The following is a 55,932-nucleotide window of genomic DNA, read 5'->3' as shown; positions in this document are numbered from 1 at the left end:
GCGTGCTGGCTCCCTCCCCGTCCCCTGAATCCAGCCTCCCCGAGAACCGGGGAGTGTCCCCCTGATTCTTTAAGCTGGAAGTGCCCAGAGGACCCGCTACCCGCCTGGCCTGGGGCCTCCCAGCAGGGCTGCCGGCCTTCGCCTGACGACACCCCGCCCCCAGACAGCTGCCGACGGTGTTTGTCCGTGTTGCCAGCGGCTGTTGGAACAGGGAGGTCCCTGAGGAGAGGGCCCCGGGCACCTCTGCCCGCGCCTCTCCAGGGTGGGTCCCCAGGCGCTGGCTCTGCCGCACAAACAACTGTGCTCGGGCCCAGCCTGGCCGCGGGGCGGGCGCGCTCTGGCCGCGGGGCTCCCACGCTCTCGCCCCGGCCGGCAGCTGGCGGAGCCGCGCTCCTCTACCCTCCCAGCTGTCTGTGGGCCCTGGACGACGCGGCTCCTTGCGGGTGGGCCGTCCAGGCGCACTGGCCTTGGGCAGTGGGCTCCTCTCGCCGCTGCCCACGAAGCCCACCGCAGGCCCACGAGCCCCGCGCGCGAGGGCCCCGGAGAGCAGAGGCGGGGGAAGGCGCACCCCTTTCTCCCCCGCCCCCAGCGGAGAGGCCGAGGCCCCGCGCAAGGCGGCCGGGGAGACGCCCGCGCCCCGCGGCGGAGGACGGGGGCCGAGGAAGGCGGGGGCCGAGGAAGGCGGGGGCCGAGGAAGGCGCGGGCGAGGCCGGCACAGCCGCCCCGACGCCCGCAGCCCCGAGGACGCGCCAGGGCGGGGCTCCGGCCGCCGCCCCCGGCTGACGAGGGGCGGCCCGAGGCGCGCCTGCCCGGCGCCCTGTCCCCGCGCGCCGCCCCCGCCGGCCGCGGGCCAAGGGACCCCGGGGGCGGCTCAGTGGGCGCCGCGGCCCGCACCAGGCTTGGGGGGGCACGACCCGGCCCGGCCCGGCCCGACCCGACCCGCGCCGCCCGCAGCCCGTCCAGTTGCGGCCGCTGCGGAGGCCGCCTGCCCGGCCCGGGCTCTCTCAGCAGCGGCCGGGGCAGCGCCGCGTCCTCGGGGGCGGCTTCTCCTCGGAGGTCGCCACTGCGCCCTCTTCAAGGGCCGGGTCTCTGCTCTCAGCCGCCGCCTGCCTTGCCTTATATCCTCCCTCGGGATGCCCCGCCCACAAGCCTGATTGGAGCATTTTTCAATCCTGTGGCTGATTGGATATTTATGCATCAGCCCATAGCACCTGATTGGTCCATTACACAACCCAGGAAGTGCGCTTTACGCGAAAGGGCTCGGAGGCGATCCTGCCACCCCTGACTTGAGTGAGGCTGGGTCCTGGTAGCAAAAGTCTGATTGGACCACTTAGCACCAATCAGCTCATAGGTCACACCTGATTGGTCCATTCCACGAGCAGGCCGTACCCTGTTAACTTAAAAGGGCCGCGCAGCCGCTGCCACCGCGGCCACACGGGCGGCCACCGCGCCCCGGCGGGTCCCGTGGCGGCTGCGCGCGCTTCTAGATTCAAGGTGCTGGAGCCGCCGGGGAGACGCCTCCTGGCCAGTCAGTGGCGTCCTCTGGGGGCAGTCGGGGGCGCCGACACGGCCCGCGCCGAGTCTGGAGCCCGCCCGAGGCGGGCGCCCGTGTGGCTCGGGCGGCGCCCTCCGGTCCTCTCCGAGCCGCGCCTCGGCGGCCGCCGGAGCTGCAGCCCGCGCGGGGTCGGCCTCCGCGGGCGCGGGGAGCGGCCGCCACAGGGGCCCGCGGGCCGGTCGCGGCAGCCCTCGGGGTGCGGGGCGGCGGGTGGGCGCTGGGTCCCGCCCCGCGGCGGGGGGGGGGGGCGGCGGCCTGGGCGACCCCGCAGCCGCCGGCCTGGTGGGCGCCCGGCGGGCAGCCGCGTAGGGGCTTGGGGGGGAAAGGGAGACACGCGGCGGGGCGGGCGGGGCCACGGCCGGAGTTTGGGTTTTGTTTTTTTCTTTTTAAGATTTATCTTTATTTACTTGTTTGTTTTTGTTTTGTCTATACAAGCCCCGGGCACAGTCAGAAGCGCGGGAGGGCGCGAGGATCCCCCAGAGCCAGCGCGGGGGGCAGAGCAGGCAGAAGGGCCGAAGCACACGGCTGAGGGGAGCAGCGGGCGGCAGGAGAGGTCTGCGCGCCATGCGGGACCCTCCTCCGGGGGCCGGGGAGCAGCCGGGGATCAGCCGGGGATCGAACCGGCGCTGCAGAGGCCGCGCGCAGCTTCGCCACCCAGCGCTCAACCGCTGCGCCACCGGGGAGGCCCCAGAATCTGGGTTTGAATCCGCTATTTTGAAGATGGGCTGGTCGAGGCTCCCACCCGCACCCAATAAAAGGCAATCAGGCGGCCGAGCTGCGAGCAAGGAGCGGGGGGCTGGCCAGGAACAGAGAGGGGGACACGGGCGCCAGGCGGGCGCTCCCCCCCACCCCCGCGCGGCGCCACCCCGGGCCGTGGTGGCAGCTGCTCCTCAGAGCCCTTTTAGGTAACAGGGTACTTCCTGGATCGTGATATGAACCAATCAGATGTGAGCTATGAGCTGATTGGTGCTGAATGGTCCAATCAGCTGCAAGATTGGGGAAAAAAAAAAAGGTCCGCTCAGACTCACGGTGGGGCAACCGGGAGACGCTCTGAGCGGGCGGCGGGCTCGGAGACAGACGCCGGTGCCCCCCCCCCGCGGGGCGCCAGCTCCCCCCCCCGCCCCCCCCCCCCGCGCGGGGCGCCAGCTCCGGGGAAACGCCGCAAAGGCCACTGACCTCGGGGAGAGGCGCTGCGCAGGGCACGGGGCCTGCGCCCAGTCTCCCCACCCTGAAGGGGCCCCGGGGCCGGCGCCGCTGGGACCAGCAGTGACCGTCACTCTGGCCAGCGCGGTCCAGGCCCCCGGCGACCGGCGTGACCATCCCTGAGGCCTCCCGGGGAGGCGGCCGCCCGCGTGGCCACAGCGCGCCCCGGCTGCACCCCCGGCCGTGGCTCGGTGTGCGCGGGCGGCGCCCACGGACGGCGGCCGGTCCCCGCCGGGCCTGTCCTCTGCCGGGCTCTAGCCACGGGCCTCCTGTGCGCGGCGCGTGGCCACCGCCCCGGGCGCTGCCTCTCGGGGCGCCCGTCTCGGCCGGGCGGCTGACCCGCCCCTCCATCGGCCCGGGCCGCCACCCGCAGGCCCCTGCGTCCGCGGACAGCCTGCTGCTGCCGCCCGCCCGTGAGGTCGCGGTGGCCCGCGGGGGCAGCTCGGGCACCCAACCGCCTCCGGCCCTCGCCCGCCGGGCGCACCGCAGGGGCCGGGCGCAGGCGGGTGGCGAGCGGCGGGGGCGGTCCCGGAGGCTGCGCCCTCCAGCCGGCCAGCGGCCCCCGCGGCCCCGCGGGCAGGCGGCTCGGCGGCCCGGACGGCCTGGCTGCGGGGGTCACTGGGCCGGGTCCGGGGCGCAGCCGGGAAGCGGCGCGCCCGCGGGCAGGGGCAGCCGGGGGTGGGCGGCGCGCGGGCCAGCGGGGGCAAAGGCCCGGGGCGTCGTCCCGTCGAGGCCTCGTGAACCGGCCGCGGCCGCGGGAGACTCCCGGCCGGCCCCGCCCCCGCCGCGCGCCGCCCCCGCGCCCCGGCCCCGCGCGGCCTCCTCCCGCCCCGCCCGTACGTGCGCGCGTCCGCCGGGGGCGGGGCTCCGGGCGCGGGGCGGCCGGCGGGCAGGCGCACACAGCCCGCTCGGGAGCCATTTCGCGCGAGCGCCGGCTCCGAGGAGCGACTGCGCAGGCGCCGGCCGGAGAGGCGGGCGGCGGCGCCGGAAGGGGCGGGGCCTTCTCGCGCCTGCGCGGTGGACGGCGCCCGGCGGGCGGGCAGTCAGCTGACCGGCCGCGTCCGCCTCGCGGGACGAGCGTTGGCGTCGCGGCTCGGCGGGAGGGTCCCGCGGCTCCATGGCGACCACCGTCAGCACGCAGCGCGGGCCGGTGAGCCCGGGCCTCGGGCGGCGGGGCGCGGCGGGGCGCGGCGGGGCGCGGCGGGGCGCGGCGGGGCGGGACCTGCGCTCCAGACGGCTCCGCCGGGGCCGCCGCCCGCCCCCGACAGCTCCGCGGCGCCGGCGGAAGCCCGGGCCTGGCGCGGCCCCGGCGGGGGGCCCCGGGCCTGGACCCGCGCCGAGCGGCCGGTGGCCCCGGCCTGGCGGCCCCCGCGGCCTCGGGAGGAGACGGCCGGAGACGGGGCGGGCCCCAGGCCGCGGCGCCGCTCCCCGCAGGGCGCTCGGGTGCCGGGGGACGGGGGACGGGGACGGGGACGGGGCCCGGCCGGTCCCCGGGCCTCCGCGAGGGCCGCCCCCAGGGCCGAGGCCGCCCGCAGGCGCGTCCTGCCGGGCGCCGGTGCCGAGCGTGGGCCGCCTTGCTGGCCGGGCCCCGGGGGCCGCCCCGGAGACTCGCCCTCGCTGGGCGCTGGCGGCGCAGAGGGGAGACGCAGCGCGGGGGGCCGTGGACGCCGTGGTCAGGCCGCCGGGCCCGCCCGCCCCAGGCGCCTCTGCCCGGCGCAGCGTGGCGGGCCCGGGTGGGGCCGTCCCCGGGCGCCCCAGCCTGATCACAGGGTGGTTGCCACCCCCTTGGCCGGCCGGCGGGCCTCCCGCTCTGGGCGGACGCCGGGGGACTGGCCATGGGACCGGACGCTGCCCGCCGGCCGGTGGCGATGCCCTGTGCGCACGTCGGTTCGTGGGCAGCCGGGCGGTGCCGCCTTCCCCGCGGGGCTGGCCCTGCCTGGCGTGGGCGTCCTGGGGGATGTGCCGGCCGGGGCTCAGGAGCGGGCGGACACCGGCTTCCCTGGACGCCGCAGAGCTTGTTGCTGGGCAGCATCGCGGAGCTCACGGCTCTGCCCCCGCCCCCCAGCGGCCTTCTCCCCGGATGGCAGCCGGGCACTGGGCGGGTCTGGGGCCAGTGGCCTGGTGCGCGGGGGTGGCTCTTCCCCGCACGGCCGCCTGCTGCCCCCCCGCGCCCGCACCGCCGCCGGCGCGCGCATGGAGAGGTGGCAGCGCCTGGGAGGGGACCCCGTCTGCCCGGCACCGGCTGGCCTGAGCGCCATCCCCTTGGTGACCCCTTCCCTCGAGCCCCCCCACTACCTGTCCCCTGGACGGCTGCGGAGGTCAGGGTGCTTGTTGGGGTCCCAAAGCCCAGTCGTCAGCGTCCGGGTGTGGAGCTGCAGCGCCCCTGGGGCCGGTGTGCCAGAAGGGCCTGTGGGGGTGCCCGCCGGCTCCTGTCTGGCGCTGGCAGTGGAGCGGGGCTGCGGGTCAGGGTCAAGTCTCTCCCTGGGCGCTCAGAGCCTTTCCTCTGGGAGCTGAACGCCCGCGCCCGGAACCTCGTCGCGTGCTCTCGGTGGCCCACGCCTCCGCGGCCTCCTCTGGGCCCGACGGCCGCCTGGCTGGGCCGCACCAGGCGCCTGTGGAGCCGGGGCAGGTCCGTCAGCCTGGCCTGTCACCGGCTCTGCTGCTGGGGGGGAGGAGGCTGCCCCCGGCCCAGCCCGGGTTCTCGCCCGGAGCCGCGAGAAGGCCCCTGGAGGCAGGGCAGCTGGCACTCTGAGGGGCACGGGCGGCCACTGGGCAAGCCGGCAGCGTAGCCGGCTGGGAGGCCTCAGGGGCTGGGAGGGCAGCCCTCCCCACCTTCCTCCCAACATGCCAGGCCCGTTGCCACAGCCCCTTCCAGTCTCCCGACCTTGTGGCCGGCCCTGCTCAGAGCAGGTCGGGGCTGATCCTCTGCCACTGTGTGCCCAGCGCCGCCTCCCGACGGGCGGCCCTGCCCTCACACCCCTTCTGGCTGGGCTGGCCATGCGGGGCGGTAGGCCCGGCTCTCCTGCCCAGCGGGAGCCTCCCCAAGCCTTGACGCCTGGCCTCCACCCCGGGTGTGGCCACCACCTCTGTTCCAGGCACCCTGATCTGCAGGCAGGCTCCTGCACGCCCCCGCTCCCCTTTGGGCCTCATCTCTGCAGGGCGGGTCTCGTCACAGCGCCCGTTCCCTCCAGGCCCCGTGTCCCCGCAGTCATCACCACGGCCCCTGGCCGCCAGGCAGGGGCATCTGCAGGGCGCACGGCTGCCCGCCACCGGGGTCTTTGGCCACCTCGCCCCAGCGCCTCTCCGACCCCAGCCTCCATCAGGGTTTTGTTTTAGTTGGAAGAGGATCCCTCCCTGCCGTCCTGGCCTCAGCCCTCATCCCCTCCCGAGGGTGGGGCCCCGGCGGGCCTGCCACCTGAGCTCTGGGCCCCGGGCCCTGGGGGTTGGGGCGAGCACACTGCTGTGCCCCAGGTACAGCCTGTGCCCCGAGCCCTCAGGCTGGGGATGTGACCCCCTGGGAGCGAGGACTGGTTGAAGGAAGCAGGGCCAGGGGGCTGGTGATAGTGGCTAGGGGGCTCCAGCCGCTGCTTCTTGCTCCTCGGACCTGCGCTGGTGTCCATGGACCCGGCCTGAGGGCCACGGACCTTGTTAGCCGAGTTCCTAGGGCGGGAACCCCGAGGCTGCCTGAGTACCCGCCGCCCGTCTCCGCAGGTGTACATCGGGGAGCTGCCGCAGGACTTTCTCCGCATCACGCCCACGCAGCAGCAGCAGCAGGCCCAGCTGGACGCGCAGACCGCTCAGCAGCTGCAGTATGGAGGGGCTCTGGGCACCGTGGGCCGCCTCAGCATCACCGTGGTGCAGGTGGGCGCCCTGTACCCCGGGACGGGGGGCCGGCAGCAGGCCCCATGAACCCACACAGCTGTCTGGCTGTCCAGAGGCCGGGCCCCGGACTGGTGCCCGCGGAGCCGGGAGAGGCGGGTGGTGAGGCCCAAGCCCCGCGCAGACCTACGACACGGGGCCCAGTGTGCCTCCCCCTGGAGCGGGGTTTCGGGATGCTGGCCAGCCCCCCACTTGGTCAGCAGTGCTCCTGGGTGCTGATGGGCGCCCTGTGGAGCCTCTCCAGCCGTTTCATAAAGCATCCCGTGGCGGGGCGCCCGGCCCGCGAGCCTTGGGCTGCCTGTGCAGACGCTTGCGAGCCCAGGTCGCCCATCAGGACTGGCGCTGCAGCCAGAACCTGCGGGTTTTGACTGTGGCTTGTGGCTGACAGCACCGGGCGGGCGGGAGGAGAGGCCGGGCAGGGCCGGAGCGTGCTGGGTGCTCGATCTCAGCCTGGCTCTGAGCAAAGCCGTGGACAGACCTCCGTGACGCGTCTCAACGATGCACGTGGCTGAGGAGAGACCCAGGAGCACCGGGAGTGTAGGGAGGGGCTGCCGGGCAACCAGGTTCAGCGCCCTCTTCCCGGGCCTAGGGGCCTCTGGGGGGTTGGGCTCACACGGCACCCCCAGGGGCGAGCAGCAGCCCCGGCGCATCCCTTGACAGCAGCTCTGCTTAGGCCAAGCTGGCTAAGAACTACGGCATGACCCGCATGGACCCCTACTGCCGCCTGCGGCTGGGCTACGCCGTGTACGAGACCCCCACGGCCCACAACGGCGCCCGGAACCCCCGCTGGAACAAGGTCCTGCAGTGCACGCTGCCCCCGGGCGTCGACTCCTTCTACCTGGAGATCTTCGACGAGGTGAGCCGGGGCGGCGGCCCGCGCCCTCCCCTCCCGCTTCCTCGCTGCTGGGCTTGGCCCGCTGAGGCGCAGCCTGTCCCCGGGGAGGGGCCATCTGGGGGCTGGGGCGGGGCTCCAGGGGTGGTGGTCCCAGTGCCCCCGTGTCCCCACAGCGCGCCTTCTCCATGGATGACCGCATCGCCTGGACCCACATCACCATCCCCGAGGCCCTGAAGCAGGGCAAGGTGGAGGACGAGTGGTACAGCCTGAGCGGGCGCCAGGGGGATGACAAGGAGGGCATGATCAACCTGGTCATGTCGTACACGGTGAGGCCCGTCCCGGCGGGAGGCCCTGCAACCTCGCAGGTCTGGGCCAGGCCGCGGGATCCCTGCTGTCCCTGAGACCCTGGCGCGTCTCTGTTTCAGGCCCTGCCGGCCACTGTGATGATGCCGCCGCAGCCTGTGGTTCTGATGCCCACCGTGTACCAGCAGGGCGTGGGCTATGTGCCCATCACAGGTGTGTCTGTCCAGGGGAGTCTCAGGGGGCCAGAGCTCAGGTTGAGGTGTGGGTGCATCAAAGGCGTTCGTGCTTCCTCTTGGCCAGATGGGGGTCAGGGTCCAGGGTGCACGGCAACGCCAGCTCTGGGGGGTTTAGGGCCGCGGGGCGGGGTCCTGATCTGCCTGTGACCCAAGCCGTGTGCTGGTCTGTCTGCCTGCCTGCTGCCTTCGTCGTCAGCACACTAGGTGCCCGCTGCAGAGTGGCCCTGGGCTCTGCAGGTGGGTTGGCTGCTCTGCCGTGGCCATGTCTGAGCCTGCCCACCTCCTCTCTGTCTGGATAGCAGGTTTGGGTTGGGACCACGAGCCAACAGCGTCCCTGAACCCTGGCCCGGGCAGAGCTGGAGGGCAGGACGTGGGCAGGACGTGCTTGGAGTAAGAGCGCGGCCTCTGGGGCACAGCGGGTGGAGTTGGGGCCACCTCTAGCCCAGCTTAGGGGTCAGGCCAGCCTGGAGGAGGGTGTGTGCCGAGTGGTTGGCCCACAGGTCAGGGGTCCTGTCTCTTGGGAGCCTCCGGGGAGGGCACACAGCCTTGTCCAGCAAGGAAACGGCACGCCCGTGGGCAGGGCAGGCTATGGCAGAAAGTGACTGGCGCAGCCAGAGGCTTGGAAGCAGCCAATGGTGCCAAGCTCAGAAGTCGGGAAGGGCTCTCGGACCCCGGCAGAGCTCAGGGCCACCCTCCCACGCTCTGGGCTCCGCCCGTCCCGCGCTGCTCTGCCTGTGAGCCGGCCCCTCGTGCGGGTGCCATCTGGGCCGAGCGCTAGGGAGCGGACCGTGAGGTGTGCCTGGGGGGCGCGGTCCGTGCTGTGCCCAGGTCGGCTTTGCCCTCCCCCTGCACCACGAAGGCTCCGTGGCTGGCTGGGTGGGCGTGCGGCGTTTCAGGAACAGCCGGCGCCAGTAATACCCTGCCCCCGCCCCACCCCTGCCTGCAGGGATGCCCGCCGTCTGCAGCCCTGGCGTGGTGCCTGTGCCCGTGCCACCGGCCGTGAGCGCCCAGCCCCGCTGCAGCGAGGAGGACCTGAGGGCCATCCAGGACATGTTCCCCAACATGGACCGGGAGGTGATCCGCTCGGTGCTGGAGGCCCAGAGAGGGAACAGGGACGCGGCCATCAACTCCCTGCTCCAGATGGGCGAGGACTCCTAGGCCCGCCCCCCACAGTGGCCTCCGCCCCCTGGGCTGCCCGCCGGCCCCGGGAGCCCTGCCCGCGAGGCTTGTGGAGGCGCCCCGCCCTGCCCTGCCCTCTGCCCGCCCAGCCCACCACGCGTCTGGATGCATGTGGGGCGCCTGGCCAGCGGCGCTGGGGTGGGCGTCCTTCCCTGCAGGGCTGGCCAGGCCACACCCTCCTGCCCCGGCGGGGGCCCTTCCACCTGACTGGACAGACTAGGGCGCGAGCCCGAGCCCGGCAGCCGTGCGCTTGGGGGTGTTCCTGGAACTCCAGCTGGAATCGTCTGTCTCTCCTGGCTGTGCTTGTGGGCCTGGGCCGCACCGGTGCCCGGGAGCGGGCGCTCTCTGCCGACGCCGCCCACCCTGGGCCAGCTCGGCCTCTCCTGGGTGGACTTGGCTGCGGATCCGAGGGGAGGGCAGGCATAGGCCGGCCTTGCTGGCCACCGAGGGTGTGGGTGGTGGGGCCTCTGAGGCCGTGTGGGCCTGCCTCGGGCAGGACGCCCGGGAGGGGCTCTGCGCAGCCTCGCGAACGTGACGCACTTTAATACACGCGATCCAGGACTCCGCACCCGCCTGCTGTCGTTGACTCCAGCCGAGGCGCCGCTTCGCCCCCACCGCTGGGCAGGTCCCCCACCCCTGCGCTGACGCCCGTCCTCGGGCCGGAAACCAGAAAGGCGCCGACCCAAAACTCTCGGCAGAGGTGATGTGCACGACCCGGATCTGCGCGCCCTCCACGAGCAGCAGGCCTGCGGCAGCCTAGGACAGGGCAGCTCAGCACCCCCAAACCAGCAAGTCAGGCTGAGGCCACTGAGGGGGTCTGCCTTGTGGGGCTCCGTCCCCAGTCTGCGCCCCCGGGATGGGGCCCCCTCCCCAGGCAGTGCCCCACCTGCCTGTCAGTTTGACCATCCCCCGCATGCTCCCGTCACCCTTAGCGGCGTGCTGGTCCTGGCGGGCCCCGGGGCATCAGCATGGGCCGCAGGGCAGTGGCCTGAGCCCGGTTGTGCCTCCCACGTGGGGCTTTGTGCCTTAGTTTCCCCACCCGGGAGACGGGTGATGACGGCACAGCGCGGAGGAACAGAGAGACCCTGGCCGGAAGACTCCCACGTGTGCTCTGGCCCAGGCGCATGGTGCATCCCATGGCACCTGGGCTTCCGGGCGCACGGCCTCGGGGACCTGCCCTCTCCTTGGGTTTGGGCAACCTGGCCCCGGCTCCTCAGGAAGTCAGACAGAAGTGCCCCCGGGGGCTAGCCTGGCCACTGCCCATCAGGGCATCTGCAGCTTCGCCGGCCCACCCAGTCACCTCTGCCCAGTGCCACAAGGGCTGCCTTACCCAGGGAGGTGGCAGTGCCCACTGCAGGAGCCCAGACCCCCCTCACTGAGCACCCAAGCTCCCCTCGGGAGCTGGGGGCCCTGGCCAGCCCCCGGGGGCGGTCCTCCGCAGGGGCAATGTGCTGCCACCCCAGGAGCAGAGCAGCCTGAGGACCCACAGCGACCGGGGCAGACCTTTGCACCCCAGGCATCTCGACCAGCGCCGGGCCCAGCTCGTTCACCCTGCCTGTCCTTATGGGTCCGGCGTCGGGCCCTCAACTCGGCTGGTACGTCTGCTTTGTGCAGGCTGGGGCCTGAGCAACTGCAGGTGCCCCTGGCTCGGCTCCTGCACCCCCAGCTCGGCTTCCTCTCTGGTGACGCGTTTGAAGCCAACAAGGGCAGCGTCTGTCCGGGTCTGGCTGGCTCCCCGACCCGCCCCGCTCCCGGCAGGTGGTGGCTGGGCGCAGGGCTCCCGACGGCGCCATGAGGAGGCAGGACGGGGTGAACACATTGCTCAGCGTTTTATTTGCTACGCGGTCGAGCTCGCATAAGCACCGCGGGTGCCGGCCCCAGGCCTGCCCGCGCCGCCTGCACTGGCCACTCCGGACAGGCCTCCACTGGCTGTGGGAGCTGGTGGGTGGTGCCCCCGCCCCGGGCTGGGGGCTGGCAGGGACCCTGCCGCCTGTGGTGTGGAGCCAGGCTCCAGAGAGGCCCTGACATGGGGCCGGGGAGGCAGGCATTGGGGTCCTGACGGGGCCCTGCAGGCAGCTGGAGGGGCTCAGGGCAGGGTCCCGGCCGGCTCCCCTCAGACTGACCCTGGCAGGGTGGGCCGCTGCGGACCCTGAGGTTGGCCTCAGCTGGGGAGGTGCGCGGGCCGGGACTGGTGCCGGGCAGCGGCGGCCGCTAGCGTGTGAGGAAGGGGGTGCCGTCCTCGGGGGCTGCGGGCAGGCAGGACGGGGTGCAGCTGCACTCATCCACGTGGGTGTAGCTGTGCTGGACGGTGGTGCCGTTGGGACAGTGCAGCGTCGCCACCGCCGCGTGGACCCTGGTCTCTTGGCAGCAGGTGCACTGGCGCTGCATGACCCGGGCCTCCGGGGAGTACCTGCGGCGGCAGCGCCCGCGCCCCCGCCTGAGTGCCGGGCCTGGCTCTGCCGCCCCGGGGTCTGGGGCCCTCGGGGCCACGTCTCTCCCGAGCACCCCCGGTCATCCCCCTCTCCCCCAGGCTGGCTTCTCAGACTTGCTGGCCACAGCCGGCCCCTCCTCCGGGCACTCGCCTGTCCTCGCGCCCCTCCGGCTGCCTCCCGGAAGCCCAGCCCCTGCCTGGCCCTGCTTCCTGCAGGTGGAGCTGGGCCCCCTTCCCTCCTTGCTGCCACGGGGGGGGGGGCCCCCAGCTCAGGCGACGACACCCCGGAGGGCGAGTGGGCGGGCCACTCACTTGGACATGCCCGGGCAGGGGCCCTCGCAGAAGGGCATGTTGACCGCGGTCTGGCTGGTGCAGTCCCCCACCCTCAGGACCGTCATGCTGGCCTGTGCCTGGCAGGTCTCTGGGGGGACAGGCGTGGCTGTTCAGGGTGGGGGTGGGTGGCTCCCCGCAGGCGTGGCTGGGGGAGACGAGCTGGAGCAGGGGGTGGGCCTGGACTTACCCTCGGGCTCACAGGAGTAGCAGCAGCCGGATTTCCTGAGGGTGCCCTGCGGGGCGAGAATGCTGGGCTGGGGAGCCGGCCGGGCGGTGGGCGGGGCGTGGGGGGCGAGACCTCCTGGGCGGCCCGGTCAGCCGCGGAGCTGTACAGGCAGAGCCCAGCACATACCCTGCAGACGGACACGTCCGGGCAGGACGCGGGCCCGGGCGTCAGCACGTAGAGGCCGCCCTCGGCCACGCAGCGGTACACGGTGCAGTTGTCCGCGAGGCTGTTGACCCAGGTCTGGCCGGGCTGAGGTGCGAGGAGGGGTTATCCGCTAGGCCCGGCGCGCCCGCCGGGGGTTTCCGGGGCAGGGGACCGGGAGCCAGGCCCCCTTACCTGGACCAGCTGGCCGTCGGGCGTGATGCAGGCCTTCTGCAGGCACTGCTCGCAGCACTCTCCGGGCACCGCGGTGTGCTCAAAGCCCTGGGGGCACGGGGCGTCAGCTGCGCCCGAGCTCAGCACCCAGGCCCGCCTCCTGCCCTGGCTGCCCCTGCTCGGAGCCCGTGTCCTCCCCGGGGCTGTTGTGGCAGAAGCTCCCCGCCCCGTTGCTCGTTCTGGGTCTGCTGCCTGTGGCGCCCGCGCCCTCCCCGCCCGCGTCCTCTGGCGGAAATCAAGGCGGCCGTGCGGGCTGAGCCGCGACCCCCCCACCCCCGCCTGGCCACGGCCACGGGCCGCCCTCGGGGCCGGGCTCACCGGGCGGCAGGTGGAGACGCAGGCGTCCTTCGTGCACTGCACGACCGGGGCCCGGGTGCCCATGGCCAGGCAGGTGCAGGTGTGGCAGGGGACATCCGCGGGGAAGGTGGTGCCGACCTGCGGGGGGCACTCAGGGGCAGCCGGGCGGAGCCACAGCCCCACCAGGCTCGTAGCAGAAAGGGGCATCCGTGCCGCCCTTGTCCCCACCCAGACCCGAGTCCCCAGGCCCTGCTTTTGTGGCCAGAGGGGGCAGTGGCCTGGGGCACACGGGGCTGCGCCAGCCCCCACCGTCCCCGCCCGCCCCGGGCCAGGCCGCACAGCCCTTACCCCGTAAACGAAGCCGTTGTACTCGCACAGCTTGGGGCCTGCGGGGAGATGGGGGCTGAGCGCCCGCGCCCCAGCCCGGCCCAGCCCCGAGAGCCCCCAGCCCCGAGAGCCCCCAGCCCTGGCTCACGGCAGGTGAAGGCAGGGCAGCACTGGTCGTCGTCCCGCGTGCGGACCAGCTCCTCCCCGGGCCCGCACTCCGGGGGGCTCTGGGGGCAGGTGGAGGTGTTGCAGACTGCGGGAGAGGGGCCGTCAGGGCGCCGCCCTCCCCGGTGCTCCCCGCGCGTCGTCGCCCCGTGTTGGAGCCAGAGATTATTTTCCCGGGGGGCCGGCCGCTGTCCACCCCAGTGCCCTCACGGTCACCCCATAGTCTGCCCCTCCGACCCCCCGGCCGGGCACCCACCCGCCGTCCCCACCCTGCTGCCGCCCGGGGCCAGGGCTCACCACACAGCGTCTCTGGGCAGCAGGTGGCCAAGGGCCCGGTCGCCGGCACGAAGCCGGGCTGGGCACATTTCGGGGGTGGGCCCGGGGCCTCGCAGCGCACGGGCTGGCACTGCACCGCCATGGAGTGGGGCTCGCACACGCAGTCCTGGCAGTCGCTCACCCACCGCTCTCCGGGCTGCAACACACCAGGTCGTGTCCCCAGGGTCCCCGCCCGTGCCCCGCCCCAGGCTGCGGCCAACGCAGGGCGCCCCCCGGGGCCGCAGGGACAGGCACCCCCTCCCGCCCAGGGGCACGGTGGGTAGCAGGGGGGCGGGCCCACTCACTAATCTGGGGAGTCCGTCGGGTCCCACACAGGCTGGAAGGAAAAGAGCAGCAGCTCGCCGGGTGCTGGGGCCGCGCGGAGGCCTCAGGCTGCAGCAGCGCTTGTCCCCGGACCCCCCAGCCCTCCCCCCGCGGGGCCGCCCCGGGCCTCGAGGGGCACGGAGGGGGCTCTGTGCTGGTGCCCGGGGCCGGCAGGGCGGGGCGCTTACGGCACTGGGGCACACACAGGCCCGTGTGTGTGTCGAGGAGGAGCTGGCCGTCCGGACAGAAGCAGCCCTCCACCTGCGCGGTGCTCTCGGGGGCTGGGGCCCTGCGGGGGCAGTCCACGCGTCACGTGGGGGTGGGGCCCTGTCCCTCCCAGGCCCCCGGCCGCCCCCCTCCCTCTGGGCCTCACCTGGAGTCGCAGGTCCTGGGCTGTGCGGGCCCGCAGGGCTTGTACACCTTCCCCGGGGGGCAGGTGAGGTCTGGGGGCGCAGAGAGGGGTGTCAGGGGCTGGAGGAGCTGGGCCCGCGCCAGGCGGCCACCCCCACTCACCACACAGCCCGTGGGTGGCGTTGCGCCAGTCGCTGCAGACGCCCTGGGCCCGGCAGAGCGCCGCATAGACCTCCAGGCTCTGGCACGGGTGGGTGGGACGCGCCACCCCGCAGCTCTCTTTGACGCAGGCGTTGAAGAAGGGGCCGGGCGGGACGAGGGGGTGGCATTCGGCGAAGAGCCTGCAGGCGGGGCTGGTCAGAGGCCGTGGGCGTGCCGGGGTGGCGGGGGCTTGGGGGTGGGGTGGACTCACTGGCTCAGCAGCAGCTCACAGACAGGTGGGGCGGGGCACGGGCTGGTGGTGGGCACCGGGAACGTGCTCCTGGGGCTCGGGCTGGGCCGCACCTCGCAGCCCTCCCTGCTGCTGTCAGGGACCAGCCAGGTGGCGGCCATGTCCCGGCAGCTGGAGGCCATGGTGCCGTCCTGCTGGCGGCAGTCGTCCCCCTGGTTGTTGGTGCAGGTGCCTGGGGAGCGAGGGCCAGAGCTGACCCTGGGCCCCGCCGGCTGCCCTCTGGCCCACCAGGGCTTGCGGGCTCCCGGCCCCACGGTCGCCTCTGGTGGGCGGGGCCGGGGGCGCAGGGGCCACGCGCCCCACTCACCGCACTGGCCCTCCGTGTTGTAGCTGAAGCGGCTGTAGGACAGCTGGATCTGGAACGTGTGCCCGTTGAAGCTGATGCTCACGCCGGCGGCCATGATGTCAAGGGCCATGGCGGCGGCCTCCCGCTGGGACACCTTCACGCCGGCCTTGCTGAAGTCCTGGCTCACCCGCACTCCGTTGAACAGGATCTAGGGCACGGAGGAGCCGTAAGAGGGACACTGGACACAGGCTGGCCTTTGGGGCCCTCCTGGGCACCCTCACCCTGGAGCACCGATGCCCCTTGGGGCCTGGGCCCAGCTGCCTGCGCCAGGCATCCGCTGGGGGCACCCCAGGGGCCCCCTGCCTTGAACCTCGCCCTGCTGGACCTGTCGCAGCATCCGCGGTGCCCATCCCACTGCACAGCGCCTTCGGGCTGCCCTTGGGCTGGGCTGCACCTGCCGGGCACACCCTGGGGGTGGGAGGGGCCGCACCACTCACCAGGCCCTGGTCCTGCCTGCTGCCCGTGGTGGTGAGGATGACCTCCTGGGACGCAAAGTGGATGATGATGGCGCGCGGGCAGTGGGTGGCGTGTGTGGCGGCCTTGCAGTAGTGGTTGTCCAGGAGCACCATGAGGTTCCCGTAGCGAGGGGAGATCTCCCGCAGGAGGATGCTGGTGCAGTTGTCCGAGTAGGAGTAGGCGGTGCCGTCGAAGGTGGAGTAGTTGGAGCCCCCCCAGCCTCTGCAGATGCCTGTGGGGGACAGTGGCGGCATCACCTAGCACCCCCAGAAGTGGGTGCAGGGGCACCCTCGGGACAGGGGCTTCAGATCACCCAGGGCCTGAACCCCTCGCAGCAGCACATCAGGGGAGCCAGAGGGCGGCTGAGCCACAGCAGGGCAGACAGTGGGGGCCGGTGCGCGGGCCGGGGGGGGGGGGGAGTGTGCCTGGCCCCGCCGCCGTCCGCACTCACACTCGCACTCGTAGTGGTAGGCGCACGGCTTGTCCTCGGGCCACATTTTGATGGGCAGCTGCCCGCTGGCGCAGATGATGCTGTCCACGGGCTCGGGCTCCAGCAGGGTGATGTGGTTGTGACCCTCACACCTGGCCACTGTGCAGTTCTCCAGGGTCCAGGTCTCGTTCACCTGCCAGAGCAGAGGTGCTCGCCGGTGGGCCCCGCAGCCCGGCCCCCGCAAGGGCCCAGACCCCGCAGGGCCCCCGTCCAGCCCCCGCCCCTATCCCGCCCCATCCGGCGCGGCCGGGGGTGAGGGGATGGACACACCTGCCGGGGAGGGATGAGCAGGTCACAGCCCGAGACCGGGGTGGTGGGCTGCCGCGTGGGGGGCGAGACCGTGGGGCAGGCCCCCGGGAAGCGGTCCAGCTCGCAGTGCTGGTTGCAGACGGCGTAGAAGCGGCAGCCGGCCGCGTCCGTCCTGTTGTAGACGATGTCCCCTGCGAGGCCCACGCCGTCAGCCGGGTGGGCGGGGGAGCAGCGGGCGGGCCCAGGAGGCCCCAAGCAAGGGGCACGGGGGGACCCTGGTGGGCCGGGATGGGGCCCGGGGACACAGGGAGTTTGACTCACCAGGAGAGAAGAGGGACCCAAAGGCCTGGCAGAAGCAGGGTGTGGCCGGGCTGGGCGGCAGCGTGCGGGAGGTGGCCAGGCTCCCCCAGGGCGGGGTGGGCGTGGCCGTGGGGACAGTGGGTGCCGGGCTGGTGCAGGCCGGGGCGACCTCGCAGCACAGCAGGCGCACCCGGTAGTTGTGGCAGAAGTGCTGCGGCCCCTGCTGCTCCCGGTTGCGGCACACCAGCCCCAGGCTCGCGTTGCAGACCACCACCTGGCCCAGCGCTGCCAGGGCCGCGTCCGGGGCCTGCTCCGAGCGGCACTCGATGGCCTGGGGGTGCGTGCAGACGTGGTGGCCGGCAGCGCGAATGACCGCCAGGGTCTCGAAGTCCCCGTCATCGGGGTCGGGCGTGGGGTAATCCTCGTCGAACCAGTCCGTCCACGTGCAGCGAGGCTCACAGACCCCACGGGTGGGAGTGGCTGCCATGGCCATGCCAGAGACAGGCGTGGTGGAGCTGGGGGCCAGCGAGGTGCCGAGGGTGTGTGTGGTGCCAGGGGTCTCGGGGGATGCAGATGAGTGGGGAACAGTGACCCTCCTGGTGGGCCCAGGGGAGGAGGTTCCAGTACCGGCGGTAGGGGTGGTGACCCTCTGGGTGGTCCCGGGGGAGGAGGGTCCGGTGCCGGGGGTGGTGACCCTCTGGGTGGTCACGCGGGTGGAGGGTCCGGTGCCAGGGTTGGTGGTGGTGACCCTCTGGGTGGTCACGGTGGAGGAGGGTCCGGTGCCGGGGGTGGTGATCGTCTGGGTGGTCTTGGGGGAGGAGGGTCCGGTGCCAGGGGTGGTGACTGTTTGGGTGGTCCCGGGGGAGGAGGGTCCGGTGCTGGGGCTCTTGATCCTCTGGGCAGTCACGGGGGAGGAGGGTCCGGTGCCAGGGGTGGTGGTGGTGACCCTCTGGGTGGTCACGGGGGAGGAGGGTCCGGTGCTGGGGCTCTTGATCCTCTGGGCAGTCACGGGGGAGGAGGGTCCGGTGCCGGGGGTGGTGACTGTCTGGGTGGTCCCGGGGGAGGAGGGTCCGGTGCTGGGTGTCTTGATCCTCTGGGCGGTCACAGGGGAGGAGGGTCCGGTGCCAGGGGTGGTGGTGGTGACCCTCTGGGTGGTCCCGGCAGAGGAGGGTCCGGTGCCGGGGGTGGTGACCGTCTGGGTGGTCACGGGGGAGGAGGGTCCGGTGCCAGGGGTGGTGGTGGTGACCCTCTGGGTGGTCCCGACAGAGGAGGGTCCGGTGCCGGGGGTGGTGACCGTCTGGGTGGTCCCGGGGGAAGAGGGTCCGGTGCCGGGGGTTGTGGTGGTGACCCTCTGGGTGGTCCCAGCAGAGGAGGGTCCGGTGCCGGGGGTGGTGACTGTCTGGGTGGTCACGGGGGAGGAGGGTCCAGTGCCAGGGGTGGTGGTGGTGACCCTCTGGGTGGTCCCGGCAGAGGAGGGTCCGGTGCCGGGGGTGGTGACTGTCTGGGTGGTCACGGGGGAGGAGGGTCCAGTGCCAGGGGTGGTGGTGGTGACCCTCTGGGTGGTCCCGGCAGAGGAGGGTCCGGTGCCGGGGGTGGTGACTGTCTGGGTGGTCACGGGGGAGGAGGGTCCAGTGCCAGGGTTGGTGGTGGTGACCCTCTGGGTGGTCCCGGCAGAGGAGGGTCCGGTGCCGGGGGTGGTGACTGTCTGGGTGGTCACGGGGGAGGAGGGTCCAGTGCCAGGGGTGGTGGTGGTGACCCTCTGGGTGGTCCCGGCAGAGGAGGGTCCGGTGCTGGGCGTGGTGACTCTCTGGGTGGTCACGGGGGAGGAGGGTCCAGTGCCAGGGGTGGTGGTGGTGACCCTCTGGGTGGTCCCGGCAGAGGAGGGTCCGGTGCCGGGGGTGGTGACCGTCTGGGTGGTCCCGGGGGAGGAGGATCCGGTGCCGGGGGTTGTGGTGGTGACCCTCTGGGTGTTCCCGGGGGAGGAGGGTCCGGTGCCAGGGGTGGTGGTGGTGACCCTCTGGGTGGTCCCGGCAGAGGAGGGTCCGGTGCCGGGGGTGGTGACCGTCTGGGTGGTCACGGGGGAGGAGGGTCCGGTGCCAGGGGTGGTGGTGGTGACCCTCTGGGTGGTCCCGACAGAGGAGGGTCCGGTGCCGGGGGTGGTGACCGTCTGGGTGGTCCCGGGGGAAGAGGGTCCGGTGCCGGGGGTTGTGGTGGTGACCCTCTGGGTGGTCCCAGCAGAGGAGGGTCCGGTGCCGGGGGTGGTGACTGTCTGGGTGGTCACGGGGGAGGAGGGTCCAGTGCCAGGGGTGGTGGTGGTGACCCTCTGGGTGGTCCCGGCAGAGGAGGGTCCGGTGCCGGGGGTGGTGACTGTCTGGGTGGTCACGGGGGAGGAGGGTCCAGTGCCAGGGGTGGTGGTGGTGACCCTCTGGGTGGTCCCAGCAGAGGAGGGTCCGGTGCCGGGGGTGGTGACTGTCTGGGTGGTCACGGGGGAGGAGGGTCCAGTGCCAGGGTTGGTGGTGGTGACCCTCTGGGTGGTCCCGGCAGAGGAGGGTCCGGTGCCGGGGGTGGTGACTGTCTGGGTGGTCACGGGGGAGGAGGGTCCAGTGCCAGGGGTGGTGGTGGTGACCCTCTGGGTGGTCCCGGCAGAGGAGGGTCCGGTGCTGGGCGTGGTGACTCTCTGGGTGGTCACGGGGGAGGAGGGTCCAGTGCCAGGGGTGGTGGTGGTGACCCTCTGGGTGGTCCCGGCAGAGGAGGGTCCGGTGCCGGGGGTGGTGACCGTCTGGGTGGTCCCGGGGGAGGAGGATCCGGTGCCGGGGGTTGTGGTGGTGACCCTCTGGGTGGTCCCGGGGGAGGAGGGTCCAGTGCCAGGGGTGGTGGTGGTGACCGTCTGGGTGGTCCCAGGGGAGGAGGGTCCAGTGCCTGGGGTGGTGGTGGTGACCCTCTGGGTGGTCCCGGCAGAGGAGGGTCCGGTGCCGGGGGTGGTGACCGTCTGGGTGGTCCCAGGGGAGGAGGGTCCGGTGCCGGGGGTTGTGGTGGTGACCCTCTGGGTGGTCCCAGCAGAGGAGGGTCCGGTGCCGGGGGTGGTGACTGTCTGGGTGGTCACGGGGGAGGAGGGTCCAGTGCCAGGGGTGGTGGTGGTGACCCTCTGGGTGGTCCCAGCAGAGGAGGGTCTGGTGCCAGGGGTGGTGGTGGTGACCCTCTGGGTGGTCCCGGGGGAGGAGGGTCCGGTGCCAGGGGTGGTGGTGGTGACCCTCTGGGTGGTCCCGGGGGAGGAGGGTCCGGTGCCGGGGGCGGTGACCGTCTGGGTAGTCCCGGGGGAGGAGGGTCCGGTGCCAGGGGTGGTGGTGGTGACCCTCTGGGTGGTCCCGGGGGAGGAGGGTCCGGTGCCAGGGGTGGTAGTGGTGACCGTCTGGGTGGTCCCGGGGGAGGAGGGTCCAGTGCCAGGGGTGGTGGTGGTGACCGTCTGGGTGGTCCCAGGGGAGGAGGGTCCAGTGCCAGGGGTGGTGGTGGTGACCGTCTGGGTGGTCCCGGCGGAGGCGGGTCCGGTGCCAGGGGTGGTGGTGGTGACCCTCTGGGTGGTCACGGGGGAGGAGGGTCCGGTGCTGGGTGTTTTGATCCTCTCGGCGGTCACGGGGGAATAGGGTCCGGTGCCAGGGGTGGTGGTGGTGACCCTCTGGGTGGTCCCGGCAGAGGAGGGTCCGGTGCCGGGGGTGGTGACCGTCTGGGTGGTCCCAGGAGAGGAGGGTCCGGTGCCGGGGGTTGTGGTGGTGACCCTCTGGGTGGTCCCAGCAGAGGAGGGTCCGGTGCCGGGGGTGGTGACTGTCTGGGTGGTCACGGGGGAGGAGGGTCCAGTGCCAGGGGTGGTGGTGGTGACCCTCTGGGTGGTTCCGGCAGAGGAGGGTCCGGTGCCGGGGGTGGTGACCGTCTGGGTGGTCCCGGGGGAGGAGGGTCCAGTGCCAGGGGTGGTGGTGGTGACCCTCTGGGTGGTCCCAGCAGAGGAGGGTCCGGTGCCGGGGTTGGTGACTGTCTGGGTGGTCACGGGGGAGGAGGGTCCAGTGCCAGGGGTGGTGGTGGTGACCCTCTGGGTGGTCCCGGCAGAGGAGGGTCCGGTGCCGGGGGTGGTGACTGTCTGGGTGGTCCCGGGGGAGGAGGGTCCGGTGCCAGGGGTGGTGGTGGTGACCGTCTGGGTGGTCCCAGGGGAGGAGGGTCCAGTGCCAGGGGTGGTGGTGGTGACCCTCTGGGTGGTTCCGGCAGAGGAGGGTCCGGTGCCGGGGGTGGTGACGGAGGGTCCGGTGCCGGGGGTGGTGACCGTCTGGGTGGTCCCGGGGGAGGAGGGTCCGGTGCTGGGCGTGGTGACTGTCTGGGTGGTTCTGGGGGAGGAGGGTCCGGTGCCAGGGGTGGTGACCCTCTGGGTGGTCACGGGGGTGGAGGTTCTGGTGCCGGGGGTGGTGGTGGTGACCCTCTGGGTGGTCCCGGCAGAGGAGGGTCCGGTGCCAGGGGTGGTGACCCTCTGGGTGGTCACGGGGGAGGAGGGTCCGGTGCCGGGGGTCTTGATCCTCTGGGCGGTCACGGGGGAGGAGGGTCCAGTTTCAGGGGTGGTGGTGGTGACCCTCTGGGTGGTCCAGGCAGAGGAGGGCCCAGTGCTGGTCGTGGTGACTTTCTGGGTGGTCCCGGGGGAGGAGGGTCTGGTGCCAGGGGTGGTGACCCTCTGGGTGGTCACGGGGGAGGAGGGTCCAGTGCCAGGGTTGGTGGTGGTGACCCTCTGGGTGGTCCCGGCAGAGGAGGGTCCGGTGCCAGGGGTGGTGACCCTCTGGGTGGTCACGGGGGAGGAGGGTCCAGTGCCGGGGGTGGTGGTGGTGACCCTCTGGGTGGTCCAGGCAGAGGAGGGCCCAGTGCTGGGCGTGGTGACTTTCTGGGTGGTCCCGGGGGAGGAGGGTCTGGTGCCAGGGGTGGTGACCCTCTGGGTGGTCACGGGGGAGGAGGGTCCAGTGCCAGGGTTGGTGGTGGTGACCCTCTGGGTGGTCCCGGCAGAGGAGGGTCCGGTGCCAGGGGTGGTGACCCTCTGGGTGGTCACGGGGGAGGAGGGTCCAGTGCCAGGGTTGGTGGTGGTGACCCTCTGGGTGGTCCCGGCAGAGGAGGGTCCGGTGCCAGGGGTGGTGACCCTCTGGGTGGTCACGGGGGAGGAGGGTCCAGTGCCGGGGGTGGTGGTGGTGACCCTCTGGGTGGTCCAGGCAGAGGAGGGCCCAGTGCTGGGCGTGGTGACTGTCTGGGTGGTCCCGGGGGAGGAGGGTCCGGTGCCAGGGGTGGTGACCCTCTGGGTGGTCCCGGGGGTGGAGGGGTGGGCCTGGCCGGGAGTCTTGGACCCCGGGAGTGGCCCCCTGGTGGTGCTGGCCGTGGGCCAGGTGGCGGCCGGCGTCCCGGGGCAGTGGCTGTCGTCGCAGCAGAGCACACGCACCTGGTAGTTGAGGCACATCTTAAAGCTGCCGGCCTGGTCTCGGTTGCGGCACACAAGCCCCTCCTCCAGCCGGCACTGCACGACCTGGCCCAGCCGGTGCAGGGGCTCTCCCGGCCTCGACTCTGCCCGGCACTCCAGCTCCACGGGCCGCTCGCACACTGCCCCGCCGGCGGTGCGGATGTTGTCGTAGGTCTCGAAGTCACCCCCAGAGTCCCCCGGCTGCGGGAAGCTGCTGTCCAACCAGTCTGACCAGGTGCAGCGGGGCTGGCAGGCCGTGGATGTGCCCGTTGGGGTCACGGAGACTGACGTGGGGCCAGACGTGGGCTGGGCTGACGTCTGTATGGGGCCTGGGGGCGAGGTGGCCAGGCTCCCTGAGGACCGGGTGGGCATGGCCGTGGAGGCGGTGGTGGTGGCCAGGCTGGGCGGCAGCGTGCGGGTGGTAGCGCGGGTGCGGGGCGCCAGGCTGGTGTGGATGGTGGGGCCGGTGGGGCTGGCTGCTGTGGGCGTGCCAGGGCTGGGTGTGGGCCGGGGGGTTGGCCGGGTGGCTGGGCTGCTGGGGCAGTGGCGGACATCGTCGCAGCAGAGCACACGCACGTTGTAGTTGAAGCACATGCTGAAGGGCCCCTGCTGGTCTTTGTTCCTGCAGACCAGCCCGGTCTGCAGGCTGCAGGTCAGTACCTGCCCGATCTGGTCCACGCTCACCTCGGGGTAGCTCTCCGCGCGGCACTCTATCTTCTGCGGCGTCGCGCAGATCCTGCCCCCAGCCGCCCTGATATTCTCGTAGGTCTCCACGTCCCCCCCCTTGACCCCCGAGCTGGGGAAGTCTGTGTCAAACCACTCTGTCCACTCGCACTTGGGCTGGCAGTTGGTCGAGCTCTGGCCAGTGGTAGCCTCCGTGGTGGCTGCTGATGTGGTCCCTGTGGTGGCCTCTGCGGTGGCCTTTGTAGTGGCCACTGATGTGGGCCCTGTGGTGGCCGCTGTGCTGGCTACTACTGTGGACCTTGTGGTGGCCACTGATGTGGTCCCTGCGGTGGCCGCTGTGGTGGTCTCAGTCCCTGGTGTCGACTCCGCCCTCCATGTGCTGGTCTCAGTGTGTGAGGTGGGTGGCCGGCTCTCAGTACTGCCGGTTGAGCTCTTCTGCTGGGCTGTCCCCAGGGGTGTGGTGGACATCCCCACCGTAACAATTGAAGGGGTTTGCTCCCGCGAGGTGAGCCCTGTCGTCCCCTGTGTGGTTTCCTGTTGGGGAAGGATAGTTAAGGCCCTGTTGGGGGTGCCTGGCTCCCTAGGCCCAGGAGAAGTGGCCCTCCCGGGGGTGGACATCACCATCCCGCCGGTGTGGCTGGGGCCTGGGGACATCAGCCCCGTCGAGAGGACAGGGGTGGCTGTGGTGCTGCCCGGGGAGCACCCGTTGCCCCCGGCTACTCACCGGCCAGGTCCCCGGCACTGTGGTCAGAGGCGTGGAGGGTGAGACGGTGCTGGTGGTCACGGCGCTGGAGGCCCCGCGGGTGAAAGGGCTGGCCGTGGGCGCCGTGGCCGTGGGCTGCTTGCAGTGCTCAGCGCTGCAGCACAGCACCCGGATCCTGTAGTTGAGACACATCTTGAACAGCCCCGGCTGCTCCTCGTTCCTGCAGATCAGGCCCACCTTGGGGTCGCAGTGCACGTGCTGGCCCAGCTCGGCGGGCGTCTGGCCAGGGAAGTTCTCCGCCTGGCACTGGATGTCCCATGGCTGCTCGCACAGGACGTGCCCGGCGCCCCGGATCTTCTCGTAGGTCTCCATGTCCCCCCCGGCCTCCTCGGACTTGGGGTAATCCTCGTCAAACCACTCTGTCCAGTGGCAGCGGGGCTGGCAGGGGGTGGTGCCCGGGGCCGTGGGGCTGGCGGTCCCCAGGGTGCTGATCGCCTTGGACGACATAGAGGGGGTGGGGGTGCTGGTGGCTGGGGTGGCCCCGGGGGTGGTGGTGGTGCCGCCTGGCGTGGGCGGGGACGGGGAGTGGGGCGTGGGGGTGGCTGCGCAGGGGGCCAGCTCGCAGCACAGCACCCGCACCTCGTAGTTGTGGCACAGCGGGGGGTCCTGCTCGCTGTTGCGACAGGTCAGCCCCAGGGCCGGGTCGCACTCCACCTTCTGGCCCAGCGCCCCCAGGGGTGTGTCCGGCAGCAGCTGCGCGCGGCACTCGAGGCCGGCGGGGGCCGGGCAGACGCGGAAGCCCAGCTCGCGCAGCCTCGCCAGGGTCTCCACGTCCCCGCCGCCCGCGCCGGGCTGGGGGCGGCCGCTGTCGTACCAGTCGGACCAGCTGCACAGCTCGCGCACGCACACGGTGGTGGGGACGGGCGCCGAGCCTGCGGGCGGGCGGGTGCCGTCAGCCGCCTCGGCCGCTCGCCCGGGGACCCCCGCCCCCGGCCCCGGCGGGCCGCACCCCGCGCCCGGCTCCTCCCTCCTCCAGCGGCGGGGCCAGGCGCAGGCTCACCCGCTGAGGGGGGCGGCGCCGTGCCGGTGGTGAAGGTGAAGGGCGTGGTGGGCGGCAACCTGGGGCAGTCCACGGCCGTCCGGTGGATTGTCCCGTTGTCCCCACACACGGCGACCAGGCACCCCCCGAGCCCGTCAGTGGTGTTGTAGACGATGTCCTGGTAGCCGTAGGTCCTGCCCTCGTAGGTGCACCTGCAGGCTGGGGTAGCGCGGGCTCCCCCCGGTCAGTGCTGCCCCCGCCCCGCCCACCCGGCCCGCGCCCCCAAGCACAACCGGCCCCTCCTTACCCTCAAGGCTGTGTGTGCACTGGAGGCCTCTGGCGGTGCAGGCACTGGAGGGAGAGGGGGCAGCCGAGGGACTGGGGTGGGCCCCAGCCCGGCACCGCCCGCCCTGCTCTGTGCTCCACTCGGCCCCTCGCCGGCCCGGCCCCTCCCGCCCCGGGCCCCTCACCAGCGCTGGCAGTTCTCTGCCGTGGGGACCCTCGCGCCCACTTCATAGTAGTCGCCGTCCTCGCTGTAGCAGCCGCACTGGGCCACGCACTGCATTTGGTCCTCACTGAAGAGCGGCTTGCTGGCTGGGCACTCTGGGTAGCAGCCTGGGTGGGCACAGGGCAGGGCGAGGACTCAGCAGGGTCCCGGGGTGTTCTGGGGGGCCTTGCGGCTGCCCTGCCAGCTGGTCCCTCACCTTCCAGGCCGGGCAGGTCCATCAGGCAGTGCCCACTGGGGTTCCGGCAGGTCCGCATGCAGGGCGCCCCGCAGGGCCGGTAGTGCCACTCGCACTCCCCTTGCGGGTTGTAGTAGTCGCAGAACAGGGCTGTGCGCAGAGCTCGGGGTCAGCCTGCGGGGCCCTGGGTCAACCCCGAGGCAGGCAGGCCCCTCCGCCGACTTGCGGCCTCACTCCTGGGCCCTGCCCTCTCTTGCTGTCCTGCAGGGCTCCACCCGCACCCCGCCCCAGCCCCGCGGACGCCCGACTCACGGCAGATGTCGGGGGTGCGCCAGGCCACGCACACGCCCACGTCGTGGCAGGCCTGGGCGTAGGCGGCCACGGCCGTGCAGAAGCACTCGCAGTCGCCGCCCAGGTCGCAGGCGCAGGCGTCGCTCACGCAGGCCTCGTAGTACCCGGCCGGCTCCACCTGGGGGCAGAGGCCGCGGTTTCCCGGAGCTCAAGGCCAGCCCGGGCCCCTGCGCGGCCCCCTGCGGGCCCCGCTGCCCCCCGCCCCCCCCTGCCCCGGGGCCGGGGACACACGTGGGCGCGGCAGGCGGCGAAGGCGGGGCCGTGGATGACGCTGCACTGCTTCTGCGCCCAGGAGCGGCGGTTCGGGTGGACGCTGCAGGCGTCCTGGGGGGCCGGGGCGTCGGGGCAGGACGGGGAGAACTTCCAGCTGTTGCCGAACTCCAGCGCGTCGCCCACCACGGACAGGCTGCGCGTGGTGAAGTCGTTGGCCGCGTTGTCGTCGAAGTTCCCGCACAGCCCGCAGACCCTGCCCTGGGGGACACGGGCGGTGGGAGCGCCGTGAGGGGCCGGGGCCTGCAGGCGTGGGCAGGTGGGGGGTGGGCAGATGTGCCGGCAGCGGGGCAGGAGCGGAGGGGCTTGCGCCCCCGCCGAGCCTCAGCCGAGAGCAAACGGCGGCTTTTCTGTCAGCAGCAGGCACAGCCCTTGGCCTGTCCCTTTAGGGCCCATGAGCACCCTCACCTTGTAGTCCTGCTCCAGCCGGATGAACACGCTGGTCTTCCGGTCCCAGGCCACGAGCAGGCCGCTGCGGGTCTCCACCACCAGGTAGATGCCCATGAACCGGACCCTGTAGGGCAGGTCTCCGCCAGGGCCCCTCTGCACCACTTTGTGGGTCCCCTCGTGGAGGATCAGCTCGTAGCTCTGCGGGGGCACACCGGGGTTAGGGGCCGACAGTAGGGCCAGGCTGAGGCTCCGGGCTGCTCAGGCCAGGCTGGCCAGGAGGGTGGGGTGCTCCTGGTGCCCTCGGTGGACATGGGGCTGCGCAGGAAGCTGGGAGTTGGGAGGCTTGGACAAAGTTGGGGCCGGCGCAGCAGAGGCTGGGGCCCCAGCGCTGGGCCAGGGCCCACGTGGGATGCAGACTCAGCCAGCCCCTCCAGCCAGGGCTGGGCCCTGCTACCTCCCGAGGGCAGCACCCCCAGCAGCGCTCTGCCCTGGGCCCTGGTGCCCTCTGTCCCAGGTGGCCTGGGCTCTGTGTTTTGCTGGACGTAGTGACGCCTTCTAGCGAGACTGGTCACCCGAGTCCACAACAGGTGTGTCAGGACGGCCAGGTCACAGCGGGGCTGGGGTGCCGGGGGCTCCAGCCGAGAGGCAGGGGACACTCCTGTAACCCGCTCACCCCCAGGAAGATCTTGATGGCCTTGGAGCAGGTGACGCCCGTGGTGCCGCAGGGCACGTTCTCGGTGACGATGCGGAAGGTCCCATTGGACGCGCCGCTGCCCCCGCAGTGGTCCTGGGTGGAGAGGGCACAGCTGTGCGGGTGGCCCCTCAGCCCCGCGCGGGAGTGGGCGCGGGGAGGGGCGCATACCTGGGCCAGTGTGTACTCGCAGCTGCCCTCGAAGCTGTAGCGCTGGCCATCAAAGGTGATGACGTGGCCGCCCCCATAGGCCACGCAGGTGCCCAGGCAGGGCTGGTGGCTGCACTCCCACTTGCGGTTCTTGCATTTGCTATGAGGGGACACCAGGGGGTGCCCCGTTTGCCGGCCCGCGCTCCTCATAGTTGGGGTCCCCAGTGGCCCTCCCGCTGGAGAAGGGGGCGCAGTGTGGGCTGGCACAGCCGCCCCTCCCCCCCGCTGCCGTCACCGTCTAAGGCACCTGAGCAGCGGGCTGGTGGACCGGCCCTCCGCTGGAGGCTAGCCCTGGGGTGCCGTCTGGAGGACAAACAGGAGCCCTTAGCTGCCCAAGGGTGGGGCAGTGCTGCCTCAGCTGCGCCTTGCAGCCTCCCGGTGACGCTGGCTCCGGCCTCCGGCCTGCGACGAACCAGCCGCCACTCTCCGCCACCCCTCCTGCCACGCCCGGGCCCTGCACCCACCAGGTGTTGCAGTCCACCCTGATGGTCTCGCCCGGCCGGTAGCTGGCCTCGTTGTGCCAGCAGGGGCAGTCCTCCGGGGCCACGCAGCCCCCGCTCCCGTCGGACACCAGCCCCGGGGGGCACACGCAGCCGGACACGCAGTCGGTGCTGAACTGTGGGCAGGAAGTTGCCGTCAGGGGGCCTATCCCCCGCCGGACCCTGGACACCAGGAACAGAGGGGCACCCAGGGGCGTGGCGGCAGTGCCTCCCCGGAACTCACACAGCCCACGTCCAGCGTATGGCAGCTCCTGAGGCACTCGGCCCCGTGCGTGCCCGCAGAGGCGTTGCTGCAGTTCAGGTACACCATGGGGGGCTGACACCCTGCGGAGGGAGCTTGTGGGAGGGGTCCTGCAGAGCAGGGGCGTCGCGGCGGGGGCAGAGCGGGGCGGAGGGCGGGGCGGGCGGGGGGCGAGGGCGGGAGGGCCGGGCAGGGCGTACCCACGCTCTTCTGCTCCGCGGCTCCCAGGCAGTTGAGCTTCCCACTCGCACACGAGCTAGGACAGAGGAACAGCCGCGCCTGGACCTCTGTCCGTCTGCCCACCCCAGACCTCACCCGAGCTGCGTAAGGTGACGACAGCGCCCGCTCCCGGGCCTGCTGAAGGCCCTCGCCCGGCAGCCCCAGGGCTTATGGCACCGTGTGCAGGAAGGCGGTGCGGGCTGGGCCAGGAGGACCGGCTGGTAGGTAAGGGGCCGCCATGACGCGGGGTGGGAGGGCTGGTCCGAGGAGAGGGCTAGGCCGGGGTCGGAGCAGGATGGGGGCCTGGGGCGGAGTCCGGGCGAGGGAGGGGCGCCGCCCCCGTCCTCCTTGTGGGCCCCACGGTGCAAACAGTCCCCGGCCAGGACAGGGGTCCCGCTTTCTGAGCGCCCTCACCACACCACGCCGTTGTCGTGCACGACCTCCCCGGCGGCCACCGTGGAGCCGCGGAAGTAGCAGGGGCAGGCCTCAGGGGGCACGCAGATGCCTTTTTCGTCCAGGAAGGTGCCCGAGGGGCAGGTGCAGCCGTCCACTGGCACGAAGGCCACGCCGCAAGTCACGTCCGCCTGGCTCAGGGCGCGGCAGGTGGGCTGGCAGCGGTCCACCACGTAGGCGTAGCTCTGCGACTTGGGGCAGCTGCTCGTGTACTTGGCTGGGGGCGGGGAGGACACTCAGCTGGCTGGCCGCGTCGCCATCCGGCCTGGCTCTGCCGCGGGTGCGTCCAGACTCGATTTCCCCTTGGGGCCCCAAGCACCACGAGAGCACAAAGCTCTTGCTTGGACTGAGAAGGGTGGGTACGGGTGCTCCCAGGACCACCCCCAGCACGCCCGGCCCGCAGGCCCCACGTGGGTGGTCAGTGGGGTGCGGGTGCTCCCGGGCCCCCCGCGGGGCACTCACTGCAGACGCCGTCCCTCCAGCCGTCCAGCAGCACGCCCAGGGCGGCGCAGGCGCGCACGTAGGAGGACAGGGCCGCGCACATGCAGTCCTCGCTCTTCTCGCAGTTGCAGGTGTCGAACATGCAGTTCTGGGGGCGGGGGGGCGGTCAGGGGCCCGGCCTCCAGGGCCCCTCCTCTCCTGGGAGCCCCACCCCACGAGGGCAGCAGGAGGCGTGTCCCCGGCCACCAAAGGAGCCCTGGGGCCAGCTGGCAGGCAGTGCAGGGAGGAGGGGCCACAGGGGGATGGGCCGTGTCCAGCACAGGTTCCAAATGGTCACTCTGGTTGGGGCGTGGCGGCCAGGAGGTGGCGAGATGGTGCATAGGCTGAGCAGGCAGGTGCTGGCAGAGCTGGGGTGCACGTCCCCACAGTGGGCAGCAGGACACACCCTCCCAGGACAGGAGTCACTTTTACTGGGGCCTTTGGGCTTCCGGAAGGGTGGCCGCTGGGCCACTGGCTATGGGCTGGACTGTGTCCAGAAAGAGGAGCTTGCCCCACCCCTCGGCCACTGGGACAGGACCTTCTTGGAAATCAGGCCTTGCCGTGTGCTAGGTTCCGGCATGGAGGGCTGGGGGTGATGCCAGCCTGTAGCTGCGGGTCTGGACCCTGCCCCAGAGACCCAGCACCCATGCAGTGTTGGCCCCTAGCATGCAGGGTGCAGCCTGTCCAAGGGCCAGCCTGGCGGGGGCTGGGGGAGGGTCAGGGTGCTGTGGCAGCCCCTGTGCGGGGCTGTGGGGAGGCGGGGAAGGAGCCTCTGCCCTGGGCAGCCCCTCCCGCCCGTTCCGCCCAGCGGCTCACCGCGTGGAAGGGTGTCGGGGAGAGCAGGGAGTGGCAGGCGGAGAAGGCGCCCGTGGGGTCGGTCAGCAGGGAGCACCAGTGCTGGGCGTAGTTCTCTGGGGGCGAGGGGGCAGCGTCAGGGGCGCCTCAGCGCCTCTCCTCCCCCTGCATACCCTGCCCCTGCCTCTGCTCAGGACACGCGTCCTGTCCTGGGAGCGCTGGAGCGGGCTCTGCTCTGCCGGGGCCGGAGGACGTGCTTCCTGTAGCAGGCGGCACTGACCTGCCTGCCTGACCCCCCGCCCGCCTGCACCCCTGACTCTCTGGGCCCCGGAGACATGAAGCCCCTGAGCCGCCGCTGCTCGGGCCGGCACGAGGCAGCCAGGGCCCAGGAGGGAGTACCGTTCTCCACGCTGAGCGCGCAGGGGTCCTCGAAGCCGTTCCGGACGTCGGGGCAGGTGGCCTGCGTCTTCCAGCTGTTGGCGAAGGCGGCGGCCGTGCCCTCCACCACGCCGCTGAGCGTGCGGAAGTCGTCGGCCCGGTTCTGGTTGAAGTTCCCGCAGAGCCCTGGGGGCGGGGGGTGAGCGGGGGTCAGCAGGCCGTCCAGCGTCCGAGGCACTGCAGCCCCTCCAGCACCACCCACGGTCGCCTGGCCCTGAGCCTCAGCCCAGGATTTTGGTTCCAGAACCATCTACAGGTGAACCCTGGTGGGTCTCAGCCCCCATCCCGCTAAGTGACGGCAGCAGTTCCCCGGGGGCGCCCCCTGCCTCCCTGGCTTGCAGCCCAGCCAGCCTCACCACACGTCTGGCCTCTGTGGACGGGCTCCAGCCGGATGTACACCTGCATGAGGGGCACCAGCTGCACTTGCAGCTGCAGCCCGAGGCCCGTCTGCACCAGGACGAAGAAGGACGTAGGCTGGAAGATGGTCATGTTGGCTGGGAGGGGGGCGGGGGGAGCCGTCAGAGATGGCTGGCAGCTGCACGGCCACCCTGCCCCAGGCCCCAGGTCGGGAGGGGGTGCTGAGCGCAGTGGGGATGGGCAGGAGGCGGGGGCGGCCAGTTCCCAGGGCCGTGGAGGGGCCGCTGACGCCGGATAGGCAGGCGGGGGGCCAACAACGGGATATTCTGCACCTGCCCAGGCCACAGAGAGCTGGCGAGGGCAGCGTGGCTGGTGGGCGGGTGGGTGTGCACACCTGCAGACACAGGCAGATGGGTGTAGATGGAGTTCAGGAATACCCCTCCGTTGGCCTGGATGCGGATGGCCTGTGGGGGGCAGCAGGTCAGGTAGGAGACGCTCCCGGGGCTCCCCCGTCCACCTCTGCCCTCCGCTGCCTGGGGCGCGGGCAGGCCCCCCAGTCTGCACTCACCGTGTCCCCGCCGCGCAGGCTGAGCGTCACGGCCCTCAGGCAGGTCTCGCTGTCGGTCAGCCCGCACCTGCGCAGCTCGGCCAGCACCGAGAAGGCCTCCAGCCCCTTCTCTGCACAGTTCTGATCAACAAAGCCCACCGAAGCCTTGGCACGGGAGCCCCGACGTAGGCAGATGGCAGCCTGGGGGTGCCCGGGAGCCATGGAGGGTGGAGGTGGGCGAGGGGCCACCTGTGACCTCAGGCATCTCCTCTCAGAGCCTGGGCCTGACCCCCCAGCGTGAGCCTGGGGGCCTTCTCAGCCTGAGACCTGGGGGGGGCGCCACCTGCTCTCGTGGCATCACTGGGGGACCCTTTGGGGCAAAAGGGGCAGCCCTGCCCGGGCCCACACAGCACCTTGGCCAACACGTAGCTGCAGTCCCCGTGCACGTCATACAGCTTCCCGTCGAAGGTGGACACATGCGAGCCGCCCTGCACAGAGCAGGTGCCAGGGCATGGCAGGTCCTGGCACTGCCAGCGCCCCCCGGAGCAGGTGCTGGGGTGAATGCAAGGGGTGCCGTCAAGGGACGTGCGCCAGCCAGCAACAGCCCCGCGGGGCGGCCACACACGGCACCCCTCTGGGGCGGGCCCAGGGAGGTGGCCCCTCGGGGCGGGCCTACCAGGAGCGGCAGTTGGCAGTGAAGGACTCCGCCGCGGTGTAGGTGCGGCCTCTGTGCGAGCAGGGGCACCGCTCCAGGGGCACGCAGCCCGCGTGGCCCACGTCGTCCAGCACCGTGCCTGGGGGTGCGCACGGGTGAGCCGAGGCCGGGCTCTAGCTCCTGAAGCCCGGTGACCAGCGGCCGCCCTGGGGGGTGGAAACTAAGTTCCTAGGGAGGGGGCAGTGCCAGAGGCCAGGGGGACCTGCCTGGGGGGCAGAAGCAGCCGTCCACACAGTGGTCCTCGCAGAGCTGGCTGCGCTCGGGATTGGAGCAGGTGTCAGCGCAGGGCGAGCCGCACTCCTGGTGCTGCATGCCGGGCGGGCACGTCTGGGCTGCAGAGGGACATGCTTGCCTCAGCCGCCACCGGGCCCACAGCGGGCAGGGGCACTTCAGGTGCTCCCCCCGCGGCCCAGGCAGCCCCCTGGCACCCCTGTACCCGCTTGTCCTTTCCCGGTACCCAGCCTCTGCGCTCCCACCCGCCCTCTCCGCCCCACCTGAGCCGCGTCCCCGCCTGGGTGCTGGTGTCCTGCCCGGGACTTCCCCTCCCAGCGCCCCCCCCCGGGCCCTGGCGGGGTGTCAGGGTGAGGTCCGGGCCCTGTGGGGGCACTCACGGCAGAGGTCAGGGCTCCTCCAGCTCTGGGGCTGGCCCCCCGCGTGGGCGCACTGGCGGGAGTACTCGGCGAAGGTGGCGCAGGGGCATTCGGGGCAGCGGCAGAGGTCCTGGGTGCAGGCGGCCACGTACACCTCGGGGTCCACCAGCGCGTGGCAGAGGCTGAAGGCTGGGCCAAGCAGCGTGCGACGGCACACGCCCTCCTGGGGAGCACAGCACACCTGTGACCCTACCCAGCGCCTCCAGCCCGCCCCGGCCCACCCCTCCTGGGTCCGGCCATACCCCCCACCCCTCAGGCCCTCCAGCCAGCTGCCCCCTAGCCGACCCCAGCCCCTCCTGCTGACTTGAGCTGCCCTGGGCTTGGCCTGGAGAGGGAGCCAGTCCTGGGCTCCTGCCCAGCCAGGGCCCTGCCGTGGGGCCGGAGAGGCACGAGGTGGAGAAGGCAGAGGCCCCGCGCGCCCCAGCCCCGCTCCAGAGGGCAGTGCCGGGTCCTGTGCCCCTCTGGGGTGGGGCTGCTCGACTGCTGGGGCTCCAGGGTCCTCCAGTTAGGGATGGTCTCCTTGCCCGGGCTCCCCAGCGCCCGCGCAATGGCCTGTGTGTGGTGTGTGGGCATTCCTGGGGGCACTCAGGTGGCGAGGGCGCAGGGCGGAGACCGAGTGCTCACGGCCGACCCCCGTGCGCACCCCAGAGAGGCTCTGCCTCCAGCCTCCCCGCCGGGGGTGGGGCGGGGCGTACCCTGTCCGTGCAGTTTTCGGGGGGCAGGGGCAGGACGTCGGGGCACTGCTCCGTGGGCCCGTCCAGCTTCTGCAGGTTTCCAAACTGCAGGGGGGTCAGCCTGGTGTCTGTGGGAGGAGGGGCTTGGTGTGGGCGAGGTCCGGGGCGGGGAGACCCCGGCTCCCTGCGGAGTCCTGGAGCACCCCCCCACCCAGCTCCTGCGTCACCTGGTGGCCGCGCTCTGCCCCTGGCAGACTGCCCGGCACCTGCCCGCGGCGGGGTGGCACTCACTGTGCGCGTAGAGCTCACGGACGGCCGGCTGCCCGTTGAAGTCCCCACACAGGCCGCAGGTCTGGTTGGCGTACTTGGGGTTGAGCTCCAGCTGCGGAGAGCGGCAGTTCAGCCTCCTGCCGCGGGCAGCGCGGCCCCAGGGAGGGGCGGGCAGGGGGAGATCCTCACCAGGGCGAAGTCCTTCCCGTTCCACATGAAGGTCAGCACCAGCCGGATGTCCACCCTGACGTAGGCGCTGCTCTGCTCCACCAGGATGCCCGCGCGGCTGTAGGGCAGCTCCTCCCTGCATGGCAAGTTCCAGTCCTTCCCTGCCAGGCCCGCCCCGGACCCGCCCGGAGCCCCGGCAGCCGCTCACCGCCGCCCGTTGACCAGGACGGAGCCGTTGGAGGCCTCCAGCACCAGCCCCTGGGTCTTGAGGACGACGTGGGTGATGGTGGGCTGGGCGCCGTCCAGGCCGCGGCGCAGCTGCACGTTGAAGTCCTCGTAGGCGGCCCCGCAGTGCGCGGAGAACACGTAGTTGCAGCGGCCGGGGAAGCGGAAGACGTCGCCGTCGAAGGTCTTGTAGTGGAAGTCGCCCCAGGCGCTGCACACCCGGCCGTGGTGCGCGGGGTTCAGGGCTGCGGGAGGCGGGTGCGGGCTGCCTGGGCGCTGCTGTCGCTGCTGTGCCCGCCTGGCTCCCTGCAGCCGCCGGGCCCCAGCCTGCCCCTCCCTCTCCCCCGCGGGGGTGTCCACTTACGGCTCAGGATGGGGGCGGCCACGGTGGGGGGGGCGAAGGCCACGCTCTGGGCTGCGGAGGGCAGGCAGGTCACGCCGGGACCCCACGCAGGTCCACCCCACCGCCAGGACCCCCCCCCAGGGCCCCCGGACCCTGCACCTACCAAAGCCCATATGCTTCTGGGCCACCCAGTGCTGCTGCTGCGATCTGCCCTGGGTCCCTGTGAGAGGGGACGTGAGGGCTGAGGGGCCTGGCCGGGCGGCCCTGGCTGCGGCTGGGGCAGGTGGGCAGCCCGGGCTCCCCGGTGCTCTGAGGGCCAGGCCCAGCTTGGGTGGCTCCGGCAGGGAGCAGACCCACAGGCAGCCAGGCACCCGGTGGGGGAGTGGGAGAGGCCGGCGCTGGCACCGCTGACCCCTCCGCCTTGGACAGGGCCTCCCCCCGCCCCGCGCTCGTCCCTCGGGGAAGGACAAAGACTGGCTTTGTTGGGGACAAGGAGCGCCAGGGAGGCCCTCGGGTGTGACTTAGCAGAAACCCAAGACAAGCACCTCGCCAGGCCAGGGTAGGGCGCCCGGGATGCCCGCGTGCCCTCGTCCCGCGCGGCCGGGCCCTGCCCTGCTGCATGATGGACAGGGAGCTGAGCCCCCAGGGCCCTCGGGCGCCAGCCGGCCCCTTGCGCTCGCTGGCAGTGGGAGGGGGCCCGGGGGGGGGGGGAGGTGGCAGCCTCCTCTCGGGCCTCCCCAGCTGACAGGCCGCAGGGACTGGCAGAACCCGCCCTCCAGCTCGCCCCCCCAGAAGCTGCTCTGCTGTTACCCCACCCAGACAGCACGCGTGACCTGGCTGGGCCCACCCGCCCGCCCAGGTGTGAGGCCACCGGCCGGTGTCCAGACAGGTGCCCTCTGCCGTGACCTGTCCCTGAGCCGGGGGCTCCAGCGTCACCACCAGCAGCTCCCTGCCCGGCGCCGGCTCCTCCTCGAAGACCCTGCTTGGGCCCAGCCCGCTCCCCTATGGGGGCTCCACCTGGGAAACTCCCTATGGCATCTGTGCCGGGCACACACCCCCAAACCCCAAGTGCCAGTGGTGGGGGCCGCTGCGGCCGTCAGCACCCCAGCACCCCCGCCCCAGCCCTGCCCGTTCTCCAGAAAGGCAGCTTGGGGCAGAGGCTCGGGGGGTGCCACCAGCCTGGACCTGGCGGAGGCTCAGGAGCAGGTGGGGCGGCATGGCCAGCAGCAGCGCCCGGCAGGCCAAGGGGTTCCCCGATGTCCAGCGCTCCCGGCCCCGAAATGAAGTAGGGAGGAGCCGCAAGCTGCGGGGTGGCAGCACCCCAGGGTGGCCTTGGTGGGTGGCCGACTGGCAGGACCCGTCGGGGCTGCCCCGCAGGGCCCCTCTTGGTGCCCACCGTCCAACCCTGAGGCCCAGACCCTGGGGCATGTCCTCCAGGCCCCCTGTGGTGCCGGGCGGCGTCCGGGCGGGCGGGCTGGGCAGGAGGGGTGCCCGCCGTGACCAGGGCTCGCCCATCCTTACCTGCCCTCTGCACACAGAGCAGGACCGCGAGGGCCCAGGCGGGCGCCCAGCGTCGGCTCCAGGAGCCCATCCCGGCAGGGTGCTGTGTGGCAGGAGGGCGGTCCGGGCCTGGGGGCCTGGGCTTATGTAGCGGGCGGCGTTGGCCAGGAGCCGGCCCGGGGCCCCTGGGGCCCTGCCCTTTCCCCTCCTCCCGCCACGTGTGTGCGCGCCCTCGGGGAGGGGCCGCGGCCGGAGGAGGAAGGATTTACGGCCCACAGCCCCGGCCAGAGGCGGAGACCCCGGCCCCCAGCAGCCTCTGAGAACCCTGGAAGGGGCTGGGCCTGCCCGCGGGGGGCCAGGAGGGAGGGGCTGGGCCCTTCCGAGCAGAGCCCTGGCAGGGGCGGCGTGGGCTGGGGCCGGGGGCTGGGCAGCAGCCCCTGCCGAGCTGGGGGGCGGGGGCCCAGCAGGGACAGGTGTCCATGCAGCCATGTGCCCCAACAGGCTGGGGGGCTCGGCCCTGTCTCTAAGTGGGGGCCTCGAAGACGCCGCTCCCCCAGCTGCTCTGGTGGATTTCTGGGGGTCCATGTGGCAGTGCTTCCCCTCTGCTCACACAGCCCCACGCTTCTCCCCTTCACGGGGGCCTGGGCGTGGCCCCTGGATGACTTGGGGGGCCCCTGGATGACAAGGTGACTTGGGGGGCTCCCCTCCCATTCGCCGTTCTGAGGATCAGTTCCCGGAACTGGAGTTGCTGCGGCAAAGGGGCCGCTGGGGGCTGCGGGTCCCCTGTGGGTTCCTGTGGACGCCGGGCCCCGGGGGCAGGGCGGTCTCGGCACAGCTGCGCCCCCCCACCCCACCCTTGCTGCCCTTCCCAGGCTGCAGGTTCCCTGGGCTGGGGGTCCTTGGGGCCTCCAGGGTTCTCTGTGGAGGGACGTCCCTCGAGGATGGGGCGGGGACACGCAGGTTGTGGGGTGCGGGGCCCCCTGAGCCAGAGGCGCCCCCGGGCAGGGCTCTGTCTGCCGACCCTGGCACACAGTGGGCGCTCGATGCGGGCACCCACGAGTGCGGGCAGAGCCAGCTGGTCGCTGTGACTGAGTCATCCCGGATGCGGCCGCGGGAGCCGGGCCCGTTTGCCCAGAGAGTTTACCTCTTCACACTTGAGGGAGCCCAGGACAAGGCCCAGGAAGGAAGCGAGTCCTGGGAGGAGGCTGCCGGGCCGTGCCAGGGGCCGCCGGACAGGGTCACGAGGGCCAGCCAGGCCCGAGGCGGGCGTGATCCCGCTGTGGGAGACCCCCCAGCTCCGGCGCTCAGAAGCAGCCGCCCCGGCCAGCGCCTCGCCACAGGCGCAGACCCCCCCCCGCCCCCGCCCCACTAGTCGCAATTTCCTTTCAGCTCTGACTTCAGGAACTCGAGTCTCCTTTCTTCTTCCTCCCGCTGGCTGGACGGGGCCGTTTTGTCCGTCTGCCCAAGAGTCAGCTTGTGGTCGTGCTGGTTTTCTCCGTGGTGTCCGCTTCTCTATTTTCCTTTTGCCTTTCCTAGCCTGGAGCGCACGCCCGCTGCTGCTTCGCCCGCGTCGCCTCCTTTTTCTGGCCGCTGACCGTTGGGTCATGGACTTGTGACGTTGCTTCCTTCCCGCGTCGGTGTCTGCAGCCGCGGGTCTTCCCTTGCTGGGCCTCATCATCTCGGGGACGCCGGCGCCGGAGGCGGGGGCTGGCGTGCTGGGGGTGCGCTGCCGCCGGCCTGCTGAGCGGGGAGCACCTCTCCCACGGGGGCTCCCTCAGCTCCTAAACGCCCAGCGGGGAGCAGTGAAAACCTGGGGCCATTTTAATTCAAGGTGTGTTTTCAACACACTCGCACAAAGCATGTCGCGGCACCGACTCTTCAAAGGCAGCGCCGGGACAGGCCGGGGCGCCGGGGGCAGCGGCGGCAGGCGGTGTGCCCGCAGGAGCTAGCGCTCAGGGCCTCCCCCTCTGCTGCCCGCTCCCCAGCACGACAGGCCGAAGCGCGTGACCGCACAGCTGCCCTGCTGGCCGCAAGGCCGGGGCCGCTGACGCCCCGCAGGCTCCGCCTCGGCGGTTATTTGGGACTGCCTGCCAGAGCAAGGCGCGTCTCGGGGCTCGCGCCCGGTCTGAGGGCCGCCTCGGGGTGTGCAGGCCTCAGGGCAGAGGGAGTCCAACGGCTCCTCTCACCGCAGTCGTGACTTTGTTTTCACTTGTCCCTGTTTCCCGGCTTCTTGTCTGGCACAGCTGTTGGTTAAGGGTTTCTGTGTCGGGCCTCCCCGGGGGCGCAGCGGGTTGAGCGCCGCGCTGTGGAGCTGTCCGCAGCCTCTGCTGCGCGGGTTCGATCCCGGCCAGCCAGGGAGATTCCCACAGGGCGCAGCAGACCCCACCTGTCTCCCCGCTGCTCCCCTCAGCAGTGGATTTCAGTCCGTCTGCCTGCTCTGCTCCCCGCTCTGTCTCTGGGGAGTCCTCTCACCCCTGCACCTCTGGCCTGTACCCTGTGTGTGTCAGTGTATAAAAATAAATAAATCTTTAAAAAGAAAGTTTCTGTTTAGGGAGGCCTCCCTGGGGGCCTCAGGGTTCAGTCTCAGGCTGTCACCACTGTGGCCTGAGTGCGATCCCCGGCCAGGGAGTGACCCACAGGGCACAGCAGACCCCCCGTCTCCCCGCTGCCCCCCTCACAGTGTGTATTAGTGGATCCGCCTGTTTTGCTCCCCACACCCCCCACACGTCTGGCCTGCACCCCAGTTCTGCACACACAAAAAGTAGTTACTATTTAATTTCCACATACTTGGGAAATTTAGTATTTCTTCTGTTATTGACTTGTAACGTCATTCGTTGGTGGTTTGAAAAGACACTTTATAATTTTAAGCTTTTAAAATGTACTAAAACTCATCTTGGACCACAACACACAATTGACCCCGAAGGATATTTCCAAGGCCCTTGAGAAAACGCGTGTTCTGCTGCTGTCAGGTGGCGTGTCCCGCGAGAGCCCGTGATCGTCCAGCGGCTCTTCCCTTTCTGGTCCGCCCGGAGGATCCGTTCATTATCGGAAGCGCGGCGCCCAGGGTCTCACCATCGTCGTGTGTGTCGCGCCCGCCGCGCCCGTCAGCGCCTGCTCCGTGTATTGTGAAGCGATCTTGTGAATATGTTTACAACCCCTGTGTTTTCTTGCTGAGTGGACTCACCCATACCTGACAGCCTTCGCCTTGTGAACTTTTTTTTTTTAAAGATTTATTGATTGATTGATTGATTGATTGATACCAGCCCTGGGCACAGTCAGAAGCGCGGGAGGGTGAGAGAATTCACCAGAGCCAGAGCGGGGAGCAGAGCAGGCAGAAGGACCGAAGGACACTGCTGAGGGGAGCAGCGGGCGGCAGGAGAGGTCTGCGCGCCATGCGGGACCCTCCTCCGGGGGCCGGGGAGCAGCCGGGGATCGAACCGGCGCCGCAGAGGCCGCGGGCAGCTTCGCCACCCAGCGCTCAACCGCTGCGCCCCCGGGGAGGCCCATGTGAACTTTTTTTTAACTTAAAGCCTGTTTGTCTGGCGTGGTGTGGCCGCCTCAGCGTGCTCTTCCTATTTGCCTGAAGCCGCCTTTTCTAACCCGTAAGCGCCCTCAATTCTACAGCGAGTGTGGTAGGCGGCCCGGAGCCGAGCTCTGTCTTCTGTCAGTTCCACCGTCGCTGCCTCATGAATGGCGCTTAACCCCGTTCACCTTCGTTTGCTCCCTCGGCCGCCTCCGGCCGGCCGTCCTCGTCCCCCACGATCGCCTTTTCTGGTGTTGGCTTCGTTTCTTGTGGTGACAAGTCTGGGTCCTTTCTCCTTTCCTTTTTCTTAAAGATTTATTTATCGATGCACACAAGAGCTGGGGTGCAGGCCGGGGTGGGGGAGGACTCCCCAGGGACAGAGTGGGGAGCAGAACAGGCAGATCCACTGAAACACACTGCTGAGGGGAGCAGCGGGGAGACGGGAGAGGCCTGCTGCGCCCTGCAGTTAGCTCCCTGGCCGGGGATCGAACTCGTGCTGCAGGGGCTGCCGACAGCGTCACAGTGCTGTGCTCAACCCCTTGCGCCCCCAGGGAGGCCCCTCGTCTGTCTTTCAGCAGTCTGTCCGTGGTGGGTGTCAATGTCCGAGTTCGTCCTACTGGGAGTTGGCTGAATTTTTGGAAGTTTCAGCTGTTGTTGCCGCCAGTGATGGCTCTGCCTGGTGTCTCTCTGTGGGCCCCTGGCCATGTCCTGTCAGTCCACTGGCTGGCGGCCCACGGAACCTTTGTCCTTGATCCTTTATTTTTTTTTTAAGTTTTATTTATACAAGAACAGGGGTACAGGCCAGATGCATGGGAGGGTGAGAGGATTCAGCAGAGGGCCTCCCTGGGAGCGCAGGCGGTTGAGCGCAGCGCTGGGAGGCTCGCTGCAGCCTCTGCAGTGCCAGTTTGATCCCGGCCGGCCGCGGAGATACCCACATGGCGTGATAGACCCCTCCTGTCTCCCCGCTGCTCCCCTCAGCAGTGTATTTCGTCAGTCTGCCTGTTCTGCTCCCTGCTCTCTGCTGAATCCCTGTTGGGATTTTTTTTAAAGATTTATTTATTTATACAAGAACTGGGGTACAGACCAGAGGTGTTGGGGCTGCCCTGAGTGTCAGGAACGTCTCAGCCCTGGCCCTGGCCACGGACCTGCCCTCTCGCCCACCCGCCCTCGGCCCAGGGTGCGTCTTGGCTGGTCTCCACTGTGGCCCTTCACCCTGCAGCTGTCCCCTGGCCTCCACCAGGACTGAGCTGGGCCCTCGGGGCGCGGCACCGTCGTCCGCAAGGACATTCTTTGCTGCTTTGGGGTTTTCTGAGGGGGACGGGACTCGCCTGGCAGCCCCAGCCCCAGCCCCAGGCCCCACCCTCTCGAGGGCAGCCATTCTCTCCGGACTCTAGACGCTGGACAAGGCGCCTCAGGCTCGGGGGGCTCGGACAGTCTCTGCTCTTTGTTTATGTGGGGAACAAGGCTGAGGGCTTCCCAGTTCACCAAATCCCCAACTGATTTATGCTTTTAAAAGATCCATTCTGAAAACAGGCGTTCACAAAGGATGAAGGACAGAGTGGGAGAGGGACGACCTCCCCAGCGCGCCCCGGGGAAGCGGAGCGGCCGCCACCTCGGGACCTCCTCGGGGCCACGCACCCCCAGGCCCTCCCTCATTAATTCCAGGGGAGAGGGGTGACTTTCCGGCGAGCACCTCGGGCCCCAGCAGAGGGGCACCCTCCGACCCGGGCACCAGGGTGTTTCAGGGTGCTGGCACCTTCCCCAGCAGAGGACAGAGGGCCCAGCAGCCTGGCCCAGGACTTGGGGGCACGGGGGCCGGGGCCTGTGCTCGGGAGGCTGCCAGGGGGACCCAGCCAAGCGTGACCCCAGCTTCCAGGAGACATTCCTCCGTTTCAGGGTGAGGGGGCACACTTCCTACCCCCAGGTGGCTCGGCACGTAGACCGGGCGGGCAGGCGGGCAGGGAGGTGGCGTAGGACAGAGGGAGGCGGGCACCAGCCCCCCGCGTCTGGGCAGGGCGGCGGCGGGTGCTGCGTCTACTCCCCCAAACTCAAGGCCGTCAAGACGCAAAGCTGCCCAGCTCCATGCTGGCTCCATGCAGGGCGACCCATGGACACCGCCCAGCTGCCCCTCTGGGCCAGGCCGCGGCGAGGGGGCTTGAGAGCCCGGGGCTCTCCCTGGGAAGACCCTCGTCCAGGCAGGGGCCGGCTGCGGGCCGGCGGGCGCGGTCCTGGCGCGGGCAGGGGTGACGCGGTGGCCTGCGTGCGCAGGCAGGTGTGCGTGGAGCGGGGCCAAGGCAGGCGCGCCCGTTTGCTCAGGCTCAGGGGAGGAGAGCAAACAGCAGGGGGCCGCGGCCAGGAGATTACTGGGTGTCCGCGCGGGGGGGGGGGGGGGGGGGCCTCCCTCCAGGAAGCCCGTGTTGACTCTGCGCCCAGGGCTGAGCCCCCTGCGCCTGTGGGGGCGGGGCGGAGGGGCAGCAGCAGCCCCTGCAGGGCCCATCCTAGGTGAGGACAGGGCGAGGGGTGGCCGCCGCCCCAGCGCCCCGACTCCCGCCTCCGCCTTTGGTGGGGAAGAGGAGAGGGCCCGGCCGCACCGCCTCCTGTCTGCCCCGTCGGACCCCGGCCCGCTGCCCCCCCGGGCTGGGTCTGGGAGGGCCGTGCTGGTAAGCGGCGGCGGGCGCACCCAGCCCGCCTGGAGCTGCACGGAGGCCTGGGTGGGGGTGACCTCCGGCAGCCCTGGAGTGACTGCAGACCAGAGCCCGCCCACCTCCCCCTGCCCACTCCCGCCCGCCGTCCACAGGGTCATTGGCCACTGAAGGGCAAAGGGGTGGGGTCGGGCATCCCCCCTGCCGGCTGCCCATGTCTCCTGGAGCTGCCCTGTCCCTCCTGCCCACGCCTCCACCTGCGCCCGCCTCTTACCCTGCCCACACCGGCCCCTCAGCGTCACCAGCAGGCAGCAGGTCTGGGCCCCGGCCCCCAGCCCTCCAGGACCTGTCCTCGCCCCCAACTTGCGCCCTCACCCCAGCCCGCCACCTCCCGGAGCCCCGCCCACCTCAGCCTCTCCAGGTCCCTCTGGCGGCCCGCTGCCCCCACCCAGCCCTGCCGCGGGCCTCGGGGGCCCCACTCTTGCTGCGCACCGGAGGCCTCCCTCATGGCCCCCAGCAACCCGGACATTTGGGGACCTCCGTCGCCCATTTCTGGTTTGGACCGGGTCCCCCGGGACCCGCTGGCTGAGCCTCCGAGCCCTGTGTCCTCCAGGCCCCGCTCCGTGTCCCCCGGGGCCGCAGGGCGGCTGGGTCCACCTGAAGGAAGCCCCAGCCTGACCCCAAGGGGCTTCGCAGAAGGTGGGGCCCTAGTGCCCAGGCCAGCCGCACCCGGGCTGAGGCACCACACCCAGCTCCCCGCACCTCCCCCTCTGCAGCCTGGGGATCTGGCGGGCGGGGGGCTGCGGGGTGGGTCCGGTTACTTCCCGCCACTGGGCCCCTGTTCCAGGCAGGCAGGGGGCTGTGCGCGCCCCAGGAGGTGGGGATTAGTCAGCGCACCTCCACCCGGAGGAGGGAACCCGATCCACTCGGGGGGGCCCGGACGCAGGTCAGGGAGCGCCGCCGGGCTGCCGGGTCAGCCGGTCACTGGGGCAGCGGCGCCCAGAGCCAGGGCCCTGACTTCCTGTTCCCAAGGCGGGTTCCCTGCCTGCTGGGGCCGGGTCAGCCACCTGTGCTGCAGGGGTCCCCTGGCCCAGAGGCTGGCCTGCTGCCACCCCCACCTGCGCTCCTGCCTGGCTGCCAGGGCGCCGGCTTCAGGAGGGCCCCTGGGGCCCCACGCGGCCAGAGGCCCCTGGGGCCCCTCAGGGCCACCCAGGCACCGAATCCCTGAGGGTGACAGCCCTGGGCCCTGCTTCCTCATCCTCAGCCAGGGCTAGCCTCAGGGCGGAGGCCCAGGTGCTGCCCGCTCTGATGGCCACAGGGAGGCCCCACCTGGGGCGGGGAGGTCAGTGTGCACCCAGCCCAGGCGCTCCCCCCGCCCGGCCCCGCCCTTGTAGGCAGACAGTGGGGGGGGGGGGGCGCGGAGGCTCTAGTGATGGAGCGGGGGCGGGGGGAGTCGCCCTGCGGAGCCTGGCACGGGAGCCCTGGGCCGGCCTGGGCTGGGCTGGGCTGGCCTCAGCAACCCTGTTTCCCGTGTGGGGCACAGGCTGGGCAGGAGGGCGGCGAGCCCCGCTCCCGCTGTCACAGTGGACACCCGCTTGGCCCCTCCGAGCATGCCGGCGTCCCTGGGCGCCCAGCGCTGTCCTGCCTGGTTGGGGCCCAGCACTGCCCGGCGTCCTCGCCGCATCTGCTGGCCACTCTGGTCCTACCGGCTGGTCTGCTCTGGGCGCCCCACACTCAAGACTCGGGGAGCTGGGGGCCCCCCGGGTACTCCTTTGTGCACTGACCTAGGCCTAGGCTGACCCGTGCTACCCCGTCCCCTCCCTCCCGCACCCCCAGGGCTGGCCTGGGAGACAGTGGGCTCCCGCCACGACCCTCCCCTGCCCAGGACAGCCTCCAGACCCTGGGCCAGCTCCACATGCTGCCCAGGCCAGCGGAGCCTGGGGCCCTGGGGGAGCGCTGCTGCCTCCAGGGCAGAGCATGGGCTTGAGGAACCCTGAGGTTCTCAGGGCGGGTTGGGGGTTACAGGCTTCCCTTGCCCCTCTGTGCGTGGGCACACTGCACACCCCTGCACGGTGTCTGATGGGAGAGCACCGGAGCCCCTGGAGAGAAGACGAGGCTTCCGGGGTTCCCTGGTCAGGGGGTAAAAACAGTCCTGAGGCCCTGGGGGGCAGCACCCCCCACGTGGAGGGCATGGGGCGCCCCTGCCCAGGTTTCCCAGGTGTCGCGGATGAGCTCAAACACCACACGGAGCCACAGCTGCAGGCGCCAAGTGTATTTGTGAGGCCACGGCCTCGGGCAGGGTCGGGGTGCAGGGCAGCCGCCGTTGGGCTGGAGCCGGGCGCGGCCGCCGGGGTCGGGACGTGGCCTCGGGCCCAGGGCGCTGGGGAAAGGGCGGGAGGTGGCCGGGGCGGCTTCACGGGTGGGGCCCAGGGCCCCGCGCCCAGCTCCTGCGGCGCCGGGATGAGGGCTGCCCCGTGCTCAGCGCGGGCTGGGCCTCGAGCTCGCCGTGGGGGCCGCAGCGCAGGCTGGCGCAGCCGCACACCTCCGCCTGGACGTAGCTGAAGGCCTGGCGGGAGCCGTCGGCGCAGTGCAGGGTCACGTTGTGCCGCGAGACGCGCAGCTCCTGGCAGCACGAGCACTGGCGTTGCAGAGCGTTGGCCTCCAGGGAGTACCTGCGGGCAGGACCGCTCAGCCTCACTGCCCACCCGCCCGCTGAGGCCCGCAGGGGCGGGCACGGGGCCCAGCGGGGGCCTGGGGGCCGGAGGGGTGATGGAGGGGTGCAGGAGTCTGGGGTCCCCTGGGCGGAACAGGCATTCTGGGACCCTGGTCCAGCCCCTTGGCTTCCTCAGACCCTGGGGCTGCCTGGGCGTGGTGACCCCGTGTCCCTCCTGTCCCTCCCCGACCCCGGCCCCAGGCCCCCCGCGGCGGCCCAGCTCACGCACTTGGAGGAGTCCTCGCAGTAGCCCTGGCAGCGCGAGAGGAGCACGGGGCCGGCCGAGCTGCAGTTGTTGCGCTGGATGACCTGTTGCTCTCGGAAGATGGCGCATCTGGACACTGGGGCAGAGCCAGTGGGTCAGCGCCGGGCAGGGCAGGGCAGGGTACCCGCCGCCCCAGGCCCCCACTTACTTGGAGGTGTGGGGCAGATGTAGCAGCAGCCGTCTTCACTCAGCTGGGCCTCGTCCTGGGTGGACAGAGGGGGGCCATCAGTGTCGGCGCCTCTTCACCCCCAGGCACAGGGGCTGGGACACCGGCAGGCGGGGGGTCAGCCCTGGACTCACCAGGGGGCACTGGAGGGGCGGACAGGCCCTCTTCGTGGTCACCACCACCAGCCTGCCCTGGTGCCTCTCGCACTCGTGGACCTCACAGGGGTTCCCGGGGTCGGTCCAGCTCTGTCCCGGCTGCGAGGAGGCCCAGCGGGGGTGAGGGCCTGGCGGCCGGTGCTCGTTGCCATCCGGGGTGGAGCGGCCCTGGGCCAGGCCCCCGGCTGTCCCCGGGAGGGTGTGCTGGCCGCCCCCACTCCATCTGGGTCCCCCGGGCTGCCCACCGGACCCTCCCAGGCGCCCGTGGCCAGGCCAGGGCAGCACTCACGTTCAAGAGGTGGACGGAGCCGTCGCTGCCGTTTATGACGCAAGCCACCGGCACGCAGACCCCGCAGCAGCGGCCACTCGGCACCTGGTACTCGAAGCCCTGGGGGCGGCACACACCGGAGCTGGGCTGGGGGCTGCCGGGGAGGGGCAGCTGGGCAGTGGGCAGGGTGGGGCTGCTCGCCACAAGCCCTGAGGGGCTGTGGGGTCACTCACCACGGGGCAGCTGGTGGTGTTGCATTTGACGAGCTCACAACGGACCATGAAGTTGTCCTCACATCTGCAGGTTTCACACAGGCTCTGGTAGACCACGGCGCCAGGCTGGGGCAGGTGGGGCACAGGGGCCAGTGAGCTCGGGGTGGTGCCCCCCTGCTGTCCCCCCAGGAGCCCCCGCCCAGCCCGTCCGGCTGACACTCCCCGGGGTATCGCTGGGCACAGGGCCAGCCGGGAGAGGCCCCAGCTGCCCTCCTCTGTGCGGGCGGCTCGGAGGTGCTGGCCTCTGCGCGGGGCTGGGCCTCACCTGGTACACGGTGCCGTTGACGTTGCAGCCGGAAAGCCCTGGGCAGGAGACAGCAGCAGGCTGAGCCCCGAGCTGCCCACCAGGCCCCCCACCCTCCCCCTGTGACGGGGCTCAGTGGCCCGGGTTCTCCCAGCCCCGAGCGACAGACACTCACTGCAGGTCTCGATGGGGCAGCAGGCCCCGTCCTCGTGGGTCAGCTCCTGGCGGAAGCCTGGGGGACACTTAGCAGGCGGGGGGCAGTAGCTGGTGTTGCAGGCTGCAGTGGCGGGAAGAGGGCTCAGCCCCGCGCCCTGCGCACACCCCCAGCCCGCCCCTCCTGGGGCTCCAGAGAGCTGACGGCCGGGGTGGGGGGATCCCGGCTGCCCCGAGACAAGGCTCCCCATCGGGGGCGCCCACGCCCTAGAGCCCACAGTGGGTGCCGCCAGCCCCCCACCCCGCAGCGCTCCCCAGATGCCAGCGCCCCTGGCCCGCGTGCACGGCCAGCCGGCCCTGAGTGGGCGCCCGCGCTCACCGCAGCTGTAGTCGGGACAGCACTGGCCGGGCAGCAGGGCGGTGGGCACAGGCACGAAGCCAGGGATGAGGCAGGGGAGGGGCGCCGGGCAGGGCTGCCGGCGGCACTGCAGCGTCCGGGTGGGCCCGTAGCAGGTGCACTCCTGACAGTCGGCGGTGACAGTCTGGCCCGGCTGCACAGGAGACGCTGGTGAGCCCGGCGGCCGGCCGCGAGGGCAGCAGAGGAGGGGGGTGCTTGGCTGCTGCAGGGGCTCGGCCAGGCCAGGGGGCAGGGGCGGGGGGCTGCGTCCCCCCACCTCTGCCCTCGGAGCATCAGAGTGGAGAGCAGGGTGGGCCTGGCACGGGGCTCCCGGCCACCCTGGGGGCGGGCACGTCCAGGGCGGCCACCTGCGTCCTGGATGGCCTCTCCCCTCCTTGGAGCCGCGCCCCAGCGTGCCCACTCACCTCCACAGGCTCTCCATGGTGCCCCAGGCATTCTAGGGGGAAAGAGAGCGCTCACCTGGGGTGCAGCGGCCCTGCCCTCCAGGGAGGCCCCGGGGAGCAGGTGGAAGGCTTCCCTGCTGCCCACACCCCGGACATACCGGTACAGTTTGCGGGCACGCAGATGTCGGCTTGAGCGCTGAAGGGCATGGTGCCCTGGGGGCAGAAGCAGCCCTCTGTGAAGTCTCCGGCCTCCTCCAGGATCCTGTGAGCGGGAGGCAGAGGGTTGGGGCCTGCTCCCTGCCATGGGGGGGGGGCAGGGATGGGGGGCCTGAGCGCTGGGGCACCTACATGAGGCTGGTGCTGGCAGTCCCGTAGCAGTAGGTGGGGCTGGACGGTCCGCAGGGCTGGTACTCCTTGCCGGCAGGGCAGGGGAAGTCTGCGCAGAGAACCGCCCCTGAGCAGGAGGGCACCAGCCAGGGGCGCGCCCCCAGCGCTGGGCCCCCGAGCCCCGACGCCGGCGGAACCCGGCGGAACCCGGGGTGTCCCGCACCACCCAGGGCCCGGGCCTGCGGCCTCCAGGACGCCCCCGGGCGCCGTCCCAGGCCTCACCGCACGTGTGGTTGGTCCAGGGCCGCCAGTCCACGCACACGCCGTTGGCGGCGCAGAGCGCGGCGTACAGCTGCAGGCCGGAGCACACCACGTCCGAGAGCGCCATGTAGCACTGGTCGAACACGCAGCCTTCGTAGTAGGGCCGCGGGGGGACCACGGAGTGGCACTTCTGGAAGACGCTGCGCACAGGGGTGTGGGTCGCGCTGAGAGGGCGTGGCAGCGCGGCCCCCCCTTTTCCGTACCTTCTCCGTGGGCCTCCCTCACCCTGCACGCCAAGCGCCCGGCGTCCAGGCCCGACCCGGGGGGAGGGGTGGCCACGGCTGGGGCTCTCCTCCCTCTCCCTGAGGGGCCCCCGCAGCCCCGCCCTCCCCTCCCCCCGCGCCTCTCACTCGCTCAGGATCAGCTTGCAGAGGGGCGAGGGCTGGCAGGGCGTGGGGGGCTTCAGGGTGGGCGTCGGGGGTGGCCCGAGGCAGAACGGCTGGTTGGAGTCTATCACCTTCCAGTGGCCAGCCATGGCTGAGCAGGAGGAGACCACAGTCCCCCCGGGCAGGCGGCACTCGTCCTTCAGGTCATCGGTGCAGGTGCCTGCGGCGGGAGGCGGGTCAGGGCGGGGCCGCAGCGCACCACCATCGGGGGCGCAGGTCCCGGCACCGCGTCGGGGTCACCGGGCAGCGCTGGCCCAGAGCAGCCCCGGGGCAGTTCCGTGGAGGGTGAAGGGGGGCCTCCCGGCAGGCCGGGGCAGCGCAGCCCTGGGGCCTGGGACAGCTCTCGCTGTGCGCTGGAGAGCACCGCAGGCTCGCGGGGTGCACGAGGCCTTCCCCCCACAAGCCTCGCCCAGGGGGCCCGCTCACCCCAACACTCAGCCACATTTGCTGACCAGGCAAAGGACCCAGTCGGAAGCAGGGGAGGGGGCTGGGGGCGGGGCGGGGCCGGCCAGTCGGGCCCCGGCGCCCTCCGAGCCGCCAGCGGGTGTGGACGGGTTTGGGCGGCGCTCACCGCACTGGCCCTCGGTGTTGTTGGCGAACTTGCTGAAGGGCACCTCCACCGAGAAGATGAGGCCGCTGAACATGACCTGCACGCCCAGCTCCGGGATGGTCACGTACATTTTGATGCCGATTTGGGAGATGATGATGCCGTCCTTCTGGAAGCCGGAGCTGACCACCTCATTGTCGAAGAGGATCTGGACACGGGCAGCGAGGGGGCCCGAGTGAGCAGGCCCGCCGCTGCCCGACCCCGCGCCCGGGAGCCCTGGGCTCGCCCACCTCATTGGTCATGATCCCGTGGACCGGCTTGCGGGTCAGCACCACGCGGGCCTGGCGGTACTCGACGGTGATGGACTGCGGGCAGGAGAGCCCGTCCTCCGCGTCGCAGAAGTAGTTGTCGATGAGCACGCGGAAGTGGCCAAACACCGGCACGATCTGCTGCACCAGCACGTAGGTGCAGTTGTCCAGGAAGGTGTAGTAGGTGCCGTCGAAGGTGATGTAGTGGGGGTCGCCCCAGCCGCTGCACACGCCTGCAAGCCGAGCACTCAGCGCCGCCGCCCGCGGGGGCAGCAGGGCTGTCGGGCGTCGGGGGACATGCCCCCAGAGCGGTCCAGGCGGTGCCCGCCGCACGGCCTCTGCCCCCAGCCTTCACCCCCCCGGCCCCCCGCAGCGCCGCCCTCCCGCACCCAGCGCGCCCGAGCACAGCGCCCGCCCGCGGCTCCCGCTTACACTGGCACTGGTACTTCGGGCAGCAGCTGCCCGCGTCGGTCACCAGCACGGCCGGGTAGCCGTTGGCGCAGGTCAGCTCCTTGGGCGGCGGGCAGTGCAGCGGGCTTATGGAGATGACGTTGTTTTCCTCGCACGTGACCACTGAGCAGTTGGCCAGGATCCGGCTGTGTCCCACCTGCAGAGCCAGGACCGCTGCAGTCAGGCCTCCCGCCACCGCAGACCCCGAGACCCAGGGGGAGAATGGGGGTCCAGCGTGGCCCCCATGCCCGCCCGCTGTGCCCGCCGAGGCATCTCCAGTCTGTGTCCTGAGCTGCCCCAGGCCCTGGGGATGTGGTGGGGGTCCCCCCAGCACTGCAGCCAGCACGCGAGCTGCCCTCCCAGGCTGTGCTGCACGACCACGACCCCGCCTCCGCCGCCTGACCCGCCGGTGTGGTCGGGCTCTGCGCCTCTTCCCTGGGTGGACCGCACCGCCGGCCTGCAGGCCGTGGGAGGCCTCAGCCTGACAGAGGATGCCGCGTCCTGCTGCAGCCTGGCCCCGGAGGGGAGGACAGTTACCTGTAGTGGGGGGGTGATCTTGCAGACGGAAGGGGTGGTGGCCGTGGGGGCAGGCGTGCTGGTGTGCTGGGCGGGCGTGCTGGTGTGCTGGGCGGGCGTGCTGGTCTGGCAGCCGGTGCCCCTGACCACGTGGCAGTCCAGGGTGCACACCGCGTAGTAGCAGTTGCCAGCGAGGTCGGTCTTCTCATAAATGACAGATCCTGTGGGCAGAGGGTGCGTGTGAGTGCGGTGCTGGGAGGCGGCGGCTCCACCCGACCCCACCTGCCCAACCGACTGTGGTGGTGAGTGGAGCGCCCGGCAGTTTCCTCTGCTCTCTGGGCGCCGCCACCTTGTCCCCAAGCCCAGGGACACCCCCCCACTCCTCACAGGGGTCAGGGCCAGCACATGCTCGCAGGTCACTTACCCCCTCGGTAGAGCTTTCCGGACACGTTGCAGTAGCAGGGTGTGGTGGCGGTTGGGGTCACGACCAGGGTCGTGGGGGTGAGAGTGCTGGTTGTGGGAGTAGAGGCTGTGCTGGTTGTGGGAGTAGAGGTTGTGCTGGTTGTGGGAGTAGAGGCTGTGCTGGTTGTGGGAGTAGAGGCTGTGCTGGTCGTGGGAGAAGAGGTGCTGGTCGTGGGAGAAGAGGTGCTGGTTGTGGGAGAAGAGGTTGTGCTGGTCGTGGGAGAAGAGGTTGTGCTGGTCGTGGGAGAAGAGGTTGTGCTGGTCGTAGGAGAAGAGGTTGTGCTGGTCGTGGGAGAAGAGGTGCTGGTCGTGGGAGAAGAGGTGCTGGTCGTGGGAGAAGAGGTTGTGCTGGTCGTGGGAGAGGAGGTTGTGCTGGTCGTGGGAGAAGAGGTTGTGCTGGTCGTGGGAGAAGAGGTTGTGCTGGTCGTGGGAGAGGAGGTTGTGCTGGTCGTGGGAGAAGAGGTGCTGGTCGTGGGAGAAGAGGTTGTGCTGGTCGTGGGAGAAGAGGTGCTGGTCGTGGGAGAAGAGGTTGTGCTGGTCGTGGGAGAAGAGGTTGTGCTGGTCGTGGGAGAGGAGGTGCTGGTCGTGGGAGAAGAGGTTGTGCTGGTTGTGGGAGAAGAGGTCGTGCTGGTCGTGGGAGAGGAGGTTGTGCTGGTCGTGGGAGAAGAGGTTGTGCTGGTTGTGGGAGAGGAGGTGCTGGTCGTGGGAGAAGAGGTGCTGGTCGTGGGAGAAGAGGTTGTGCTGGTCGTGGGAGAAGAGGTGCTGGTCGTGGGAGAAGAGGTGCTGGTCGTGGGAGAAGAGGTTGTGCTGGTCGTGGGAGAAGAGGTTGTGCTGGTCGTGGGAGAGGAGGTTGTGCTGGTCGTGGGAGAAGAGGTGCTGGTCGTGGGAGAAGAGGTTGTGCTGGTCGTGGGAGAAGAGGTGCTGGTCGTGGGAGAAGAGGTTGTGCTGGTCGTGGGAGAAGAGGTTGTGCTGGTCGTGGGAGAGGAGGTGCTGGTCGTGGGAGAAGAGGTTGTGCTGGTCGTGGGAGAAGAGGTGCTGGTCGTGGGAGAAGAGGTTGTGCTGGTCGTGGGAGAAGAGGTTGTGCTGGTCGTAGGAGAGGAGGTGCTGGTCGTAGGAGAAGAGGTCGTGCTGGTTGTGGGAGAAGAGGTGCTCTTCGTGGGAGAAGAGGTGCTGGTTGTGGGAGAAGAGGTTGTGCTGGTCGTGGGAGAAGAGGTGCTGGTCGTGGGAGAAGAGGTGCTGGTTGTGGGAGAAGAGGTTGTGCTGGTCGTAGGAGAGGAGGTGCTGGTTGTGGGAGAAGAGGTGCTGGTCGTGGGAGAAGAGGTTGTGCTGGTCGTAGGAGAGGAGGTGCTGGTCGTAGGAGAAGAGGTCGTGCTGGTCGTGGGAGAAGAGGTTGTGCTGGTCGTGGGAGAAGAGGTTGTGGTGGTCGTGGGAGAAGAGGTCGTGCTGGTCGTGGGAGAGGAGGTCGTGCTGGTCGTGGGAGAGGAGGTCGTGCTGGTCGTGGGAGAGGAGGTTGTGCTTGCGGGAGTAGAGGCCGGGGCGGTGGTGCTGGTCCCGCACACGTTCACCCACTCACAGCACTGGATCCGGATCTCGTAGTTGTAGCAGATGGGCGGGAGCTGGTCCTTGTTCAGGCACAGCAGCCCCACCTGCGTGTTGCACAGCAGGTTCTGCCCCAGCTGGGCCAGCGGGGTGTCGGGGAAGCTCTCGGCCCTGCACTCCACGGCTTTGGGCCTCTGGCAGAACTTGTAGCCCTTGGCCCTCAGGTTGTGGAAAGTGTCGAAGTCCCCCCCGTTTCTGTCGGATTGGGGGTAGCTGCCGTCGATCCACTCGGTCCAGGAGCAGCGATTCTGCAGGCAGGATGTCGGGGTCGGTGTGTCCGTGGACACGGTGGCCGGGGTGGACGTGCTGGTGGTGGAGAGGGGGGTGGGGATGGAGGTCACGGTTGTGGGAGAAGAGATTGCGCTGTTCGTGGGAGAAGAGGTTGTGCTGGTCGTAGGAGAAGAGGTTGTGCTGGTCGTAGGAGAAGAGGTTGTGCTGGTCGTGGGAGAAGAGGTTGTGCTGGTCGTAGGAGAAGAGGTTGTGCTGGTCATGGGAGAAGAGGTTGTGCTGGTCGTAGGAGAAGAGATTGTGCTGGTCGTGGGAGAAGAGGTGCTGGTCATGGGAGAAGAGGTTGTGCTGGTCGTGGGAGAGGAGGTGCTGGTCGTGGGAGAAGAGGTGCTGGTTGTGGGAGAAGAGGTTGTGCTGGTCGTTGGAGAGGAGGTGCTGGTCGTGGGAGAAGAGGTTGTGCTGGTCGTGGGAGAGGAGGTCGTGCTGGTCGTGGGAGAGGAGGTAGTGCTGGTCGTGGGAGAAGAGGTCGTGCTGGTCGTGGGAGAAGAGGTCGTGCTGGTTGTGGGAGAAGAGGTTGTGCTGGTCGTGGGAGAGGAGGTCGTGCTGGTCGTGGGAGAGGAGGTCGTGCTGGTCGTGGGAGAGGAGGTCGTGCTGGTCGTGGGAGAGGAGGTTGTGCTGGTCGTGGGAGAAGAGGTTGTGCTGGTTGTGGGTGAGGAGGTGCTGGTCGTGGGAGAAGAGGTTGTGCTGGTCGTGGGAGAGGAGGTCGTGCTGGTCGTGGGAGAAGAGGTTGTGGTGGTCGTGGGAGAAGAGGTCGTGCTGGTCGTGGGAGAGGAGGTCGTGCTGGTCGTGGGAGAGGAGGTCGTGCTGGTCGTGGGAGAGGAGGTTGTGCTTGCGGGAGTAGAGGCCGGGGCGGTGGTGCTGGTCCCGCACACGTTCACCCACTCACAGCACTGGATCCGGATCTCGTAGTTGTAGCAGATGGGCGGGAGCTGGTCCTTGTTCAGGCACAGCAGCCCCACCTGCGTGTTGCACAGCAGGTTCTGCCCCAGCTGGGCCAGCGGGGTGTCGGGGAAGCTCTCGGCCCTGCACTCCACGGCTTTGGGCCTCTGGCAGAACTTGTAGCCCTTGGCCCTCAGGTTGTGGAAAGTGTCGAAGTCCCCCCCGTTTCTGTCGGATTGGGGGTAGCTGCCGTCGATCCACTTGGTCCAGGAGCAGCGATTCTGCAGGCAGGATGTCGGGGTCGGTGTGTCCGTGGACACGGTGGCCGGGGTGGACGTGCTGGTGGTGGAGAGGGGGGTGGGGCTGGGGACCGGCGAGGATGGGCTGCTGGCGCTGGTTCTGGAAGGGCCCGGGGGCGTGGAGCAGGGCTGGGGGGTGCAGCACTCGACCCTGATCTGGTAGTTGTGGCACAGCCCGGAAGCCTGGTCCTTGTTGCGGCAGACCAGCCCCGTGGCCGGGCTGCAGACCACACGCTGCCCCAGCACCTGCAGCGGCACCTCGGGGGCGTCCTCGGCCCGGCACTGCACGGCCCTGGGCGCCTGGCAGAGCCGGTACCCGTGGGCGCGGAGGTTGTCCAGCGTGTCGAAGTCGCCGCTGTCGGCACCCCGTCCCGGGCGGCTGACATCCAGCCAGGGCGACCACTGGCAGTCCTCCCCGCAGGGCCAGGGCTCGGTGGTGGCTGGGCTGGGGCTTGGGGTGCTCTCGGGGTGAGTGACAGGCGGGGGCGTGGAGCTCACGGCTGAAGGCAGAGAGGGTGGAGGGCGGTCACTAGGGCCGGAGCGGGCTGGGCCGCCCCGTCCCCCCGGCGGGGCCTGCCTCTCCCCCTCTCCTGCCCCCGGGGCCCCGGACACTGCCCGCCGCGGATGGGACCGGGCGGCCGACCTGCGACCTCCGCCCGCTCGGACGGGCCCACTGCCCGGGCCACTCACTGAGCGGGGTCGTGGAGAAGGAGAAGACGGTGGGGGGCACGGGGGTGGAGGGGCCGCAGGGGAACACCTCCGTGTGGATGGTGCCGTTGTGCCCGCAGCGGGCGGAGATGCAGCCCCCGGTGCCGTCCGTGGTGTTGTAGATGATCTCCCCGGGGGGGTAGGGCCGCCCGTCGTAGATGCACACGCAGGCTGCGGGGACAGCGGGTTAGGGGCTGGGAGGGCCCGGCCCCCGCCCCAGCCCCAGGCAGGCCCCGCAGCTGCCGTGCTCACCCTGAGCGTCGTAGACACACTGCACGCCTCCCTCGGTGCAGTTGCTGGTGACGGGTGGGGCAAGGTGAGTCCAGGGGTGCGGGGCACCCCCCTGTGCCGGGCGCCCGCTCAGAGGACCCCTCCCGCCAGTGTCCGATGGGAGGGGTCTGGCAGGCCTGAGGGCCCGGACGTCACTGCTGTCCAGGGCGTCTGCCCCAGGGGCTCGCGGGTGCCCTTCACCCCACCCGTCCATCCCCCCCCTCTGCACCCCGGACCCCAGCCTCATCTAGCGACAAGGCTCCCTGCCGGGCTGCAGGAGATACAGGCGGGCCCTGAGGAGGCAAGGCCGTGGGGGGCCTTTCTCTGGGGAGCAAGCCCCGCCCTGCCCCCCAACAACTCACCAGTACTGGCAGTTCTCCTTGGAGGGCACCCTGGCACCGATTTGGTAGAGCTTGCCCTGCACGAGGCAGGGGGGCGGGGGCGGGGGCGTGGGGCACGTGGCCACACACTTCATCTGGTCCTCGTCGAGGATGGGGGTCTCTGGGGGGCACTTGGGGTAGCAGCCTGTGGGCCAGAGAGGCCTGAGGGCCCGCCAGACAGGCAGGCCTGCCACCCCACTCCCACAGCCTCGGCTCGGCCCCCAGCCCTGGACTGGGTCCTGGAGCCTGGGGAGCTAGAGGCTGCACCCCCAAAGGCAAAAGGGGTTGGGAAAGCCCAGCCTGGCCAAGGCTCCCAGGACAGGCCCTGGTCCTGCTACGGGTTCACAGGGCAGAGCCCGGCCAGCTCCGAGCCCCAGGGTGGGGGCTGCCAGCACCAGCACCCACCTTCCAGTCCGGGCACGTCATGCAGGCAGTGCCCGCTGGGGTTCCGGCAGGTCCGCACGCAGGGCGTCCCGCAGGGCTGGTAGTACCACACGCACTGGTCCTCGGGGTTGTAGTAGTCGCAGAACAAGGCTGTGGGCAGGGGTGTCCTCCGCGTGAGCCCCTGCGCCCAGCCCGCGGCTGCTCTGAGGCGGTCTCGGACATGGCCTGGGAGGGCCCAGAACGCCAGCGGGGGGCTGGGCGGGGCGTGGGCGCTCGTGGCTCTGGCTTCCTGGGGACACCTGCTGGGGTGGGCGGCCTCACGGGCTGCCCCCGGCCCGGACAGGGCTGGCCCTGGGTCCCAGTCCCAGGGGCTTCCTCGGGGGCCAGCTGCAGCCCCGGCCCCGCCGCCGCCCGCACCCCGCCCCAGCCCCGCGGACGCCCGACTCACGGCAGATGTCGGGGGTGCGCCAGGCCACGCACACGCCCACGTCCTGGCAGGCCTGGGCGTAGGCGGCCACGGCCGTGCAGAAGCACTCGCAGTCGCCGCCCAGGTCGCAGGCGCAGGCGTCGCTCACGCAGGCCTCGTAGTACCCGGCCGGCTCCACCTGGGGGCAGAGGCCGCGGTTTCCCGGAGCTCAAGGCCAGCCCGGGCCCCTGCGCGGCCCCCTGCGGGCCCCGCTGCCCCCCGCCCCCCCCCCCCGCCCCGGGGCCGGGGACACACGTGGGCGCGGCAGGCGGCGAAGGCGGGGCCGTGGATGACGCTGCACTGCTTCTGCGCCCAGGAGCGGCGGTTCGGGTGGACGCTGCAGGCGTCCTGGGGGGCCGGGGCGTCGGGGCAGGACGGGGAGAACTTCCAGCTGTTGCCGAACTCCAGCGCGTCGCCCACCACGGACAGGCTGCGCGTGGTGAAG

The 55,932-nt window shown here is 71.3% G+C and overlaps 2 protein-coding genes across 2 annotated transcripts; one reads left to right on the top strand and one right to left on the bottom strand.

The window, feature by feature from the left end:
• Positions 1-3,824: 3,824 nt before the first annotated feature.
• On the top strand, positions 3,825-9,706 carry TOLLIP (toll interacting protein). Its single transcript, XM_084239697.1, has 6 exons — positions 3,825-3,908; positions 6,470-6,619; positions 7,311-7,493; positions 7,646-7,798; positions 7,898-7,988; positions 8,958-9,706. The coding sequence occupies exons 1-6, from the start codon at positions 3,876-3,878 to the stop codon at positions 9,167-9,169; spliced, it is 822 nt and encodes a 273-aa protein (XP_084095823.1). The 5' UTR covers positions 3,825-3,875; the 3' UTR covers positions 9,170-9,706.
• A 1,695-nt stretch (positions 9,707-11,401) lies between these two features.
• LOC311181367 (mucin-5B-like) lies at positions 11,402-35,710 on the bottom strand (the record flags this gene model as incomplete). The annotated part of the gene is made up of 59 exons (XM_084249792.1): positions 11,402-11,600; positions 11,934-12,042; positions 12,142-12,187; positions 12,307-12,429; positions 12,517-12,603; positions 12,874-12,990; positions 13,201-13,238; positions 13,328-13,432; positions 13,642-13,816; positions 13,965-13,996; positions 14,172-14,272; positions 14,357-14,426; positions 14,497-14,675; positions 14,747-14,957; positions 15,093-15,279; positions 15,569-15,819; positions 16,039-16,210; positions 16,348-16,517; positions 16,648-17,275; positions 17,336-18,589; positions 18,641-18,997; positions 19,112-19,405; positions 19,511-19,717; positions 19,877-20,551; positions 20,666-21,088; positions 21,149-21,388; positions 21,842-23,317; positions 23,508-23,981; positions 24,102-24,418; positions 24,547-24,744; positions 24,833-24,876; positions 24,996-25,140; positions 25,230-25,358; positions 25,521-25,677; positions 25,791-26,030; positions 26,238-26,417; positions 26,893-27,006; positions 27,082-27,220; positions 27,585-27,736; positions 27,844-27,944; positions 28,062-28,117; positions 28,495-28,750; positions 28,996-29,122; positions 29,830-29,924; positions 30,208-30,372; positions 30,603-30,740; positions 30,998-31,067; positions 31,172-31,291; positions 31,564-31,702; positions 31,827-31,944; positions 32,072-32,197; positions 32,477-32,678; positions 33,211-33,317; positions 33,481-33,571; positions 33,649-33,763; positions 33,836-34,097; positions 34,217-34,267; positions 34,359-34,415; positions 35,371-35,710. The coding sequence occupies 59 exons, from the start codon at positions 35,708-35,710 to the stop codon at positions 11,402-11,404; spliced, it is 12,951 nt and encodes a 4,316-aa protein (XP_084105918.1).
• Between the last annotated feature and the right edge of the window lie 20,222 nt (positions 35,711-55,932).

The sequence above is a fragment of the Talpa europaea genome (assembly GCF_964194135.1).
Source record: "Talpa europaea genome assembly, chromosome: 1".
In the NCBI taxonomy this organism is placed as follows: Eukaryota; Metazoa; Chordata; class Mammalia; order Eulipotyphla; family Talpidae; genus Talpa; species Talpa europaea.
The sequence above is the reverse complement of the archived record's forward strand: the minus strand, read 5'-3'. Positions and strand labels throughout refer to the sequence as shown.

What these genes read in the sequence shown, in the direction of transcription:
- TOLLIP (XM_084239697.1), top strand. Translation starts at nt 3,876, where the DNA reads ATGGCGACCACCGTCAGCACGCAGCGCGGGCCG. An exon ending in ACCTGGAGATCTTCGACGAG is followed by an intron (nt 7,494 to 7,645) that starts GTGAGCCGGGGC and finishes GTGTCCCCACAG; the next exon opens with CGCGCCTTCTCCATGGATGA. An exon ending in ACCTGGTCATGTCGTACACG is followed by an intron (nt 7,799 to 7,897) that starts GTGAGGCCCGTC and finishes TCTCTGTTTCAG; the next exon opens with GCCCTGCCGGCCACTGTGAT.